Source organism: Muntiacus reevesi, chromosome 18 (assembly GCF_963930625.1).
Source record: "Muntiacus reevesi chromosome 18, mMunRee1.1, whole genome shotgun sequence".
In the NCBI taxonomy this organism is placed as follows: Eukaryota; Metazoa; Chordata; class Mammalia; order Artiodactyla; family Cervidae; genus Muntiacus; species Muntiacus reevesi.
Genome location: NC_089266.1, coordinates 37,743,410 through 37,815,498, shown reverse-complemented (window position 1 = coordinate 37,815,498; position 72,089 = coordinate 37,743,410). Strand labels below are relative to the sequence as shown.

The 72,089-nt window shown below is 42.0% G+C and overlaps 6 protein-coding genes and 1 pseudogene across 6 annotated transcripts; 3 read left to right on the top strand and 4 right to left on the bottom strand.

Annotated features, from left to right (window-relative positions):
* The first annotated feature begins 2,501 nt into the window (after nt 1-2,501).
* Nucleotides 2,502-3,452, top strand: LOC136149910 (putative olfactory receptor 3A4). The gene has a single exon (XM_065910562.1). The coding sequence runs from the start codon at nt 2,505-2,507 to the stop codon at nt 3,450-3,452; it is 948 nt and encodes a 315-aa protein (XP_065766634.1). The 5' UTR covers nt 2,502-2,504.
* A 6,938-nt stretch (nt 3,453-10,390) lies between these two features.
* LOC136150168 (olfactory receptor 3A10) lies at nt 10,391-11,338 on the top strand. Its single transcript, XM_065910922.1, has one exon. The coding sequence runs from the start codon at nt 10,391-10,393 to the stop codon at nt 11,336-11,338; it is 948 nt and encodes a 315-aa protein (XP_065766994.1).
* A 12,407-nt stretch (nt 11,339-23,745) lies between these two features.
* LOC136150167 (elongation factor 1-beta pseudogene) lies at nt 23,746-24,739 on the bottom strand (annotated as a pseudogene).
* Nucleotides 24,740-36,471: 11,732 nt separating this feature from the next.
* LOC136150166 (olfactory receptor family 1 subfamily R member 1 pseudogene) lies at nt 36,472-37,452 on the top strand. The gene has a single exon (XM_065910921.1). It carries the CDS (start codon nt 36,472-36,474, stop codon nt 37,450-37,452), a length of 981 nt encoding a protein of 326 aa, XP_065766993.1.
* A 2,842-nt stretch (nt 37,453-40,294) lies between these two features.
* LOC136150165 (olfactory receptor-like protein DTMT) lies at nt 40,295-41,257 on the bottom strand. The gene has a single exon (XM_065910920.1). It carries the CDS (start codon nt 41,255-41,257, stop codon nt 40,295-40,297), a length of 963 nt encoding a protein of 320 aa, XP_065766992.1.
* Nucleotides 41,258-50,906: 9,649 nt separating this feature from the next.
* LOC136149826 (olfactory receptor-like protein DTMT) lies at nt 50,907-51,851 on the bottom strand. The gene has a single exon (XM_065910412.1). The coding sequence runs from the start codon at nt 51,849-51,851 to the stop codon at nt 50,907-50,909; it is 945 nt and encodes a 314-aa protein (XP_065766484.1).
* A 9,058-nt stretch (nt 51,852-60,909) lies between these two features.
* LOC136149926 (olfactory receptor 1E2-like) lies at nt 60,910-61,854 on the bottom strand. The gene has a single exon (XM_065910597.1). It carries the CDS (start codon nt 61,852-61,854, stop codon nt 60,910-60,912), a length of 945 nt encoding a protein of 314 aa, XP_065766669.1.
* Between the last annotated feature and the right edge of the window lie 10,235 nt (nt 61,855-72,089).

Sequence of the window (72,089 nt, the reverse complement as noted above, 5' to 3'; positions counted from 1 at the left end):
CTCGCTAATGAGAGCCAGTGGGAAAGCATTCTCTTTTTCTTTCTTTCTTTTTTGGAGTTAAAATTGAGATCCAGATCACTTTATTTCATCACCAAAGTGGCCCAGTGAAGTCAGACTCAACAGCCAGCTGGGATTAGAAGAAACTAAAGTGAAAACGATGTCCTGAACTGCTGAGACATAGCAAGAAGAGGGCTGGTCCACCACACCAGAGTGCTTCTCGGGAAGTTAAATATCTCCAAAAGCACACCGAGAAAGAAGTGACTCTGACATTAATTAGGAATTATTAATATTTTTTAAATGCCTCAGGCCACTTTAGGAGCAAAAGTAGAGTGGTCCTGGTCTAGAAGATACTCCAAACCTTTATCTTCACTCATGAAGTTGAGGGCACAAAGCTCAAAAACATTTAGGGTCGGGACAGTAGAGGGTCTGGAGTAAGGTACAGGAGTGGAGGAAGGGCAAGATATTTGTTTGACACTAGAGGAAGAGCCGGGTTTGAGGATGGCAGTAGTGACAGGATGTGTGAGGCGACCTTGTGAAATAATGGAGGGGGTGAGATAGGAGCAAATCCTGCTCCAACTCCCCCCGCCCCCAGCCCCACGTGGCAGGCCAGGCTAGGATGTTGCAAGTCACTGCTTCTCCTCTCCCAAGATGGTAGACTGAAGTCAGAAATCCAAAGTCCCAACTCCACCTCCAATGCAGTGTAAGCTTAATTGCCTTTTAAGACTCTCTGAGATTTATTTTAACTCCATGAAGTGCTGAGATGGTTTTGAGGGGGAGAAGGATGGGGGAAAGGGATAGGCAGAAGTTTGGGATCAGCATGTACCCGCTATTATATTTAAAATGGTAACAAAACAAGGACCTACTATATAGCACGGGGAACTCTGCTTATTGTCATGTGGCAAGCTGGATGGGAGAGAATTTTGGGGAGGATGGATATGGCTGGGTCACTTTGCTGTGAACCCGAAACTCTCACAACATTGTCAATTGGCTGTACTCCAATATAAAATTAAAAGTTTAAAATTTACAAAAAAAGAGAGACTTAAAAAGAAAGTCTCAGTAATTGCTCAAAAATATTTTTGTTAAATAAATGAATGAATGTTGCCGTGTCCATGAAGGTCATACTTGGAAACATTTTCAGAAAAGTTCAAAACATTTTAAAGACACTAGAGATCATTATGTCTGTTTATCCAGCTTTGGCTCCCCCTGGAAAGTCTAATTTCTGATGCCTCCAGGGTAACAATTGGGCGGAGAAAAATCCCACTGTGAGCGTGATGTCACGTGAGTTGTTTATCTCCTTGTCTCTGTGTCCTTCATAAGCTATCCCTGCTTGAAGGTCTTTGGGCCAGCATGACTGTCCCCTGCTGTTTGCCCAAGTTGTGTTCAGCCCTTTGACTGGGTGGGTGCCAAGACCCCTCACTGCATGCTCCCAACTTGGATTTCATACAAGCAAAATAACAGCTTCTCCCTTCTGAAAATAACTAGTGGGACTCAGTCCCTTGAATGTAAAGGTTAGAGACAGGGAGAAGTCAGTTTTAACCAAGGTTTAAAGTCTCACCAACTTGGAGGGAAGCAAGGCTGTTACCAGATAGTTAAGTCCAGAGCAGATTTAGAATGAAAACCAGTTCCTATCTGGAGAGGTGGAGCTGATGGTCAGAACACGTCCATGCAGAAAAGGTCAGACCATTAGATGGAGGTTGATCTGTTGTGGACTTGATTTTATTCTCAACATTAATCATTAGAAAACATTTTCCTCTGCTCATGCCTTATGCCTTTTGCCCACCTCCCACCCCCACCCTACCCCATGCCCAGGAAGCTCCAACCCCAGCCTCTTCCCATTTGAAGTAGACTCCATGTGAGTGACTTCAACATCCATCCTTCAGCCAGAGGTTGTGGTGGATCACTGTGTGTGACCACCCAGGGGTGGGAAAAGGAAGACATTACCTAAGTGATCAAGCATGTGGGCAGGACACAGCACCATAAAAGACTTTAGCCTCACGTGGCCACCAGGTCCATGATAGTATGTGTGTTGGATGATACGCAGTTAGAACCAGGAGACAGAAGAGCAAGAAGCCAAGTGGTGGTGGAGTTGGAGAAGAGAATTCGGAGCCTTGGTGTCTGCTTATCTGGCCTGTGAGAGAGCTCAACTGGGCATCCAGGGAGGCAGCTGAGCTGGGTATCCAATCACCCCACCTGGATTTAAGCCTGGAAACTCACGCTGCTCAAAAGCTCCTTTTACATTTTTCTCATTCAGTAGAAGGTCAATACTTTGGAGCCCAAACTGGGTGCTCTGTGATGACCTAGAGGGGTGATGGAGGGTGGGATGGGAGGGAGACCCCAGAGGGAGGGGATATATGTATACATATAGCTGATTTATTTTGTTGCAGAAGAAACTAACACAACATTGTAAAGCAATTATACTCCAGTTTAAAAAAGGTCTGATTCTCCATTTGTCACCATCGGCACCTTCTAGCTTTACTTGGTTCCACTGCCGGTGGGAGAGAGTCATGGATCCGGGAGCCTCAGGAAATGAGTCAGTTGTCACTGAGTTTGTCCTGCTGGGCCTCACGAAGACCCCAGCTCTACGGCCCATCCTCTTCATCATCTTCCTTCTCGCTTATGTAGCTACTGTGGGGGGCAATTTCAGCATCCTGGCTGCCATCCTCGCTGAACCCAAACTCCACACCCCCATGTACTTCTTCCTGGGGAACTTGTCCCTGCTGGATGTCGGGTGCATCAGTGTCACTGTCCCTGCCATGCTGGGGCATTTCATGTCCAATAACAGAAGCATTCTCTATCGGTCCTGCCTCTCGCAGCTCTTCTTCTTCCACCTCCTGGCCGGGGTGGACTGCTTCCTGCTGACCGTCATGGCCTACGACCGCTACCTGGCCATCTGCCAGCCCCTCACCTACAGCACCCGCATGAGCTGGGGAGTCCAGCGAGCCCTGGCCGGCGTGTCCTGCGTCTTTTCCTTCTCCAATGCACTGACTCAAACTGTGACTGTATCTACTCTCAACTTCTGTGGTCCCAATGTGATCAACCACTTCTACTGTGACCTCCCGCAGCTCTTCCAGCTCTCCTGCTCCAGCACCCAGCTCAACGAGCAGTTGCTCTTTGTAGCAGCAGCCTTCATGGGTGTGGCCCCCTTGGTCCTCATCACTGTGTCCTATGGGCACGTGGCAGCCGCAGTCCTGCGGATCCGCTCAGCGGAGGGCAGAAAGAAAGCCTTCTCCACATGTGGCTCCCACCTCACCGTGGTGGGCATCTTCTATGGCACAGGTGTCTTCAGCTACATGCGGCTGGGCTCAGTGGAGGCTTCAGACAAGGACAAGGGCATTGGCATCCTCAACACCATCATCAGCCCCATGCTGAACCCCGTCATCTACAGTCTCCGGAACCCCGATGTGCAGGGAGCCCTGAGACGGGTGTTCACCCGTAGACAGTCCCCCACGTGAGATCTCTTGCTCTGTCCTTAAAGAATATCATGGCTCCACTTACTGCTTCCAAGAGGTACTGCAATTAGTACAAATGGAGTGTGAACATGGTGAAATCAAATCAGAAACTGGCTTAGAAAGGAAAGTACAATAAAAACAATAGTAGCTGTTACTTATATCATGATTATCATGTGCCAGGCCACTCTTCTAAGTGACTGACATCTATTAACTCATTTAACCCTCAGAACAACACTATGAAGCAGGCACAGATTTACAAATTACAGATTAGGAAACCAAACCTCAGAGAAGTTAAGTAACTTGCCCAAAGTCACACAGCTAAAGAATGTCAGAGCTGTGATTTAAATCTAGGTGGGCATTGTCTCTACTGCCTCTTAAAAGTAATACATCATTCCTAAGAAGAAGGGTATCTGTAAAGTGGGATGGATGGGACAGACAAGAAAGAGGGGATAAAAGAAAAGGAAGGTCAGTGTTATAGAAAAATATTTTTTAAAAAAACATGGAGTAAGAAGTTTTGTTTCTTTAATAAATTTACAGTTTGTTCCAGAGCAGCTGGAAGAGGCTGGTAGAGGAATTGCTGAAGACTGACTTCAGCAAATAAACCAACAAAAAGAGAACAAAGTTTAAAACCAAAATCCAAGGGACAAGGCATTGTTTAGAAAAACCATAGAGATGAGGTAAAATATTGGGCTGACAATAACAAAAAATATGTGTAATAACAGTAATTAAAGAGTTTCAGCTCACCTGAAAAAGTCTCCCTGACTGACTGACTGGAGATCTTTGCCTTCTTGGACATGAACCTGAACCGAACTCTCCTTCTGCGTTGCTAAAAGGAGAAAACCACTTCATTTATTCCATTTATAGCTTTAAACATCTTTTTACATAATGCAATAAAAATGCATGCTTATTAAAAAATTAGAAAATTTGAAAAGAATAAAATTACTCATAAGTTTATTTCAAAGATAGTCATTTTTATATTTAGTCTATAATTGTTTAAAAAGCTTGTACCTAATATATATTTGTAAAAATAGAATAACCTGCTTTTTTCATTTAATAATGTAGTGATAACATAGTAATAACAGAATAACATAGATGGATATCTTTCCATGACATTTAATAGAAATCTTACTCATCTTTTTCTAGATTGCAAAGCATTCCTTTGAATGGATAGAATAAAATGGATTTTACAACTTTCTCTTAGTGAATGTGCTTTGGTTGAAATAATCTTGTTGGATGGAGTGCTGCAATGAACCTAGAAAGAACCTTTATTTAATTTTCAAAGGAATAGATTCATTGATTTTTCCCCCACTGATATAAAATCACTCGTTCACTATCGACTAAATATCCTTCTAGTTTGGGGTCTGTTGTTGGACTCTCTTTTGCTCTTCTTAATCATTATGGTATTAAAACAGAAGTTAATATGTAGTTGTTAAGATATTTCTTATTAGTTTTATTTCCCTGGTGTTGGTCTGTCTTTGCCATACTCATTCCTGCAACTACTTATAATCATCCTTCCAATTAATTTTTAAAATCTGTTTGTAAATTTCTACTAACACAGTGTCAATGTATACATTTAGGAAGAACTGACACCTTTGTATTGTTGATTTTCCCAACCTGGAACAAGGTATATCACTTTAATTACTAAAGTCTTATTTTATAGCTTAAGAGTTTTGTTTTGTTTTTAAAAATAGAACTGTGTGAAACAGAAAGCTAAATTTCCCTTGCCAGGAGGCAGATTTATCCAGAGTGATTCAGGAGGCCAAGAAGGCATGTCCCACAGATAGGGGTTAGTGAGTATACGCTCAAATTGCTGCAGCTGGCTCTGGAGAATCTCTGATACTTAAACACACCACTTGGAACTTTGGGAAAAAGGTTCTGTGTGAATTTATTATTCTGATAGTCAGGAATATTTACATTTAGAAAAGCAACAGAAAGGAAACATTTTTGTGTGCTTTATCGAGTTCACCGGTTTTTAGACCCCCAGCTGTACCTGTACATGTAGTTTATGAGACTTAAAAGTAATCAGGAGGCTTCCCTGGTGGCTCAGCAGTAAAAAAGCCGCCTGCAATAAGGGAGATCTGGATTCAATCCCTGGGTTGGGAAGATCCCCTGGAGGAGGGATGGCAACCCACTCCAGTATTCTTGCCTGGAGAATCCCAAGGACAGGGGAGCCTGGCGGGTACGGTCCATGGGGTCACAGAGAGTCGGCCACGACTGAGCAACCAAGCACACGTGGTTTTCAGCTCTGATAGAATGAAATCTGTCAACAGTGAACCCACATCCTTGTCAGCAGTCATCTAGGACTAAATTTCTACAGACCTCATTAGAGAGGGCCAGCACCCTCCAACTTGCCAGCTTCCAACTCACCACACCATTTGCTTTGCCCTTGTAGGCACTGTAGTTTGTTATCCCTGATCCAGACCTTTGATGTTCTAGCTTTCGTCACTGTTGAAAAAGTTTTGATCTGTAATGTATGTGTGTTTCCTAGAATTTTCTGATTCTTTCTGAACCCTCAACTTATAGGAAATTCTACTAGCACACAAGGCACTCAAGTAATGTCAATAGGATGAATTATTGTCTAATTTTGGGGGTTCCCAGGTGGCTCAGTGGTAAAGAATCTGCCTGCCAATGCAGGAGATACAAGAGAAGTGGATTCGATCTCTGGGTTGGGAAGATCCCCTGAAGAAGGAAATGGCAACCCACTCCAGTATTCCTGCCTGGAGATCCCATAGAGAGAGGAGCCGGATGGGCTACACTACAGTCCATGGGGTCACAAAGAGCCAGACATGACTGAACGACTGAGTACACACACACACACACACACACACACACACACACACACACACACATTGTCTTATTTTAAGGAAGATGGTCTCAACAGTTAGGCACTATCTAGGGAGAAGAAAAGAGGTACAGAATTGTCACTAAATTGGACCTGGCATTAAACAAAACCTGACCTCTGTCCATAAAAGTGTAATTTTGTTAAAGTATTAATTGATTCCAAAAACTTTCATTGAGCACCTAAAATTTAGCAGGAAAAACATTACCTGCCAATCTGGAGTGGTCTGCCTCTGTCTCTCCTTGCCTTCTCTGTGTGGGGCCAGTTTGCAAACCAACCCCAAAATTCCTTAGATACAAAAGTCATGAATCGTAAAAGAAAAAAATGATGAATTGGATATCATCAAAAATGTAAATGTCAGTTATACAAAGGACACGGTTTATGAAAATATAAGTCACAGACTGGGGAACTATTTGCAAAACATGGATTAAAGGCAAGTATCCTTTATATTTAATAAAATATATTTTTAAAAATAGCTCAATAAGAAGTAGAAAAACAACTAATTTTTTATTGAGGGGGAGCAAGTTATTTAAATAAATAATCAATGACATACGGATGGTAAATAAGCACATGAAAAGATGCTCAATATCATTAAGGAAATACAAAGTTAAACCACAATAGTTACTATTGCATACCTAATCGAGAGGACTAATATTAAAAAGACTGATGATATTAAGTGTTGATGAACAACTGGCAATCTCATTCATTGCTGGGAAGAATTCAAAGTGGTACAGCCACTTTGGAAAACAGTTTGACAGTTTCTTTTAAAATTAAACATCCACTTACATATGTTTCAGCAGCTATACTGCAAGGTATTTTCCAAGGAAAAATGATAACATGTCTCCACACAAATAATTGTCTGAACATATTTATATCTTTATTTATAAATAAATAAATATATATATCTTTATTTGTAAGGGCTAAAATCTGGAAGTAATCCAAATGTTCATTAACTGATAAATAGCTTAGCAAATTGCAATACATGGAATATGACTTGGTGAAATGTACTACTAGTGCTACCAACATGCATGACTCTCTGAAGGATCATGCTAATAGAATGAATCCAATTATTTAAAAAGTCTACATAATGTGTGATTCCATTTATGTGACACTATGAAAAAAGCAAAACCATAGGGAAAGAAATCAGATCAGAGGTTGCCATGGCTATGGTCTGGAGAGGGGACTGCCTGCAAAGGTGCAGAAGGGAAGTTTTTGGAGCAGTTGAAGTGTTCTATATATTGATGGAAGTGGTAGATACATGACTATATATTTCATCGAAGCTCATCAAACTTCACAATTAAAATCATACCTCAAGTTAACTTTTTTTTTCAGCTCTGTAATTTTGCAATTGCTTTTTTATGCTTGCATTACTTTTTTTAGCTTTTTATTTTATGTTGGAATATAGCCGATTAAAAATGTTGTGATAGTTTCAGGTGCACAACAAAGTGACCCAACCATGTGTCCATTCTCCCTCAGGCTCCCCTCCCATCTAGCCTGCCACATGGCATTGACCAGAGTTCCTTGCATTGTTACAGCAGATCCTTGTTGGTTATCTATTTTAAATAAGCAGTGTGTACATGTTGACCCCAAACTTTTAAAAGCATGCCTTAAAAAAAACCCAGTGTAGAAAATAAATGAAAGAAACAGTACCAGAATCAGTGAATCTGGAATCCAGCCTGAGCTCTACTAGGGACACCCTCTCTGGCTTTGCCAAGTCAACTAAGCCCTCTGGTTCTTATTTTTCCCATCAGTAATATGGAAACTGTATCCTTTTCTCAGGAGCAGTAGGAGCCTGGAATGAAGTTGTGACTCTAATGTTCCTTTAATAAAGTCCAAAATACTCGGCAGATGAGAGAAACCCTTAAGGACTGAAGGACTGAGGTTGTTTGTCTGCCTCTGGCTTCTTGTGCAATCCCTGGGGAGTGTATCATTTTTAGGGCCCCTAAGGGCTTATTAGCTCCCAAATACAGAGAGAGCACTAAGACACACTCTGTCAGCCCCTGCATCACTTCCTTTATAAGACTTCTGGAAATGGGCCACTTTGGGTCAGCTTAGTACTCACTCCCCTCTCTATAAGAACTGCCATCTGGGAACTTGGAGTAGAAAGGTAAGTGCCTCTGCTCCAGGACTCCTTCCTTCGTGAGTAAGGATGAAGATCCCACATGATCTTCTGGTAGCTTTTCCCTTGGTGCTAGAGAATAAAGGACTGAGCGATCATCAGATTCAGGGAGTGGCAGTGAAATACAATGGTGATGTTCTCTACTCTTAGTGACAAGAAGAATGAAGGTCAGAACTGGCAAGTAGAGGAAGTCAGAAGGGAAAAGATCAGTGTCAAGAATGGGGAATGAAAAGTCTGAGGAGAGCCAAGGGTGGGTATTTAGGTTGATCGGGGCAGAGAAATTAGAATTTATAGCATCTTACAGCGTATTAAAAAGCAGAGACATCACTTTGCCAGCAAAAGTCTGTCTAGTCAAAACTATGGTTTTTCCAGTACTCATGTATGAATGTGAGAGCTAGACCATTAAGAAGGCTGAGTGCCAAAGAACTGATGGTTTCAAATTGTGATGCTGGAGACGACTCGAGAGTCCTTTGGACAGCAAGGAGATCAAACCAGTCAATCCTAACGGAAATCAATCCTGAATATTCATTTAGAAGGACTGATGCTGAAGCTGAAACTCCAATACTTTGGCCACCTGATGACAAGAGCCAACTCATTAAGAAAGACCTTGATCCTGGGAAAGATCAAAGGCAGGAGGAGAAGGGGGCAACAGAGGATGAGATGGTTGGATGGCATCACTGATTCAGTGGACATGAGTTTGAGCAAACTCTGGGAGATAGTGAAGGACAGAGAAGCCTGGCCTACTGCAGTTCATGAGGTCACAAAGAGTTAGACACGGTTTAGCAACTGAACAACAAATACCTCTAAGTAAACTTAGACATAGTACAATACAGCCTTTCATATTGCATAACGGAAAAATGGATGGACAGATAGACAGACGATAGATACTGAGATATTGGCAAAGGGCTTGGCAAAAACAAAAGCACAAAATACAAGTTCTCCAGAACAAACTCTTACATATGTGAACTTAAAACAGGATATCATTTTTGAGCTTCCCTTTTCTCATTTTAAAATGATCACCTATCTTCAAGAATTTCTGTGAAATTTAAATGGAGTAAAATATTTGACAAAAAGTTTATATTCAAATAAATGTTGGCTTCATATTTTTTCCTCCCTTCTTTCTCTCCTTCCTCCCTTCCTTTTATCTTTTTTCCCCTTCTGTTATCCTTTCTCTAAAGTCCCGATGTGAGTTAGTAGTAGAAGCTTATTTATAACACAAGCGTCTGGACTCTTAACTCCACAGCCCTTTCCACTGTGCTGGGTTGTCCTCATATACCAGGAGAAAGAAAGAGAGAGAGAGAGAGAGGGAAGGGGGGAGGAAGGGAGGGAGGGAGAAAGAGAGAGGGACTGTGAATGTCTTTGTGTAGAGAAAGAACTACTTAAGGCAAACTGGACCACAGGACCCGAGGCACACCAAACCTTGCATGGACAGGCAGGGTGGGATGACTGGAGAAGTGCGAGTAGACAAATGCATTCAGAAGAGAGATGAACCTCTGCTCAGAGCAAGGCTGAACTCTTGTCACTGTGTCATGAGACACTGTACTGTGTCACTGCTGTCGATTCACACCCAGATTGGGCGTGCCTTAATGTTAACTTAGGAAAATCCTCCTGTGATGACATTTCCTAAGGTCAGTCACTCTACACTGATACAACCTTCATAGTTGTTAAAATAATGAAACCCTTCCATCCCATTTTGATCACTAGCCACAGTCCTGGGTCCTCAGAGCAGTTTCCTCTGTCCCAACCCCTTTCCTGGGATCCTCTGGATCTCAACCTGAGCTGGAAATTCACGAGTTAATGTCTAGCACTGTAAGGGTCATGGGGATCCTGCTCAAGCTCTAATCCAGTATCCATTCCATTGATAAACGTACACGCCCCGTTATCCCCAGCATCCAGCAGACACAGATTAGGTGCCTCCATGTACCTCTCTCCCCCTTTCAGCAGGTCCACATTTTCTTGCTCTCCATCCCTCAGCAGTGGCCTATGGAGCCAGGTGCCTGGGGCAACAAGACTGTGGTCACTGAATTCATCCTTCTTGGCCTAACAGAGAACATAGAACTGCAACCCATCCTTTTTGCCGTCTTCCTCTTTGCCTACGTGATCACAGTCGGGGGCAACCTGAGTATCCTGGCTGCCATCTTTGTGGAGCCCAAACTCCACACCCCTATGTACTACTTCCTGGGGAACCTTTCTCTGCTGGACATTGGGTGCATCACTGTCACCGTTCCTCGCATGCTGGCCTGTCTCCTGACCCGCCAATGCCGAGTTCCCTATGCAGCCTGTGTCTCACAGGTCTTCTTTTTCCACCTCCTGGCTGGTGTGGACTGTCACCTCCTGACAGCCATGGCCTATGACCGCTACCTGGCCATTCGCCAGCCCCTCACCTACAGTGTCCGCATGAGCCATGACGTCCAGGGAGCCCTGATGGCCATCTGCTGCTCCATCTCCTTCATCAACGCTCTGACCCACACGGTGGCTGTGTCTGTGCTGGACTTCTGCGGCCCTGACGTGGTCAACCACTTCTACTGTGACCTCCCGCCCCTTTTCCAGCTCTCCTGCTCCAGCATCCACCTCAATGGGCAGCTTCTTTTTGTGGGGGCCACCTTCATGGGGGTGGTCCCCATGATCTTCATCTCGGTGTCCTACGCCCACGTGGCAGCTGCAGTCCTGCGGATCCGCTCGGCGGAGGGCAGGAAGAAAGCCTTCTTCACGTGTGGCTCCCACCTCACCGTGGTCTGCATCTTTTATGGAACAGGCTTCTTCAGTTACATGCGCCTGGGCTCCGTGTCCGCCTCGGACAAGGACAGGGACATTGGCATCCTCATCACTATTGTCAGCCCCATGCTGAACCCACTCATCTACAGCCTCCGGAACCCCGATGTGCAGGGTGCACTGAAGAGGTTGCTGACGGGGAAGCGGCCCCCCGAGTGAGAAGGCAGGGGTGTCAAGACGCCCCTCCCTCCTTGAGCAACCCCCCAATTTCTTGTGCTGAAGGCTTAGTTGTGGGCAGGAGGATATTCAAGGATGGACTAAGAAGGAAAGTAGATAACTCAGACCGGGGTAGAATGTGGTTTGCCTTGGACTGGGGAGAAAGGCTAAAGCTTAGAGAAGAGAGTAAGTATCTAAATAACTGATGAAAGATGGATTAGAGACAGATGGGAGAAGGGACTTGGCTGGTGGTCCCAGTGGCTAAGACTCCATGTACCCAGTGCAAGAAACCTGAGTTCAATCCCTGATCAGGGAACTAGATCCCACATGCCGCAAATAAGAGTTAAGGATAAATGGGAGAAAATTATACTATGGGTCAGGAAGTGGGACACAAATAAGTTGTATTTTTAAAATTCAATGACTTTTCAGTTGAAATACCTTAAAAATATTAATTAAAATGTTTGCCCTCACCCTTTTAAGATATGTTTGTATCTTAGGGCTTCTCTAGTGGCTCAGATGGTAAAGAATCTGGCTGCAATGCAGGAGACCCAGGTTCGATTCCTGGGTTGGGAAGATCTCCTGGAGAAGCGGATGGCAACCCACTCCAGTATTCTTGTCTGGAAAATTCCATGGACAGAGGAACCTGGCGGGCTATAGTCTATGCACTCTCAAAGAGTCAGACACAATTGAGCGACTAACTTATTTGTATCAGAGTATTGGGTCTGGGGACTTCCCTGATGGCTCAGCAGTAAAGAATCCACCTGCAATGCAGGAGATGGAGGAGACTCAGGTTTGATCCCTGGGTTGGGAAGCTCCTCTGGAGGAGGGGATGGCAACCCACTCCAGTATTCTTGCCTGGAGAATCCCGTGGACAGAGGAACCTGGCAGGCTACAGTCCATGGGGTCACAAAGAGTTGGACACGACTAAAGCAACTGAGTACACACTCATGCATGGAGTCTGTTTTTTTTTTTTTTTTTAAAGATTCTTCTTCAGGAAATAAACTCATGATTGTGGAATTAAGGTTTGGCATAGCCTGGGAGCAGGATGTGGGGACCTGTCAGAGTACCTTCCAGCATCTTCTTCAGAGCAACACGATCAAATACCTCTTCCTAAAACCAGGGTCCCCATCCCGACTAACCATGAGTGGGAACAACACATTTTCACATCACTGCGTGAACTCACTCCCCCAACCTCTCCACTGAAAACTCGCCAGTGGGTCATCATTAATTTCCTGAGAATAAGCATTCAGAATAGTTAGTTTAGTTTTTATTTTTCATGGCAAAGTACCCCGATTTATAAAAGGGCATTCTATCTAATATGTATAGAAAATCAGTAAAGGTGAAAAATGAAGGGAAATAGAAGTTTGCAGTTTACCACTGAATGAGTACTGGAAACCAAGATTTTACCAAAAGAGCGAAACTAAGGGAACCCATGGAAGAACAGTGACTAGAATGAGAGTTGATTTCACATGCACTTGTGACTGTTTCTAGAATTTTTTTCTGTGAACCTTTCAGACACTTCCTGGTCCACAAGTTGGAAGTCTGAGAAGAGGGACCTTACCTAACATTCTTATTAATTGATGAGGAGGGCAGCTTGGCCCCCTCAAGTTGTCTGAGAATATTCCCAGTCAAATGAATGTTCCCACCATCTTTCTCTCTATTTTTCCTGAAGACCGCTGTCTCCCACTTCAGGTCCAGTGCCACTCTGGGGCGGGCCCTGCAACAGCCTCTGGGCCTGGGCCCCTCCGGCACTCGGGCCACCCACGATGCCTGGTTAAGCCCCTGGGGCAGTGTCTGTCCCACTTAACGCCATCTGATTTCTTTCTGATGACCACTGTATCACATCCAGACCTTCACCGGGGATGTCATGTCCCTCTGTCACTCATTTCTTCCCAGCCTCTCCCATCAGTCTTTCTCAGCCACAGCCTCTAGCTCAGCGAGAGTTTTTCTTTATCAGGAGACTCTTGCATCTCTTCACTTTTATTGCATGTTCGTAATCTCCTCCAAAAGAGTGTGCCCTGCTCAGCAAGAAAGACATCATCATCATTTCTGTATTCCTCGCAGCTTCTTTTTGGCTTTCCCTGACTAGATTGTAAGCTCCTTAACGACAAGGACCATGTTTTCTATTATACATGTCTTCAAACTCACAGCACAGTGCTGAGTGCTTAAAGCCATCTCACGGATCCATCAACTGCTACTAGGAACTGATAACCATCAGCTGGTATTCCTGACCTGTGACAGGAAATGTGTGTTCTCCGTGGGAGGTCAGTAACCAGCCAGATGTTTTCTAAATGCCCAAAATCCAAGATCTTAAGATATGAAGGGAAAAGAAAAGAAGAAAGAGAAGCTTTCTTCTGAGGACATAGTCAGTCACTGAGCTTGACATAACCGGAAGAAGCTTTCTGGATTTCATGTGTGAACTGCATGTCATTTCTCTCCCAGAACTAAGAGAAACTGCCTGAAGTTAGAGCCAGAAAAGTGTCTCCCTCTTGCAAAGGAATGGAAGAGAACATTTAATTAGCAAAAGCTAATCTGAGCTTGGAGCCCCAGGGTTCTGAAATCCTGCAACATCCAAGACTGGGCTCCATTCAACTTGGAGCACGTTAAGCAGGTGGGATGATAATAATAAATGAGTGCTAATCAGTATGACAAAGTGTTTGTCTTTCTTTAAATGATGTCCTTAAGTGAATAGTTTTTAACTCTGCTCTGAAAATATGAGCAATTCATATGTGGTATAAATAATTTTAATGAAAAGTATATTTTTGTTTAAAAAGAAGAATGAATATATTGACATGAAAAGATGTACAGCACATATTGCTGAATTTAGAAAGTGGTGATGATGTGACATGTAATGTGTATCGGACGAAAAAGTGCTGTGAAACAACCCCCAAATTTTAAGTGGTGATTTCCATTGCAGAGGAGAATTGGACTGGGCAGAGCGGTGGGAAATGCAGGACTTTCAGTTTCTACTCCATTTACTCTTTTTTTTTTCATATTGTTCATTATTTTACTTGCAATCCCATAGAATGACCTACTGGATGAATGAGGATATTTTTTTTTGGAGAGGGGGGAGTGTTCCAGGGATTGAACAACGACCCCAGAAGTAGAAGCCTAGAGTCTTAACCACTGGACCACCAGGGACGTCCCTCCATTTACTCTTATTTGAAGTTTCTCACTGAATTCTGTGGCTTGCCAGGTGTCTCAGTGGTAAAGAATACACTTGCCAATGGAATCGCTGCAGGAGACTTGGGTTTCATCCCTGGGTCGAGATTATCTGCTGGAGGATGAAATGGCAACCCACTCCAGTATCCTTGCCAGGAAAATTCCATGGACAGAAGAGTCTGGCAGGCTGCAGTCCACAGGGTCACAAAGAGCCAGACATTACTGAGAGACTGAACACACATTCACTGAATTCTGCAATATAAAAAACAATTTTTTAAGTAAATGCTATTGGTGGATACGGGGGTGGGAGGAGTAAAATGAATTGACTGCAATATTTTCTCTCCAGCCTTCAAAGTGTCCTCTGTCAATCCTCATCTTTGAGGAGAAAAAAAAAATAGTAAGTTGTTTGTCCATCCAATATAAGGCCACTGGCTTCACTTTATCTAGACTCACAGGCTCCAGAGAGACACAAAGTAGTTATTGGTCATCTTATCCATGCTGCCTCTTCTGAGATGAGAGCCAGACCCAAGCATCTCTAGCCTAGGAAAATACTCCCGGAGAATCTTTCCCCTCGTCCCACCTCCTGGCCCTGAAAAGTCAAATTTCACCCTCCATTCCACACGAATGCCTACCTTACACCAACACCAGCACACCTCCTCCCCAAAACCCTTGCACTGCTGCCTAGTTTTGACTCTTTTTATGTAATTCCAGTCAAAGCTAGTGACTCATCTTTGTGGGGACTCATGTAGATTCCTTGTGCCACAGATATAGGGTCATGGCCTCTGTGAGTTTAAAGAAACCTCTAGAGATATTTTGGTCCAGCCACCCTGACTTCAGAAAACTCACATCCAAAGAAACTTGTTCCAAATGTTCTTGGCCTTCAACACAAATGTGAGCTTATTGAGGACAGCCAGGATCCATCTGCTAAGCTCAGCTAATGTCATTTTATAAACCATAAGCATCTATAACACATATGCCTACTTGGACAAGCTCTCAGAAACATTTTCACATTGCTTCTTTCTCCCACACCCATGTCACTATCTAGAGGCCCACCATATGTGTCACAAAGATAAAGGCACTGTTAGAACCCAAGAAAATTATGAAAGTAGTATGATTCCTCATTATACTACTGGCACATAACAATATTCACAGAGCACTTTGAAATCTGTGTTCTCATTTGAATTTTGCATCTGCACAGTTGAGTATCATCCACAATGAGGATCAGGATTAGAAAATACAAATAAGAGGGCCAGTTTTTATTATCTTCACTTTGCAAATTAAAAAAAAAAACAAAAACAGAAGCTAAGTGATTTCCGAAGGGCATGGGGTTAGTAAGGCTTCCTAGATGGTCCAGTGGTAAAGAATCATCCTGTCAATGCAGGAGACACAAGAGACACCAGTGTGATCCCTGGGTGGGGATGAACCCCTGGAGAAGGAAATGGCAACCCACTCCAGTATTCTTGCCTGGGAAATCCCATGGACAGAGGAGCCTGGCAGGCTACAGTCCATGGGGGTCGCAAAGAGTCAGATCGACTGATTGACCAAATGCTCATGCATATAGGGTTAGTTAGCAGGGCAGCCTGCAAGTGCTGACTCACAGCCCAGTATTTTTGCCTTCCTCCATGATTGGCTCTAATAAATCACCAAAGACTTCTGAATTAACCAGAGTGATGCTGACTCTCAGCATAATGAGTCTCGGAAATGGGAAAGGCACGACAGTTGAGAGAAGAGAGCCTTAGGACATCCAGAGACTTGCTTTCTAACCCAGCCTCTTCTACTTAAGGCCACATGAGCTTTCGAAGCCATTCCTTCCTTCCATATATCTTGCACCTTTTTTCATTCACTTATTCTGTGATAAATACTCAGACCCCCTCCTCCCACAGGACACCAATGGCTATGGGGAAAAACGGGGCCTTAGGTAATTAAATTAAATGGACAAGTGATAAGATTGAGAGCAGGAGGATATGCCCAGGAATAATTCATGCACAGTGGAGCTCTGATGAATTAAGGCTGGTTCTTGGGCTGTGGCAACTGGAGAGATGCCCAAACTGGAGACGGTGGCAGTGGGCCAGGCAGAGATGTGACAGCCCAAGAGGCAGTGGTCACTGAAACTGAAAGAAGTGAACTTGGGGAGGAATCTTGGAACATCAGCCAGAAAATATCTAGCCTTGTTTTCAGAGTTTATGTTTGTAGGATCTGAAGAGATTAGGATATTAAGGCCCTAAAAGATTTCAGACCATTATTTGGTATTTACAAATAGTTGCCCAGGCCAGGATATATGGAGAAGCAAATATGAATCAAGCTTCCTTCATGTGCCGGGCAGCAAGCTGAGCAACCATGCTCCTTGTTGCATTAAGCTAACTGTGATCAAGCGAAGTCAGCATTGGACCCAGAAGTTGGGAGACCTGGCTTCTGGGCAGACACTGCTATTTGTTAGCTATGTGACACCGGACAGGTCAGTTACCCTCTGTGGGCCCCAGTTTCTTATTTATGAAACGGGAATCATAACACACAATTCAAATGATTATTCTGAGAATTAAATGAATTGAAATACAGAATTCGTGTTGATAAGTATAATGTTCCCTGGTGCCTCTTTCCTGGTGGCCCTCCCCTGGTGGCTTACTCAGTAAAGAATCTACTTGCAATGCAGGAGACCCAGGCTCAATCCTTGGGTTGGGAAGATCCCCTGGAGAAGGAAATGGCAACCCACTCCAGTTTTGTTGCCTGGAGAATCCCATGGACAGAGGAGCCTGGTGGGCTACAGTCCATGGGGTCACAAGAGCTGGACGTGACTCAGAGACTAAACCAGCACCGCAAGTATAATGTAGAAGGTGTTAAAAGTCCATTGAGTTTTGAGTTGCATCTTTCTAGAGTTTGTGGCCTCACGGTGGAAAACACCAAAGCAGGAACTTACGGCCCCAAACTCCAGCCTTGCCCGGTTAGTGTTAATGTCTTTTGTACCACCATGGCCCTCACTTCCCTTGAATGAACTAGTGAAAGACTCAGAACAATAGAAGCTTCTGCCCTGCCGTGGACACTTGGAAGGGGGCATGATTAATTCCCTGGGTCCCCAAACACTTTGCTGACTTCTCAAGCTCAGCGGAGCCTCAGGAGGTTCACCCATCTTCATGGATGTTCGCCCATACCATTCATCTTTCTCACAAAGTTTCCCACTGCACAGAGTTTCCCACTGAGACAGCGGTGATGGGAATGGGAATGAAGTCCTCGAATGTTCCACAAACAGAACCCTCTAATTAGCTCCCAAATGAGAGTTCAGGATAACTTGGCTGAGAGTTGGCTGGGGATTTGCTGATTGTCTTCTGCATCTCTGCTAACAAGGCCAGAGGGAAGGGAAACCCAGAAAAGATTTTGCTCTTATTTGTGTCCTTTAGAAAGAAATCAGACCTTAGAGAGGAGGGTGGAGGAGGCCAATTAGTGATGGATGGGTTCAGTAGTGTCCTTAACAAGATTCATTAGCAAAGTTTCTAGCAGAGGGAAGATGTGTTCAAAACAAGGTTGCCTGGGTGTGAGTCTCAGCCTCTCTGCAAACACTTGCCTCCATTTCTTCACTTTTTTCTGACTTTTGGCATTGTGTGCTTCCACCCTCGTCACACCCCAAAACTCTCCTGTCCACCCACCCCTCCTCCATCACAGCCTGGTTTTCTTCAATCCCATATTAAATAAATGTGCCTACTCTGTTGTATCTATTGGTTGTATCATTTTATACCTGTATCAGGATTTCCTTAATCAACCCTATCTTAACCCTTTAGATTGTTTCCCATTTTCCATTATTAAATGCAAAGTTTTATACGTCTCTGCACAGCTGTTTCCTTGACTGGACCGTATGCATGTATATATCTTCAACATACTTATGAATATTGACAAATTATCAACTAGATGCATTGTACCATTTGAATGTTCTGCCAATTCAATGCAAGAGGGCCCCTTTCCAGACCTTAAGCAACTTCAAGTATTATCATTAAACCAGGGATCCCCCAACCCCCAGGAACTGGGCCACAGAGCAGGAGGTGAGCGGTGGGCAGGTAAGTGAGTGAAGCTTCATCTAGCACTCCCCATCACTTCCATTGCCACCTGAGCTATCCCCACCATTGCTTATATTACCACGTTAACCACTGAACACTCCCCTTTTCTGTGGAAAAGAACTGTCTTCCATGAAATTGGTCCCTGGTGCCAGAAAGGCTGGGGAGCTGAAATCTTTACAATGTGATAATCCCTGTTTCCCAATACTGTTCTACTTTGCATTTATTGTAAAGGTTCTTTTTCTTTTTCTTTGAGTGCAAGTATTAACTCTTAGCTGCAACTATTTTCCTTATTTATATTTGCCTCTCATTAATGCTAATTGTGTTTTTAACATACAAACTTTTGTCTTCTGTAGTCAAGCATATAAATATTTTACTTTATGACGTCTATCTTTGCTGCCATACTTGAAATTATTTTTCCCATGTCAAGTTTATGTAAATACTCATCTATTTTTCTACTACATATTTTATAACTTTATTTTTAACATTTTCCATTTTTCCATCCAAAATTTTAGTACATGATTTGACATAGAGATATAATGCTATGCTTTTTTAACTCTATAGCCTGTGTTCCCAAGACAGTTCCCAATAACTTGAAGAGTGCTTTTGTCAAATATTAAATGTCAATTAAATGCTTCTGAACAACTTTATATTCTGTTCCACCATTCTGTGCCGTGTTTCAACCACTGTAGCTGTGGAACAGATCCACAGTTCTGAAAATCTCATATTCACATCACATTCTCATTACTCTCTTTCCTCCCAAATGTATTAATAGTTGATTAGTATCACATGTTCTCTCTTCCAGTTTAGCTATAGAATCATTTTTCTCACTGGAATCTTCTACCATTAGGTTTTTACTTGGAATGTGTTGAATTTATAATTTGGGGATGGAAGCTTTACAGTATTGGATCTTTCCATGGTATGGTCTATCCATTTATTCAAGTGTTGTTTCTAAAGAAAAGTTTTGAAGGTTTTTTAAAAAATGAGTCTCCATGTTTTTATTAAATTTATTTTGAGATATGCAATATTTTTGCTTTCACAAAGTGGATATTTAATATGAGATATGAATATTTTAAGACTCTTAATTTGTGTTGAACTATCTAATAACAGAAAGGTGATGCCTTAATCTCCATTTAGAAGTTGTCTATATCCATTTTACCATGTCATCACAAATATTAATTATTTTTAATCATTTCAAATTTGAGAGGCAAAAATATACTAAAAATTTACTTTACTTTTTCTGTTTCCTAGTGAAGCTGAGTATTTTCTTCTGTTAAACATATCATTTTTCTCTTTTATAAATTGCCTTTTATGTTCTTGGGTTATTTATTCAGTGAGATGTCAGCATTTTCACTTCAATATTTTTATTTTTTAGTTTGTTTCAGATTTCTATTAGATCTTTACAGGTTAAACATACTAACGTTTTCATATTTTCTGCAAATATTTCTCCAAATTTGTTGTTTGTCTTTTAATTTGGGTAATTTTTACATACATTGAAAATATGCTTGTGTAGTCAGATCTATTGATCTTTTCTTCATGCCTCCTTCCATTGCTTACATGCCTAGAACACCTGCTGTCATTGACAGTTATATAAACAGTCACTTATTTATTCTCTTGGGCTTTTAAAATTTGGAGCTTTGTATTTAACTCTTAAATCCACCCTGCATTTATTCTGGCACATCGTGTAATGTAATATATACATCCAAGAGGTCTTTATTTTTCAAATGAGCAATCAATTGCCTCAACAAGAGGGAGTAATCCATTCCCTGCCCCACCCTCACTAATTTATAATGCTTCATTTGTGATGGGAATGCAGGTTGTTGCAACAGCTTTGAAGATCAGCTTGTCAGTATCTAGCAAGGATGAAACTGTACAAGCCCTGTAACCCAGCAGGGTCACTCCTAGGTTTATACTCAGACAAGAGCACCAACCGGCACACACATAAGAATGCCCACCAAAGCATTATTCGTAATGGTCCACTGAAAACCCAAATGTCCATCATCAATATAATAGAAAAATATTCTGTCGTGTATTAATACAATAGGGTGTAATACAGTCATGAACATGAACTTGTTAAAAACTTATAAACAGAAAACTCATCTATTGATAGAGTTGGGCGACCAGAAGGGGGCGCTCTCGAGCCCTGTGTTGATAGCAGACCCCAACAGAAATAAGGAAGACTCACGTTCTTTCACTCAGCCAATGAAAAGCAACGAATTCTTTGTTTGCTACAGCACTCCCGACTTCCTTTAGCCCCCATGATATTATTCTCCTTCCCTTGCCACAGGGGGACTTGCACTTGGCTCTCCGTGGTTGCAGACTCTGAACTGCAATTCTCAAATTAACCCATCTTTGCTGGAGAAATGTCTGGCAGTCTATTTGTTTAAGGTCAACAAACTAAATCCATACCTGAATACTTGGAAGAATCTTGGAAGCATATGAAGGAAAAGAGAATATGTATTATATGAATTTTATATATAGATAGATAGATAGGCACGCTTCCCAAGTGGTGCTAGTGGTAAAGAACCCACCTGCCAATGCAGGAGACATAAGAGATGCAGGTTTGATCCCTGGCTTGGGAAGATCACCTGGAGGGGGGCAGGGAAACCCACTCCAGTATTCTTGCCTGGAGAATCCCAGGGACAGAGGGGCCTGGTGGGCTACAGTCCATGGGGTCGCAAAGAGTCAGATATGACTGAAGTGATTTAGCATGCATGCACATACATATATGTGTGTGTGTGTGTATGTGTATATATATATATATACACACACACCCCAGAAGAGTGTGTCCAACTGATCTGTCTTGGATCATAAGCCCATTACTTAAGCCAGGGGAGAACCTTTAGTCAGGTTCTATCCACATGGAAGAAAGAAAAATGACACTACAGGAAACAGGGCAGATAATTAGGAGAGAATGAGTGCTATTAGAAAAATAAATATCTATTATAGCCTTTTCCTTATCTTTTAATTCATCATTTCTAATTTTTTTCTCTTCATTTTTCTGTAACCCTTTCTGTAAATCCTCTAGACCTTTCTACTCAAAGTGTGGTCTGCTACCCAGCAGCATCTGTGTTATGTGGAAGTTTGTTGGAAATTCAGAATCACAGGCCTTCCTCAAACCTTCTACATCAAAATCTGCATTTAAACAAGACATCCACATAATATATATGCGTAGTGTGGAAGGAAAATCAAAATGGAGTTATATAGCTAAGAGAGCTCTCTCAAATGGAGCCAGGAGGCCATTGAAGAAGTGTGACAATGAATGTCGCAACCCAGATGGAGTCTGAACTTTGACCATTTATAGTAAGTCCCCTACATACATACCTTCAAGCTTTGAACTTTCAAAGATGCAAACGTGTGTTCCATCCCATCAGGCGTGAGTGAAACTGTATCTTGCCTTCTGTTTCCTCCTGCCTGTCCACTCGATTCCAGCCCCTGAAGCCAGCTATTGTACTACCATACTTTTCAAGGTATTATATTGTAAGATTAAAAAGATTTTCTTTATTTTTGTGTTTGTTTTTTATGTATTGTGTGAAAAGTATTATAAACCTATTACAGGACAGTCTATACAGCCTGTTGTGTTAGTTGGGTCCCTAGGCTAACTTTGCTGGACTTATGAACAAATTGGACTTAACAAACACACTCTCTGAATGGATCTCAGACATACTCTTTTGGCCTAATGCAGACAACCAGAAGATTTGCCCAATATTTCAGAAACTCACAGTACTTATTGGACCTGTGCCTAAATAACTCCTAACAAACTCTCTCTTACAGACAAATACTTTCTTGCATTGGTGCATGCTTAGTCACTTCAGTCGTGTCCACCTCTTCTTGACCCCATGGCTGTAGCCTGCCAAGCTCCTCTGTCCATGGGATTATCCAGGCAAGAATACTGGAGTGGGTTGCCATTTCCTTCTCCAGGGGATCTTCCCTACACAGGGATCGAACTTGGGTGTCCCGCATTGTGGGAAGATTCTTTATCGATTGAATTACATCCAAGTTAATCCTAATTCTTGCCAGACAACTTTAACAACATTGTGTCTTTTGCCTTTCTAATTCCCCTGCCCCTTTCTCTTCCCTGAAACACTCATTTTACCCAAATCTGTGTCTCCAGAATTACAGCTCCTAAGACCTCAACTAAACTCTTTCTTATTTGCAACCTTCTCTATTTCTTGGTCAACAGTGGTAAAGTTAAAAATGGCAAAGTTCTTGAAGTTGGTTCTAGAGTCTTAATTCAACTTTCTGCAGTGATAACCCTAATTCTTTATTTTAAAAATTGAGGAGGATGGGACTTCCATGGTGGTCCAGTGGTTAAGAATCTGTTTTCCAATACATGAGACGTGGGTTCAATCCCTGGTCGGGGAACTAAGATCCCACATGCCATGGCGCAACTAAGCCCATGCTCAGCTAGAGAGCCTACCTGCCATAAATACTGAGCCCACATGCTCTGGAGTCCATGCTCTGCAAAAAGAGAAGCCACGGGTTGCCACTAAACAAAGCCCACACACTGTAACGAAGATCCAGCATGGCCCAAAAAAGTTTTTTTTGAGGAGATGATTTTCCCAAGAACTTTTCTACTGAACCCCTTTGCATGCTTTTCTTGGTTTAAACAAGATCTTTCAGGATCACTGAGATCATGCCCTAGAGCTTTTAAGCATTCTCCTGTGTCCTCCATCAAGTCTGCCCCAATGAGAACCATGTATTCAGATTATTCAGCTTGGGTCTCCCTCCTAGCTGTCTACTAACCTTCCTTTGTTGATCCTTGCCTGCAGGAGTCCAGATTTAGAGCCCTGGGAGCAAATATGAATTCCTTAAGCTTCTGTGCTGGTCCAGCTTCATAGAGTCCTGGGTGGAGTGGGGTGGTGGTGAGATGTCAGCTAATGGACTGACAGTGCCTCCAAAGAGCAATGTGGGAAAGCCCTCTGTGTTCTCTGGGTTATCATCAGATCCAAACCTCAACTCTGGGCTTCCCAGGTGGCGCTAGTGATGAAGAACCTGTCTGCCAATGCAGGAGACCAAAGAGATGAGGGTTCGGTCCCTGAGTAAGGAGGATCCTTTGGAGAAGGGCATGGCATCCCACAGAGAATACTGGCATTCCACTATTCTCGCCTGGAGAATCCCATGGACAGAGGAATCTGGCGGACTACAGTCCATGGGGTCGCAAAGAGTCGGACACAACTGAAGCGACTCAGCACACACGGCACAAACCTAAACTCTGTCTGTGGGCTTTGCATAACCCTGGGGAGGGGAGCATGGCTCTTGGGAAAGCATGAGAATGGGAGGGCCTGCTCTATGGTAGCACCTCTCTCTTTTTCTTTGTCTTTCAAGCTGTGCTTTAAGGGCACTGATCCACAGTGGATTTTGGATCTTGTGGAACGCAGCCGTGACCACAGACTGCACATTTTCATCAAAAACAGTGATCTTCTCCTCCAGTGTATCTGTTCCAACGTCATCGTCTTCAACTACACACTGTATTTGAAGCTTTTAAATTCCATACCCCACTGGAACTAGTTTAGAAGAGGCCCAGACTAAGCCTTCTGCGTGAATACTTCTGATTCACTTCTCCAAAGGTTCATATCTAGTAAGACAGAGACTTGGCAACAAGTGATGTTTGTTTGGCTTTTTTTGACTCATACTGTGCAAGGGGTTCTTCTCTTTGCCTCTTGGCTTCTTCACTTTCCTCCTCCTCATCAGATCCAAAGGGATCAAAATCCTCATCATCTTTATTATCTGTAGCTCCACTTTCTGTGATGCCTTCCACATTAGCAGGGACATACTTGCCCAAAGCTTTCTTCACCCCTGGCAGGCTGGTCTTTTTGTAAGATTGGATGTGATTATACCTTGGGCTTCCCTGTGGCTCAGACAATAAGGAACCCACCTGCCAATGCAGGAGACCCAGGTTCAGTCCCTGGATTGGGAAGATCCCTTGGAGAAGGGAATGGCAATCCACTCCAATATTCTTGCCCGTAGAATTCCATGGACAGAGGAGCCTGTTGGGCTTCAGTCCATGGAGTTGCGACCGAGTGGCTTTCACTTCATATACCAACATATGGCACAAGTCAGGAGGTGGTGGGCCCAAGACGGCTTCAAATTCTGCCTTGTTTGCTTGTGACGACATAGACCCCTAGATGTAGCTCTTGTCTGCCAAGGAGTCATTCAGCACCCAGAGGTGGGCAGGGCTTTTCAGGTTTTCAAAACCCATGATGACAACTGATGGAGAACTGGGTGGCAGCAGAGGAAAAGAGAAGCGCAGGCAGTTGCCGCCTAGCACTAAGAGGAAAAAAAAGGAGTGATAATGTCTCTGTTTGACATTTCACATGCATTTACACCCACCTTACATCTCTTTTGTGACCCTTTTGTAAACCCTATGAGATAGAGCTATTCTTTCAGAGCCTCCTTATTTTCCCTGTCCCACGATTTTAAGCCTTTGATCTTGACTGTTCCCAAGACATCATAGAGACAGGAACTTCTGGGTCTAGTACAAGTCTCTTGTGGGTGAGTCCATTTTGTGGATGGATATCACTGAGTTCTGCCAACCAGGTTTAAATTCCCATTCATGAATTTTGTCACACTAACTATAAATCTTTTATTGGTTCTACTGGTATCGGTATCAACCACTCGATAATAGGAACACATACAGTGTTCCAAAGTTTCTGCCCTCATCTCATTAAATGTCCATGTGATTGAAAGTTGCTCAGTCATGTCCAACTCTTTGCGACCCCATGGAATATACAGTGCATAGAATTCTCCAGGCCAGAGTACTGGAATGGGTAGCCTTTCCCTTCTCCAGGAGATCTTCCCAACTCAGGGATTGAACCCAGGTCTCCCACATTCCAGGCAGATTCCTTACCAGCTGAGCCACAAGGGAAGCTCAAGAATACTGGAGCAGGTAGCCTATCCCTTCTCCAGCAAATCTTCCCAACCCAGGAATCAAACCAGGGTCTCCTGCATTGCAGACGGATTCTTTACCAACTGAGCTATCAGGGAAGCCCAAATGTCCACAGATTATTTTACCTATTTTTATATGTAATAATTAAATATATAATAATATATTATTATAGAATAATATATAATATATTATATAATTTACATATTATATAATATATTTTATATAATATATAATATGAAATATACAATATATTAATATATTATAGATATTATATAAATATATAATATATTATATAATATAGATAATATAATATATAATGTAATATACTTAATATATAATATATAAACACATATTATATAAACATATACTATATTTATATATATGATTTAATATTTTATATGATATATTATATGATATAATATATTATTATATAATTATTATATTATATCACATATAAGATATAAAATATATAAATATATAATATATAAAATATAAATATACAGTATATATGATATATAATATATATACAATTTATTATATAGAATATATTATATATATTATATATCTTATATCTTATATAAATATATATAATATATAAATAATATATAATATAAATTTTATTATAATATACATTATATTATTATATAATATAATGTATATAATATATAATATATTACACACATATTATATAATTATTATATAAATATAGTATAGTATATAATATATAATTATATATAATTTATAATCTTTATAAATATATAACAATATATTATTATCTATAGTATATTGTTATTTTTATAATAATATATTGTTACATACAATACTATATATTATATATTAATATATATAATTTATGTATGCTGCTGCTGCTGCTGCTAAGTCATTTCAGTTGTGTCCAACTCTGTGCGACCCCATAGATGGCAGCCCACCAATATTAATATATTATTATATAATAAATAAATAATATATTATGATATAATATATTATATATATTATAATAATATAAGAATTTAAATGTCCATAGATTATTTTAATTCTTTAGGTAAAAGCCATTGCAGGAAATAAAGGCTATTATTTTTCAGGAAATTGTTCCATCTGAAGCTGTAGGTTCAGTGTGTCTGTGGGAGGAAAGAGTTCAGGATCTTCCTTCATCACCATCTTGAACTGGAACCAGTTATTATTTTTAAAATACAAGGAAGAAAATACTTATAATCCTACTATTGTCATTTTACTATACTACCTTCCATTCTTTTTCCACAGTGTTATTGAGATATAATTGACCTATACATTCTTTTTTTATATAATAATTTTAAAAAATTGCTTGACTCAGATGTCAACTGGGGCCCTCCTGATTTAGAGATCCAGGTAAAACTGCCTTGGACTTTCAAAGATCACACCCGGGGAAAATTTCAAGTCCGCCACAAGACTTCTGAGGCTTCCTGGAAAACTTGACAAAATCCTGACTTCCACTGGGGTTCTGCTCACAGAGAGGCAGACTTCCTGCTGCATCCCCTCAACCCAGACCTGAAATAGACGCCTCCTTTGAATTCCACGTTCTCAACTCAGTCACTGCAAAAGTATCTCAAATTATTCAGATTAAGATCTGTTTCATCATTTCTGCAGTTGATGTTCTTAATTTTCCTTCTTCTTATTTTCCTTGTACTTTTTCCTGATCTCCTATTCTTTCCTCTCTCTTCTCCCAAGTATGAGGAAGATCTCACTCCAAGAACATATAGTGTACAAAGCCTAAGAGCCTCTATAAGTAAAGTCTCAGGGGCACTGGAATGGGGTGTGTGTGATCACGGGCAGAGAGGTGGATGAGGAGCTGGAGTAGTTTCTCAGACAATTCCCAGAGGCAGAACTCAACCTGACTTCTCTGTCTTAGGGTGTTTTTAATCATCTAGTAAACTTTTTCATTGTACTTAACTACTTAAGTTACATATTTGAGGATCCAGTTCACATCCGCTGCTTATCAACTCCTCTGGGTTGAATGCCACTTTCTTTTAGATATATTCTTTCTGAAGTAATGTTTTCCTTCTCCATTTTACACCTTTCATGTTTGTGGTTTCAAACATATGCTGCTCTCTCAGTTCTATATAAAAGAGCATGCCAAAAAGTCCCCCATCCTGAGTATGTTTATGAGGACCTGATGTTGTTCAGATGTGTGATTTTAAAGTATTCTAGTTCCCATGTTGCCTTCTCCTTCAAATTTTAAATTGTCAAGCAATGTAAGCTCCTAAAACCAAATTTAATCCTACCTGTTTCTTAATATGTCTTTTCCAGGTGACCTGTCATTTTAATATCCTTTTCTGTGGAATTATATTTTCAAATGTTTTGATTGACAACAAAAATCAACAAGTTGTTTCTGTTAGGAAGACCCTCAGAATTTTTGGGAAACTGGTATTATTTCTGTAGGGTCTGCCTTCCAAGAAGTCTTGATTTCTGTATTGCAAATTTTCTACATCTGATAATACACTCTGTGTATGTGTTTCAGAGATACTAATATGTGTTCTTTACTGTTATGGGTGACTCAACTCTTACTTAAAATAGCAGTTTTGGAAGCAGGTCTGCATATTCTAAAATGTCGGATTTAACTTATTTAGAATGATGTGAACTAGAAGACATAAAGATTGCCCTCAGAAGGCAGTTCAACACTGATGCAAAATTTTCGCCCAGGGCAAGTTTACAAATTACAGCATTCTTATAGCTTAGAACCATAATGCATATTATATTATTCAACAAAGTCTTCTAGGTTTATTCATAGTAAACTATGTTCTTAATTTAGCAATATATTACAATATCCAACCAACACTACTAATTCCATTTTCACTAAAGCACATTCTAAGACAAGAAAATATTCAATATAAATTCTTGCCCCGAAGCATTTACAGTTGCATGTAAACTCCTCAGAATATGAAAGATCTTTAAAAAGAATCCACAGAGAAAATTCAACAAACTAAGTCCATGATTCCTGGAAGTTGACTCTGACGTACTTCACAAGTTGGAATCAAGTGTCCAGTTGTATGGAAAGTCATGACCTGGCATCTGAGGTTTTTCCTCTAGATTCTGAATTTATACTCTTTCTAAACACAATTAAGTTCAGTTTGTTCTCTGATCCTTAAGAAAGATCATTTACAATTTCAGCTTCTTTCTATTTACCCAAATAAGATGAACACAAATTAATGTGATATCCTCTTTACAAAATAATAACAATACTAATAATTGTTCATAGAGTATAATTTCTCACTTGGGTGATAAAGTAGAAGGAAATATGAAAAAATATTTATTTTTATAAAATAGAAATATAACATTATATGTATATTATTGTTATAACACAAAAACTAGTATATAAATATTTTAAAACAAAACATTTACATATATTTAGATTGTTAATTATTGCATTAATTAATATTTATTTATTAAATAAATTAACTTATTTAATAAATTAATATAAATATTTTAAAATGTTATATACATATTTCTTTCTGTGTTCATGTATCATGGTATATATTTGGAAAACAGTACACAAGTCAATTCTAACCAATATAAAACTTAATGATATTCATCTTGTATTTATTCATTTGTCTGAGAATTATAACTAAGAAAAAATGCAAATATTAGATGTCTCTTTTTTAACTTTTTATTTTATACTGGAGTTTAACAGATTAACAACATGATGATAGTTTCAGGTGCATAGCAAAGGAACTCGGCAATGCATATATATATATTTCTAAACTCCCCCCCTGTCCTAGATGTATTATTGTGCAGCTTATTGCTTTTCAGATGCAAGGCCCATGAGAGGCCAAGACCCTGATTCAGAGTTGGCTCCACTCTACTAGAAACAGGTAAAGTCATGATTACAGCTCATGGATTTAACAGCCAAAGGAAATGAAAACAAAGTTCTGTTTTCCACAGAAGCTAAAATCAAGAAAAGAAAAACTAATACTAAAAATCATAATAGCATTTCACAGTGGGGAGAAGGCACACTCAGCCATTGGTGATGGCTTGTGTAATTAGTAAAAAAGCTTGCTTGATGAATTTCTTCTCCACATTTGTCAGCAGCCACAGAAAACATATTCACCTTTTTGACTCTGAATTTTTTTCTTTGGGATCTTAGGAAAGCTTCGTGGAAGAAAGCAACACGTGGAAGAAAGTAAGTAGACATACTTCCCTTACTTTTTATTCAAAATTACCACAGTGATTAAGTAACTTGTGGCATGTCCACTGCATGAAACATGCAGTCATTAGCATGAAAGTGAAAGTGTTAGGCGCTCAGTGTCTGACTCTTTGCAACCCCTTGGACTGTGGCCCAGCAGGCTCCTCTGTCCATGGGATTCTCCAGGCAGGAATACTGGAGTGGGCAGCCATTCCCTTCTCCAGGGGATCTCCTGGAGCCAGGAATCGAACCCGCATCCCTTGCATCTCTGGCACTGGCAGGCAGGTTCTTTACCCCTGTGCCTAAATCTCTCTCTGACCTGCCTGTTAACCACTCAGGATGCAATCTCAGAATGTCCCACCCTCCAACACGAAAGGGAAAGTCAGGCTCTACCAGTTTATCTCTCTCCATTTACCGAAGAGGAAACATGCAGAGAGGAGAAGAGACTCACTGGGGGCTCCTCACTCACTCCAAGACTTCTCTGCCTCTCCTCGGAGCCCAGTAGGGCCGGCACCCTGTGGACCCCAAGCAACGTTTTCAAATGAATGAACAGTCGAGCTAAAGAGGCTCATCCCCTGAGATGTGGCTATCAGTCCCACAAGTGCTAAAAGGCACACCAGGTGGAGGAAGGGCAGGTGAGACAGAGAGAAAGATAGAAACTGTCCTCGAGAGAAATTGATCAGCCTGGGAATTAGTCTGGGCCCTCCAGATGCAGGAGGGCTGCTTTGCAGGCCAGTGAGAAGGACAAGACAGTCAAAGGGCTTTGGAACAAGCAGTAGGAATCATCTTGCCCAAACACCAGCTGGTCAGGGCTGAGATTCTGGCATCTCTGACCTGGGCTGTGGGCTTACAGAGAGCAGCATCCTTGAAGTCCATCAGGAGCAGCTCCACACGTGTCCCATGGTCTGCTTTCCTGGGGTGAATCTGCCATCACCTCCAGCCCCTCCTGCCTCCCTGGGCTTCCAGGTTAGATGGGACCGCTAGGGCTGTTCCCTGGGGCTTGGGGAAGAGGTTCTGGGGTCCATGCTGGGACACTGGGCATCAGAGTCCTCAGCTCCACTTCACCACTCTCCTCACAAGGGCATCAGAAGAAAGAACTTTTCTGAGCAGTCACAGTGAGGTGGCAGGTTTAGGGGTGATGGTTGCAGCTAGGCATACATACCTCCAGAGAGGAGAGACCAGGGTCTCCTGGCTGTGTGGTTGTCAACAAGCCTTGCCCCTCTCAGTGCCCCCTCAGAAGGAGGCAGAGAAGCAAGAGCATCCTTTGGGGACACGGGGCCAACACAGGTGTTACCACATGGAGGGGTGCCTTCCCAGTTCTGGGCTCTCAGACCCTCGCGTTCCCTCTCTCCCATTCAGTCTCTCTAGAAGGATAGAAGAGAAGGCACCATGCTGGCTGAGAACAGAGGGTCCTCCTGGGGCCAGTGGGTGCAGAGGCCATAGATCTCCGTGGAGTTGCCTGCATAACTACTTAGTGACCCCTCTGCTCCCACCCTGCATGGCCTTATGCTGTTGAGGTAGCTCTTCCTCTCCAGGGCATACCTGCCTTAACTCCCCGGCTGGAAGCAGAGCAGCATCTGGTATATGGTGTGAAGGGCAGAGCCCACTTGTGTTCACAGGTGAGTGGTCAGGCAGGAGATTTGCTGGCAGAGAGTGGAATAATCAAAGGCAGGAAGGCAAAGTGGGTAAACTGAATGCCTGAGTGACAGAGAAATGAGAAATAGCCTCCAATGCATGGCAGACAGGATGGGAAAGTGCATGAAAACTTGGGTAGGATCCGAACCCCAGATTCACATCCTGGCTTTGTCACCAAATTGCTGAATGAAGTCAGACAGTGTTCTCTGGGTCCTGCTTCCCATTTGTGCCATGGGTGTTGGGGGAGATGATATCTTAGAATCACTGCCAGTTGGCTGATACAGAGGTAGGAAGGAAGGTGAACTCTTTTTTAAAAAATATATTTATTTATTTGGCTGCATTGGGTCTTAGTTGTAGCTTGCAGAATCTTCATCACATCATGCGGGACCTTTCCTTGTGGTACATGGACTCTCTAGTTGTGGTGTGTGGACTCAGTAGTTGTGGCGCTCAGGCTCCAGAGAGACCAGGCTTCAGTAGTTGCAGCAAGCAAGTTTATAGTTTCCCCGTGGCATATGGGATCCTAGTTCCTTGACCAGGGATTGAATCCATGTCCCCTACATTTGCAAGGCAGATTCCTAACCACTGGACCATCAGGGAAATCTCTGAACTCTTTAAGAATGTCTTAGCTCTCAATGCTCACTGGCTGGCATAGAGTAGATAACAGCAGGTAAGACTGCCATGTAAATTATTAAAGAAGAGTGAATGAGAAATTGGCGAGGAAAGCCGAGGAGGAGAGGAAGCGCTTGGAATAGAAAGGGTTCATGTTGTTGTGCTTGATTGTCCAACTCTTTGCAACCCTGTGGACTGCAGCCCAGCAGGCTCTTTGGGATTCTCCAGACAAGAATACATGGCATGGTTGCCATGCCCTCCTCCAAGGGATCTTCGTGACTCAGGGGCTGAAACTGCATCTCCTGTAGCTCCTGAATCAGTAGGCAGATTGTTTACCCCTGAGCCACCTGGGAAGCCCTAGAAAGAGTTCATCTTGGGTTAAAACAAGAGTTGCAGAGAAAGCTATTCGGGACACCATCGAAAGAAGAATCTGGGTTGACCAGCAAGAGACCAGGGTCAAGGAATTGGATAGACGCTTCCCAAACTGAGAGACCTAGGGCCCACTGACCACTGCCCACTCTGTTAAGGCAGATGGAGACCTGAGACAAGAGAAAGGAAGGAGACGCTGTTGGTTTTGTTAGTGCAGGTTCCTGCATGGGCCTCAGTGTGCCCAGGAAGATCCATGGAGGTCTTTTTGTGTCTCTGGCATTGGTGGGGGTTGGAGGAGGTATGTGTCTGGGTCTCAGTCTTCAGGTGTATGTGGCATGTACATCTACAGATGGGTCCGTGTGTGCATCTGTGTGTGTCTGTCCTACCTGTAAACACATGTATGTGAGTGTTCACATGTCCTAGTGGGGCTGAGTGTGTCTCTGGCATGTCTGTGTGTCTGGATTCATCAGACTCACATCCCCTTGTGCTTCTGTGTCTTGGTGCATCTGAGTATTTCCTACAAACATGACCTTTTCTGTGTAACATTTAGGGCTGCAAGCTGCCTGGGAGATGGCATCCCGGTCTTAGATCTTCAATATCTCTGCCTCTTTTTTTTTTTTTTTTATTTTTTTAAATTTTTTATTTTTTTCATTTATTTTTCTTAGTTGGAGGCTAATTACTTCACATCAGTGCAGTGGTTTTTGTCATACATTGACATGAATCAGCCATGGAGTTACATGTATTCCCCATCCCGATCCCCCCCCCACCTCCCTCTCCACCCGATTCCTCTGGGTCTTCCCAGTGCACCAGGCCCGAGCACTTGTCTCATGCATCCCACCTGGGCTGGTGATCTGTTTCACCCTAGATAATATACATGCTGTTCTCTGCCTCTTTTGATGAACACTTGTCTGTCCTACTCAAATGCCACCTCCTCACTGTAGCCTTCCCTGACTCTCAGGACAGTCCAAACAAGTTCTCCGAGGGCAGATATTTAGTTATCTGTTCCTATAAGGCCTAGCAGACAACTAAACATCTGTCCTCAGAGAACTTTCATCTAGTGGGAAGATGAGCATCACAGCAGCAAAAGTCACTGTAATATTAGCAAATGAGGGCCGAGTTCCAACTGAGGGTTACAAGAGATGGAGGAGAGAGAAATTCATGTGGGCTGAAGAAGTCAGGAAAGAAGGTGGGGACTGACAGTAGCACTGACATATACACACCACCACGGGTAAAACAGACGGCTAATGGGAAGTTTCTCTACAGCACATGGGGCTCAGCTTGGTACTCTGTGATGACCTGGAGGGGTGAGATGGGGGTGGTGGGAGGGAGGCCAAGAGGGAGGAGATATACGTGAATACATATAGCTGATTCACATTGTTGTACAGAAGAAATTAAAACACTGTAAAGCAATTATACTTCAAAAAGAAATAAATACATATTTTTTAAAAAGAAAGGAAGCAGGGCTTCCTGGAGGAGGCGAAGTTGGGGTTGGGTATTGGGATGGGGTAGGAAGAGCACTCGGAGAAGGCAATGGCAAGCCATTCCAGTACTCTTGCCTGGAGAATCCCATGGACAGAGGAGCCTGGTAGGCTGCAGTCCATGGGGCCGCTACAAGTCGGACACGACTGAGCGACTTCACTTTCACTTTTCACTTTCACACCTTGGAGAAGGAAATGGCAACCCACTCCAGTGTTCTTGCCTGGAGAATCCCATGGACAGGGGAGCCTGGTGGGCTGCCGCCTGTGGGGTCACAGAGAGTCGGACAGTGAAGTCACACTGAAGTGACTTAGCAGCAGCAGCAGCAGGAAGAGCACTGCAAGTTGGGAGCCATGTGCAGGAAAGGCATGCGAGAAAGGTGTAAGCAAGAGACAGTGACAAGGGCTTCCCTGGTGGTTCAGTGATAGAGAATTTGCCTGCCAATGCAGGAACCACGGGTTCGATCCCTAATTTAGGAATATCCCACACACTGTGGGGCAACTAAGCCCATGAGCCACAACTACTGAGCCTGTGCTCCACAACCAGAGAAGCCACTGCAATGAGAAGCCCATGCACTGCCACAACTAGAGAAAAACCCATGCAGCTACAAAGATCCAGCACAGCCAAAAATAAATACATAATTTTTTTAAATGATGAAAGTAATATTTTGTTAAAAAAAAAGAAGAAGAAGAAGAAGAAGAAGAAAGGGACAGTGGTAAGACCATCCTGGCTAGAGGTTGGGAAAGGGAATAATGTGGAAGCAACCAGAGCTGAGGTTGGAGAGGAATCCTGGGAGCCAAGCTGGAAGGCTTTCAGTGCCAGGCTGAGTGGTTCACACTGTATCTAGTGGGCAATGGGAAGACTGGCAGGACAGCAGAGTTGGGTGGAAACAGTATGCCCAGGAATTCCTGGGGCCCTTATAGGTCTGGCTTTCTCTCTCTCTCTCTAAGGCTGCTGTTCCAGCCCACAGGAAACACGCTGAAGTCTCTGGGCAGAGATGGGTAACAGTGTATCTGTCTCTAAGACCAGGGACCTCTGGCCAGGAGGGGCGCCAGCCCAGAGACTCTGCAGACAGCCCTGAGACGTGGCACGCTGCCCTCCAGGTGACAAACCCAACACTCCTCTGCTATCTTCTCACCTTGGGTTCTATTTTCCTCCCCACCCGACTCCACTCTGCCTTCCAGGGAAGAAGAAGCCACATGTTCACTTTCCCCCTTTCCTGAAATTCTCTTCCTATTCCCAAGTCTCTGTTTGATGATCTACTCGTTCTCCCAACCCCAGTTCAACCCTTCACTTTGGAATCTTCTTTGAATCAGCCAAGCAGAAGGAATCATTCCTACTTTGTTCATAGTTAGTACTGCTTCTTACATTATGTATGTCTGGAGGCCAAGGACAAAGACTGACCTACCTTCATAGTCCGAGAGACCAACACAACATCTGACCCAAAGCAAGCACTTGATAAACTCACATGAGGTGGACTGTTGAACTGTTCAGTGCCCCCACACAGCCCAACTCCAGCTAGAGTACTGTGTCCAAAAACACTGACAACGCAGAGGGTAACCAGAATGGAAAAAGACCTGGAAACTGAGTCCTATAAGGAAGGATTTAGGGCACCAGGGTGTTTGGACTGGAGAAAAGAAGACTCAGTGGACCTCGAACAGATTTCTTCTAACACAATGTGAAAAGCTGCAGAGAAAGCAGATTTGGTGTGTGGCCCCCAGCAGCCAAAACTGGGGCCACTTGTGGAAGTTACAGGGAAGCAGGTTTCAGATGAGATTAAGAAAAAACATACTTAAATAACTAGAGCCTCCCCGAGCTGCCAAATAATATGTGGTGAATTCATGAAAGGCAAATATAGTAAGGGGTCTTGTAAGAAAATTTCAACTGGACTTGGTCTCAATTCTGCCCTTAACTACTGGTTTGACTAAGCAAATGATGAGAATGTCACTGAAGATACAGATAGATAGATTGTTGTTGTTGTTGTGTTGTTTTTTGTCACTAATTCATGTCCGACCCTTTTGTGACCCCATGAACTGTATGTAGTCCTCCAGGCCCCTCTGTCCAAGGGATTTCTCAGGCAAGAATACTAGAGTGGATTGCCAATTTCCTTCTCCAAGGGATCCTCCCGACCCAGGGACAGAACCCACATCTTCTGCATTGGCAGGCGGGTTCTTTACCACTGAGCCGCCTGGGAAGCCTGGATAGATAGTTGGTAGATAGATGGATACTTGATAGACAGATGATAGATGACAGTCTTTAATGCCTATTATGTGCTGGGCACTGTGCCAAGTATTTTAGGTTTATCATCCACCCTATCCTCACAACTGTGGAGAAGGAAATGGCAACCCACTCCAGTATTCTCCTCTGGAAAATTCCTTGGACAGAGGAGCCTGGCGGGCTACAGTCCATGGGGCTGACAAAATGGGTCAGACTGAGTGACTAAGCACATCCTCACAACTGTAGGAGTAGCAGCTAGTTTTGTTTTGTTTTTTTTTAATCACTTAAAGAAGAAGAAACCGAGGCTCGGAGAGCCCTGAATGATAGATCCAGGACTCAAAATCAGGTCAGATCTACTCCAAAGCTTGAGACACCCCAGTACCCAGAACAACCTTCTGAGACTCAGTTTCTTTATAAAACTAGGATTATTCAATGAGCAGTGTGGTCCCTGCACCATTTTAGCAAGCAGAAGTTTTAAAAATATTTCATAACTTACAACATGCAAAATCTGCCTAGAGGTGCCAGAATTTACGTCGGGCTGTCTCCTCTCTCCCCTCAGCGCCCCCACCGTGGCGGCCACTCCATGGCCCTGGCCAACCTCACCTCCCGCCCAGCGTTCCTCCTCCTCGGCCTGACGGACGGCACAGACGTCCACCCGCTGTTGTTCCTCCTCTTCCTTGGCGTCTACCTGGTCAATGCCCTGGGCAACCTGAGCATGGTGGTGCTGGTGAGGTCCGACGGGGCCCTCCGCTCCCCCATGTATTACTTCTTGGGCCACCTGAGCCTCGTGGACATCGGCTTCACCACCGTCACGGTCCCCAGGCTGCTGGCCGGCCTGCTCCACCCGGGCCAGGCCGTGTCCTTCCGGGGCTGCTTTGTCCAGATGTACTTCTTCGTGGCTCTGGGCATCACCGAGAGCTACCTGCTGGCCGCCATGTCCTACGACCGCGCGGCGGCCGTGTGCCGGCCCCTGCACTACGCGGCGGTCATGACGCCCGCGCGCTGCTCGGCGCTGGTGGCGGCGTCCTGGGCCGTGGCGCACCTGCACTCGCTGCTGCACACGCTGCTCATCTCCGAGCTCTCCTACCCGCGCGCCGCCCGCGTGCGTCACTTCTTCTGCGACATGACGGTGATGCTGAGCGTGGCCACCTCGGACACGTCGGCGGCGCAGACGGCCATCTTCTCCGAGGGCCTGGCCGTGGTGCTGACGCCGCTGCTCCTGGTGGTCCTGTCCTACGCGCGTATCCTCGTCGCGGTGCTGGGGGTGCGGTCGGCGGGGGGCCGGCGCCGCGCCTTCTCCACCTGCGGGGCCCACCTGGTGGCGGTGTCGCTTTTCTTCGGCTCCATCCTCTCCGTCTACTTCCGGCCCTCGTCTGCCTACTCGGCCCGCTACGACCGCCTGGCCAGTGTGGTCTATGCGGTGGTTACCCCGACCCTGAACCCTTTCATCTACAGCCTGCGCAACAAAGAAGTCAAGGGCGCCCTAAAAAGGGGGCTCCGATGGAGGGCTGCACCCCCAAGAGGTGTGAGGGCAGGTCTGGACTCACTGGCATCTCAAGAATAATTACAGAAGAACGCCAGTCTCCCTTCCCTCTCCTTTTTATAACTTTCCAAAACACCAGCAACTTTTAATCCTGCAGTGTCTTATTTCTTGTTAAATTAAAAATTAGATCTGAAGCCAATGGGACAAGGTGTTTACTCACAGGGATGAAGACAGAGCAATAAGCCAAATTTGTTTCTTTATTGCCCGAATGTCTGATATAGAGTCTACTTTTCAGTTTTGGAGAAATGGAAGGGGAACAAGCAGGGGAGGAGGAAATGAATCTTGTAGGGAGAGAGAGAAGGGGGAGAGAGTGTGAGCAGCAGCAATCCCATGGGTGGAGAGGAAGCTGGAGAAACAGAGCAGGTCTGAGGTTTTTAGGTGGTTTTTTAAAGATGCCTTGCAATGTAGTCCACATCCCTACAGACTCCTTTTCTAGAAACTTTGGGAAAGACCCAGTTATTTAAAGAGATAAATATTCTGAGGGGCTTCCCTTGTGGCTCAGTTGGTAAAGAATCTGCCTGCAATGTGGGAGACCTGGGTTCGATCCCTGGGTTGGGAAGATCCGCTGGAGAAGGGAAAGGCCACCCACTCCAGTATTCTGGCCTGGAGAATCCCATGGACAGTCCATGGGGTTGCAAAGAGTCGGACACGACTGAGCAACCGAACAACAACAAATATTCTGAAAGCAAAATACTCAGCATTGAGAATATCGTAAAGAAATGACCACTCTCCTTTAATTTTGGAAGGAGTTTACTTGAGAAGAAGGAGGCGGTTTGGCAGTTTCTATCCAATTATAAATGTTCATATCCTGTGACTGAGTAAACCCATTTCTGAAAATATGTCCACAGAAACACAGCATAAGTCCACAAAAAGCATATGAACCAGTAAATAAACTCGAAGCATTATTTAAAATAATAAAAAACTGAAAACAACCCAAATGTCCACCAAGAACAGATTATTTAAATAAATTATGGTAAATAGCATCCATTTAACAAAACATTACATAGCTTCTAGAAGACTTACATGTCTTTACGTGAGTGATGAATTCAGAAAATAAGTGATAATGAGAAAATGGCAGCTACAATTCAGTCCTACTTATTTATAATATATAAAGTTAGTCTGTGCATAGAAAATATCTGGAAGAGTATGCCCCAGCTTTTAACTGCCATCATGGAGGGGGTGAAGAACAATGGAGGACCCACATATTCCACTTTATTACTTATTTCTTTGTTGTTTGGCTATTTCTTGGTGAGAATGTTTTATTTTCAAAATCAATAAAAATTTTTAAGAAGAAAAGTAAAAGTTGGCATTATTAGGAGGACTTTTTTAAAGTTGAGATCTTTTAAGACATAAATTCATTTCAAATAACACACCAGAATGCATTCAAATCAAATCAATAGGTATTTGTTCCCTATATCTAGCAGATTCAAGGCACTGAGTCAGGCACCATAGACAGGGCACCTGTCTTCAAGATCAAGACTTTTGTAATATACTTGGTAAGAAAAGAAGTAAACAAAGAAAGCACCAGATAATTTCAGCATTATCCATTCAGCATATTCTAGAGGAAAAAAATCTATCTCAGAGTCATAGATAGACTTTAGTCTTTGTCTCTACTTGTGTTACCTTGGGCAATAGGTGAGTCACCATTTTAATGTCTATAAATTAAACAATTCATAACAGAACCCTGTGGTTCAATCCATATGATTTTAACTCAAAAGACGAATTCTCATCTAAAACATAGATGCTACCTTGGACTTCCCTAATAGTCTGGTGGTTAAGACTTTGCCTTCCAATGCAGGGAGTATGGGTTCAATTCCTCGTCAGGGAGCTAACATCCCACATGATTCGTGGCCAAAAAAAAAAAAAAAAAAAAACCCAAAAAACCCAAAAACATAAAAAAAGAAGCAACTTTGAAACAAATTCAATAAAGATTCTAAAATTTTTTTTAATTAAAAATAAAAAATATAGACACTACCAAAAGAAGTAGGGCTTCCCAGGTGGCGCTAGTGGTAAAGAACCCACCTGCCAATGCAGGAGATGTGAGAGACTCAGGTTTGATCTCTGGGTTGGGAAGATGCCTTGGAGAAGGGCATGGTTGCAAGATCCACTCCAGTATTTTTGCCCCAAGAATCCTTTGGACAGAGAAGCCTGGAGGGCTACAGTCCCTGGTGTCGCAAAGAGTAGGACATGACTGAAGCAACTTAGCACATCACACATCAGGAGTCATTAACTTGCCACTAACTGACAAATGATTGATACAGTTAAAGGAAACAGAAATAATTTTAGAATGTGATCATTAAATGGATGAGTCAATCAACACCTGAAAATAAAATTAAAAACTGAATAGATTAGCAAGGGGAAAAATGATGCTCCTGGAGAATAAAGTTACAAGAGTAATACATAATAAATTAGAAGATATTCTTCATGGAATAGACATGTTTGGCAGAAGCAAAGCGCAGAAGTGTCTGAGAAATCTGAATTTATTTCTTATAGAATTAGGAACTATACTGGACAGAGGAGCCTGGTGGGCTACAGTCCACAGGATTGCAAAGAGTCAGATATAGCTTAACAACTAAACAACAACAATACATTCCTTGAGTGCAATAAACACCAAAATACAGTGGTATTTATTCAAAATAGAATAATAGTCATTGAGTGTCTTCTACATATCATGGTGCATCACAACCAAGATTCAGTGATAAACCCAAGAGGCACAATGTAACCTGGCTCTAATGACATTTGGGGGAAACTCTTCTTGGGAGTGCTATGCAGGCTGCACTAGCAGCACCAAGCTTGGGTGCTACCTAGGCTGTTTAGAATACTACTCACTGTCAGTACTACACCTACTGTTTGAAAACATCCTTTAATCTTTAAAGTCACTGGTTGAAAAAAAGCTAATTGTCCATTTTGAAAAGATTCTTCTCAGGGCTCCATTTATGTCGCTGTTCCTCAGGCTGTAGATGAAGGGGTTCAGCATGGGGGTCACCACAGTGTACATTACAGCCATGACAGTCTCCTTAATAGTAGAGTTGTTAGCTGAAGGGCAAAGGTAGAGGCCAATGATTGTCCCATAGAAGAGAGACACCACAGAGAGGTGGGAGCCACAGGTGGAGAAAGCTTTGCGGATACCCCTGGCAGAGCGGACCTTGAGGATGGAGGACACGATTCGTGCATAGGATGAAAATATCAACAGGAATGGAACAATAATGACAAGCCCTCCCAAGATAAAAATCATTGTTTCATTTATCTGAATGTCAGAGCAGGCCAACTTTAGCAGAGCTGACATATCACAGAAGAAGTGGGAGATCACGTTATCAGCACAGAAAGACAGCCGAGCCATGAGCAGGGTGTGCAATAAAGAAATGAAGATGGTCAGCACCCAGGACAGCACCAGCAGGCCGAGACAGAGCCTGGGGCTCATGACGGTGGTGTAGTGCAGGGGGAAGCAGATGGCCACGTAGCGGTCATAGGCCATGGCCACGAGGAGGAAGCTCTCTAGGTCTGCAAAAAGCAGGAAGAAGTACATTTGTGTCAGGCAGCCAGCATAAGAGATGGATGAGATGTGGCTCTGCATGTCCTGTAACAATTTGGGCATTGTGACAGAGGAGAAGCAGAGGTCAGAGAAAGACAGGTTACTGAGAAGCAAATACATGGGTGTGTGGAGATGCGGGTCCAGTCGAATCAGGAACATTATGAGGAGGTTCCCCAGGACGGTGGTAACATACATGGCCAGGAACAGAGCATAGAACAAGTCTTGCTGATCAGGTCCAATGGGCAGGCCCAGGAGGAGGAATTCTGAGACGACTGTTTGGTTTCCCATTTTCATGCTCCTTTTGTTTTACCTTTTGAAAATTAAGAATAATCTGTATGAAAGTATTAGCCTAAATATATATATATATATATATATATATATATATGTTGTAGAACTTTCAAAAATATTTTCATTAAATGCCCATAACTCATAGCAGTTGTTTAATACTTTATTTGAAATCTCCCCAAGTATGTAAATAAATATTTATGTAAAGGAAACCACAAACACATAAGAAATTATGGGTCAAATTTGATCAAATTCCAAAATTCTCTATGAATGTTCCATAACAGAATGGTGGATGGAGTCAGATCAACATGATCTGAAAGTAGACGGGAAGTAGGCTAAGTCTGTATGCCTCTTGCTTAGGGATACAAACAGTATAATATCAACCAGAAAGCTAGTCACCATCCTTTCCACTCAGGAATGATGCTGATGGTAAGATGATGGTGCTTGTGGTGGTGATGACGACGATGATAATGATGATGAGATGATGACTGATGACAGTGGTAATAAGAGCATGAAAACATTTGTCAGCGCTTGCTCTTGCTAAACACTGGGATAAAAGCATGATATGCATGACTCATTTACTCTTCACAGCAACCCTTTGAGATAGGTACTGTGTGTGTCAGTCGCTCAGTCATGTCCAATTCTTTGCGACTTCATGGACTGCAGCCCACCAGTCTCCTCTGTCCATGTAATTCTCCAGGCAAGAATACTGGAGTGGGTTGCCATTCCCTTCTCCAGGGGATCTTCCTGACCCAGGGTTCAAACCTGGATCTCCTGCATTGAAAGCAGATTCTTTACTTGTCTGAGCTCCCAGGGAAGCCCATGAGATAGGTACTACTACCTTCATTTTTTAGATAGAAAATAAATAACTTGCCCAAGGTCACATACCTATTAAGTAACAGATCTGGGACTTAAATCCAACAGTCTAACTTCAGAGCTTAACTTTTAGCCAGGAGGGTTTTCAGAACTGGTTACACATTGCAGATGAGTATATATTACTGAGAAAAAGTCTTACGGAAGAGAGCACAGGAGGAATGAGTTCTGCGAGTAAATTATTCTGCAAGAGGGAGTGAGACATGTGTGGGCTTTTGTTGTAGTTGTATTTTAGCAGTGCTGGGAAGCTTGTGGGATCTTAGTTCCCTGACCAGGAATCAAACCCTGACCCTAGGCAGTGAAAGCATAGAGTCCTAACCCCTGGACAGCCAGGGAATTTGGGAAATGTTCTTTATTCATATATCTGAACATTAAAGAGAGATACTTGTGGTCAACTTCAGAGTACTCATAAATACAACCACCTTTTCCTTTGGGTCAGAGAACAGAGCAGGATGGCAAACAAAAGACTTGCCTTGGTGGACACGAAAAAAAGCATCAGAAATCAGGAAAAATGAGAGGCAAATCAACAAATTCAAAGAGTGGGTAATTAAATAATCCTTGAACTCTCTCAGTCTGTGAATATCTCAAAACAAATTGTGCTTGGAATAATTTTGAGGCATTAATCTTTGAAAGATTCATTTCCTTGCATCTCACATTCACTTCCCCCCATTCAGGAAGGTCATCGGGTCTGTATTCATTACCTCAGGATAGAGACGTGGGAGGAAAGTAGAAACAGTCCACATGTTTTCTGGGCTTTTATTTCCAAAAGCCTGAGCCCCAGAATGAGGGCAGAATTTTCTGGTATAAGAAAAAAATGACTTGGCCAGAATTAGGAGGTAAAGTGAAGTTTTGCCCCAGCAAGTCAGAAAGAGATTGCCTTGAGCTTAGGGCAGAGGAAGAGTGGGAGGATATTCAGTGGACCCAAAGAACAGGGCACATCTGGTAGCCCAGAAAGTGAAAATTTCCTCTCAACTTATGAACTGAATTTATCCCGAGTTAAAGATATTAATATCAGGGCAGTTTGATGGAGGGTGAGGAAGACTGGCTTCATGGAAAGGGGCTACCAAGATGGTCTCCTCCTGTTTGACTCACCCACAAGCAAAATATTCCGGAGCCTAGAGGAGTCAGATTCCATCATTTACTGACCCAGGTGGTTCAGTGGTAAAGAATCCTCCTGCCAGGCAAGAGATGAAGGTTTAATCCCTGGGTCAGGAAGGTCCCCTGGAGAAGGAAATAGCAACCCACTCCAGTATTCTTGCCTGGTAAATCCCGTGAACAGAGAAGCCTACAGTTCGTGGGATCACAAAAGAGTCAGACTTAGAGACTAAACAGCAAAAAACATCAGCAGTCGATCTTGGCAAAATGCTGAACTTTTCCAACCTTATGCTCCACCGTCAGTGAGTCTTATACACCCTAAAGAATTGTGGGTTTAGAGTAATAGTTGTATGCGAAGTATAGCATACTCTGCAAATATATAGCTTATTAGTTCCTGATAACAGCTTTGGTGATTCTCAACTACATTTGGAGATGGGAATCACTATTGAGGGTGGAAAACAGTGAGAATGATGACTTCTAAATCATCCAGCAGGAGCTGCACTATAGAATTAGGGTGTCCTGTTACCTGTTAAAGGGGATTTTAGAATACCTTCCCTGCACTCCCGGCTTACCCAACTTGTCTGAATGTGGCTCCAGAGCCTGCTTCCTGTCTGCTACTTCCACGTCGTACATTTCCAGCCAGAGGCTCTGCCATTGTCTTCTGATTCCCCTCTGCTATGATGCCCTGACCCCTGGGATCCCTGGGTCCCAAAGAAACTCATTAACAGCAAACCTAGTACTTGATCCCGCTTACTGAACCATAGTTCTGAGCCACATTGCTGAGTAAGTCATGTCCAGGGACAGAATTCTGGGTTCACCCCAAGTCTGAGCTTCTCAAGGAAGCATTCCTTGATCATCACAGCCCACAATAATATCTTCCGTCTCTATCTTCTGCGGTGTCTGGGCTCCTACAACAGGTATCTGAGTCAAGTACTATAGCACTTCATCACCACTATTTTATGTCATCCAGTGATTGCTTCCAAATATACCAATCTTCTCTCCTCCAGTGGACTTTAAGCTCTATGATGGCAAGTCATGTGTAGATAGATTCACTCAGGAAATAATCTATTAAATCATTAATGCATTCCTTCAAAAAGTATTTACTGGGTAACTGCCATCCACCAAACACTGAGCCATGTGATATAGGGAAAACAGTGGCCAAGGAAGACATGGTCCCTGCCCTCTGGAACCTTATTGTCTAGCTGGCAGATGTCACAACAAAACAAGCCACTATTGAGTGTTACAGATGTTATCGTGCGGGGATACAGGATGGGATAACGGTATATAGCAAGGCACCTAACCTTAACCAGTGGGTCAGAGAAGACTTTTTTTTTTTTTTTCGTGAAGTTTAAGTGGTAGCTGAGGAGTCTTCCAGGAGAAGGAGATGAAAGTATCCAGGGAGAGAAAATGGTAAATGGGAAAACCCAGGGGTGAGAGAATCTGGAGCTTCTGACAAAGTGAAGGAGTTTCATTGTGACTGAAGCACAGTGCGTGGGTTTGAAGGAGGGCAGAGGATGGGGGTCACTGGGAGAGGGTAAATGTGAGTGATGTAATTTGGAAATTCCTCAAAAAGTCTTATATAGAATTACTGAATGACCCAGACATTCCACTCCTGGGTATATACCTGAAAAAAATTGAAATGCAAGTGTATGTATATGAATGGTCATACTGGCACTATTAATAGCCCCCAAGTGGAAACAAGCATGCACTGATAGCTAGGTAAATAAATGTGATGTATCCATATAATGGGATATTATTCAGCAATAAAAAATACATGAAGTACTGATAAACTGTACAAGATGGATGAACCTTGTAAACATTATGCCAGTCACAAAAGTCACATATGGTATAATTCTATTCATATGAAATATCAGAATAAGAAAATCCATAGAGAAATAAAGGAGATTGGCAATTGCTAAGGGAAAATGGGTGGTGATTGTTAGTGGGCATGGGATTTCTTCGGGGGTAATAAAAATGTTCTAAAATTGTGGTGATGGTTGCACAACTCTGAATATACAAAAATATTTAATTTTGTACTTTAAATGAGTGGATGCTATGGTATATAAGTGGGTTTGCTCAGTGGCTCAGCGCTAAAGTGTCTGCCTGCAGTGCAGGAGACATGGATTTGATCCCTGGGTTGGGAAGATGCTCTGGAGAAAGAAATGGAAACCCATTGCAGTATTCTTGCCTGGAAAATTCCATGGACAAAGGAACCTGGTGGACTATAGTCCATGGGGTCACAAAAGAGTTAGACATGACTCTGGGACCAAAACAAAAAATGGTATATAATTAATACAATTAATTACGTTAACAAATCTCAAAGAACAAGCCTTTATCATTGGGGGAATTTGTATACAGATTGTATATTAAATATATATGTGTTAATGTTAAATTTCTTAGATGTGATAATAGTATTACAGTCATATATGAGACTGTTCTTGTTTCTAGGAGCTCCTGAATGCTGAATTCTGTGGTTAAATATCCTGATGTTTGAAAATTACTTCAAGCACTATAATATATGAAAAATGAAAAAGGAGAAAAGAAAGAAATAGAGAATAATCAATACAGGGAGGAAAGGAGGAGAGATTGGCATGTGATATAAATACAAACAAACGACATTGTGTTTCATTTTTTAAATCCATGAGCTCAACAATATAACTTGCTTTTGTAGTGATAATATTTAAAGAATCATAATATTGCAAATTGTTTTTTTCTTAATTTGTAGAAAATAAAACTCACCATTTTTGCTTACATTGTATGCATTTCAATTCTGTTGCTACAAAAAAAAAAAAAATTGATCTTACTAAAGTAGAGGGGGGGAAAAAGAACAACAATAATGTTCCGAGATGTAATAGTAAAAGGCTCTCTTGAAATGAAGAAAGAGGCAGACTCACAAATCAAAAGGGACTTGTTGTGTTATGAAAAAAAATTGTAGCAGAAGTCATCTAATACAAAAACAATCTGATGAAATTTAAGCTTAGATAAATAATCCCATGAGCTTCAGTGGGGGAGAAGATGGTCATATGAGGGGTGGAGGAATTAATTAAAATAAACAGCTCAAAAATTTTAAAGCCATAATGTTAAAATCATATTATGGGAAGAATTCTGTTTAACTTTACTGACAATAAAATAAGAAAAGTATGTTATGATAATAAATGCAAACAACATGGTTTATCTTTTAACAGCAAAGTTGAATTTAAGGCAAATGACATTAAACAGACCAAAATTTATTGCTATAATAAAGAAGATAAAAAGTTCCATTTGGAATCAGTTCAGGTTAGAAGAGATGCTGTAGATAGGAGAAAACATTATGGGAAAATGAGGTAAGAGATAAAATGATGTGAATATGTGAGTAAAGACAGATAAGTAAAAGGTACATAGATCAACAGAAGAGAATAGAGTCCAGAAATAGACTCTATTCTATTGAATATAGAATTGACCATACCAAGTCAATTGACTTCATACACAGGTGACCCGGTAATTCAGTGGGGAAAGGGACAGTGTCCCTCAACAATTCAAAAACTGGGTACAATGGAAATGTCCATCAAAAGGTGAATGAATGAACAAACTGTGCCATATTTACATAATGGAATACTATTCCATAATAAAAAGAAACTACTGATGCATAGAATTATATAACTAAATCTACAAAACATTGTGTAGTGCTAAATATACCAGATAGAAAAGAGTACATAAAAATGATTCCATTTCTATGAACTTCAAAATCAGGCAAGCCTAATCTATAACTATAGAGATAAAATAAATAGAAATCAGATTGGTGGTCGGGGATGGGAGTTTGATTTTAAAGGGGCACAGCAAATTTTGAAGTGGTGGAATTATTAAAGATTTGGATTGGGATACAGGCTATATGAATGCTTATAATTATCAAAGTTCATTGAACTGTACATTTTACATGGGTACATTGTCTTGTATGTAAGCTATACATCAAGAGAACTGAAATATACATGTGTGTGTGCTCTTATTCCTGTATCCTTGTTCTTATCATAGAAGGTCAATCATTTATAAATTTATCAATTATCAGTTCAGTTCAGTTCAGTTCAGTTCAGTTCAGTGGCTCAGTCGTGTCTGACTCTTTGCAACCCCATGGACAGCAGCACACCAGGCTTCCCTGTCCATCACCAACTCCCAGAGTTTACTCAAACTCATGTCCATTGAGTCAGTGATGCCATCCAACCATCTCATCCTCTGTCATCCCCTTCTCCTGCCTTCAATCTTTCCCAGCATCAGGGTCTTCAGGGTTTTTTGCATCAGGTGGCCAAATATTGAAGTTTAAGCTTCATCATCAGTCCTTCCAATGAATATTCAGGTCTGATTTCCTTTAGGATTGAATGGTTCGATCACCTTGCAGTCCAAGGGACTCTCAAGAGTCTTCTCCAATACCACAGTTCAAAAGCATCAATTCTTCGGTGGTCAGCTTTCTTTACAGTCCAGCTCTCACATCCATACATGACTACCAGAAAAAACATAGCTTTGACTAGATGGACCTTTGTTGGCAAAGTAGTGTCTCTGCTTTTTAATATGCTGTCTAGGTTGATTATAGCTTTTCTTCCAAGGAGCAAGCATCTTTTAATTTCATGGCTGCAGTCACCATCTGCAGTGATTTTGGAGCCCAAGAAAATAAAGTTTGTCATTATTTCCACTGTTTCCCCATCCATGTGCCATGAAATGATGGACCAGATGCCATGATCTTACTTTTCTGAATGTTGAGTTTTAAGTCACCTTTTTCACTCTCCTCTTTCACTTTCATCAAGAGGCTGTTTACTTCTTCTTCACTTTCTGCCATAAGGGTGGTGTCATCTGCATATCTGAGGTTACTGATATTTCTCCCAGCAATCTTGATTCCAGCTTGTGCTTCATCCAGTCCAGCATTTCTCATGATGTACTCTGCATAGAAGTTAAATAAGTATGGTGACAATATACAGCCTTGACGTACTCCTTTCCCGATTTGGAACCAGTCTGTTGTTCCATATTCGGTTCTAACTGTTGCTTCTTGACCTGCATACAGGTTTCTCAAGAGGCAGGTCAGGTGGTCTGGTATTCCCATCTCTTTCAGAATTTTTCACAGTTTATTGTGATCCACACAGTCAAAGGCTTGAGCATAGTAAATACAGCAGAAGTAGATGTTTTTCTGGAACTCTCTTGCTTTTTCTATGATCCAGCAGATGTTGGCAATTTGATCTCTGGTTCCTCTGCCTTTTCTAAAACCAGCTTGAACATCTGGAAGTTCATGGTTCACATACTATTGAAACCTGGCTTGGAGAATTTTGAGCATTACTTTGCTAGCGTGTGAGATGAGGGCAATTACGCGGTAGTTTAAGCATTCTTCGGCATTGCCTTTCTTTGGGATTGGAATGAAAACTGACCTTTTCCAGTCCTGTGAGCACTGCTGAGTTTTTAAAATTTTCTTAAATTGTCAATTATGTGGTCATTCAATTACCACTTCATGTTTTTTCCATTTGCTTTTCCTGGGTTAACATTGACTTGAGCATCTTTTCATATTGTTTATTGTTTATGAATTTTCTCTTAATGTTCTTTATACATTTTTTCTGTTCAGCTGTCATTTTACTCTAGTGTTATTTGTAGGAGCTCTCTGGATATTTTGAATTTTAACCTTGTGTCTGTTAGATATGTTATAGTCTGTCATTTCTCATTATTTTTTCTTACTATTTTCATGTTTATGCAGTCAAATATGTCAAACTTTTCTACATCAAAATAAGTTTGTTGGTTTCCAAAAAATAATTCCATTGAGAATTTGATTTGATTGCATTGAATGTATCTGAGGAAAACCAATATTAAAATTTGAGATTTCAAAGCTTGTCAAAATGAACTTGTCAAATGGATTGATTTTACTATATAAAATTGACTCTTCAAATGTAAATCCAAACTACAATAAGGGATCATCTCACTGCAGTTAGAACAGCCATCAAAAAGTCTATAACTCTGTGGGAGAAGGTGAGGGTGGGATGTTTCAAAAGAACAGCATGTATATTATCTATGGTGAAACAGATCACTAGCCCAGGTGAGATGCATGAGACAAGTGCTCGGGCCTGGTGCACTGGGAGGACCCAGAGGAGTCGGGTGGAGAGGGAGGTGGGAGGGGGGATCGGGATGGGGAAAACGTGTAACTCTATGGCTGATTCATGTCAATGTATGACAAAACCCACTGAAATGTTGTGAAGTAATTAGCCTCCAACTAACAAAATAAAATAAAATAAAATAAAAACTAAAAGTGAACTTAACATTCAACCCAGTAAAAAAAAAAAAGTCTATAAATAATAAATGCTGGAGAGGGTGTGGAGACACAGGAACCCCTCCTACACTGTTGGTGGGAATGTAAATTGGTGCAGTACTATGGAAAACAGTATGGAGTTTCCTTAAAAAACGAAAAACAGAGTTACCATATAACCCTGCAGTCTCACTCCTAGACATATACCTGGAAAAAATGAAAACTATAATTTTAAAAGATACATACTTCACAATGCTCACAGCAGCACCATTTACAATAGCCAAGACATGGAAGCAACCTAAACGTCCAGCAGCAGATGGATAGATAAGATGTGATACACACACATGCACACACACACACAAACACAATAGAATATTACTTGGCCATGAAAAGGAATGAAATACATGGATGAACCTAGAGATTATCCTTCTAAGTGAAATAAGTCAGACAGAGAAAGACAAATATCATATGATATCACTTACATGTAGAATCTTAAAAAATGATAAAAATGAAATTATTTACAAAATAGAAACAGACTCATAGACACAGAAAACAAACTGAAGGTTACCAAAGGGATCAGAAGGAGAGGGATGCCGTAGGAATTTGGAATGAACAGATATGATGACCTAGATGGGTTGGAACCAGGTGGTTGATGATACTGACTCTTGGTTACCTCATCACCAACAAATCAGAAAACTGTCCATGAGAGATCATGGACCCCATAACTCTGTCCCCAGTAAGTAATCCATTCTTCTTTTCCTGATATAATCTCTGAGCAAGACCTGGCAAGTGGGAGTTGGTTCTTTGGGACATGACTTCACATTCTCCCCAGAATTGCCAACTTCCTCAATAAAGGAAGCTTTCCTTTTACCCAACACTTGTCCCTCAGCATTGGATTCTTGAGCAATGAGGAGCTGAACTTGAGTTTGGTAACAAGGTCAGGAAAACATAAGGTAGACACAAAAATAAATCAGAGGGAGAAAAAAGCTAAGATACAAAATGATGTAAAAAATGTGCATGGAAAAGTGAATAGAACATATTTAGGGGAGGCTGGGAGGTTGTGAAGTGTGGATCTTATTTAGCACTGATCTAAGAGTATAATTATTTTAAAATAATACCAGATTCAAAGCAAAGTTCTAACTTAAAAAAAAAAATCTCCTCGTTAAATTAGTGTAAATATGCAAGGCGTGAAGATCATTTAAAAAACTGACCTTAAAATGTGCTTTCAGAGGGTCCTGCAGGGAAGAAAAAGAGGAAGACCTTGCTACAAGATCATCAAGACCTCCTTCGCTAGTTCAACTATGAAACTACACTTTACCTATTGAGTGATTATGTTCTATGTCATTTTAATAAAAGTTTACATGGTGACCAAAAAATCTGAAATAATATTTCAATATTAATAAATCTACTACATAAAATTGTGTAGAAACACCAATCTTACCATCAAAGAGAGAAGTGAATTTTCTTTCTACAAAAGACTCTTCTCAGAGCTCCCTTCATGTCTCTGTTCCTCAGGCTGTAGATGAAGGGGTTCAGCATGGGGGTCACCACAGTGTACATCATAGACATGACAGTCTCCTTAACAGTAGAATGATTAGCTGATGGGCATAAGTAGAGACCAATAATTGTCCCATAAAACAGGGACACCACAGTGAGGTGGGAGCCACAGGTGGAGAAGGCCTTGCAGATACCCCTCGCAGAAGGGACCTTGAGGATGGAGGACACGATTCGTGCATAAGACATGATGATGAGTAGGAATGGGATGACGATAATGAGCCCTCCGACAAAAAATATCACCAGCTCATTAACTCGAGTGTCAGAGCAGGACAGCTTCAGCAGAGCAGACAAATCACAGAAAAAGTGGGGGATCACATTGTCTTCACAAAAGTGCAGCCTGGCCATGAGCAGGGTGTGTAACATGGCATGGAATGTGGTCAGTATCCAGGGCAGCACCACCAGGAAGAGACAGAGCCTGGGGCTCATGATGGTGGTGTAGTGCAGGGGGAAGCAGATGGCCACGTAGCGGTCATAGGCCATGGCCACAAGCAGGAAGTCCTCCAGGTCTCCAAAGAACAGGAAGAAGTACATTTGTGTCAGGCAACCAGCATAGGGGATGGACAGGTCTTGGCTCTGCATGTCCTGTAGCAATTTGGGCATTGTGACAGAGGAGAAGCAGAGGTCAGAGAAAGACAAGTTACTGAGAAACAAATACATGGGAGTGTGGAGGTGGGGGTCCAGGCAAATGAGGACAATGATGAGAAGGTTCCCCAGGACGGTGGTAACGTACATAGCCAGGAACAGGGCGTAGAACAGGTTCTGATACTCTGACTTGATGGGCAGTCCCAGCAGGAGGAACTCTGAGACAGGAGTTTGATTCCTTCCTGTCATGCTCTGTCTCTAGTATCTTTAGGAAGAAATAATAGTGTCCATGAAAACCTGAATTTCAGAATGAACTTATTTCTATGATAAACTGGCTCTTAGATGCTTTGCAAAACTATTTTATATATTTCTCATCACAATAATTACAATCTTTACAGGACTCCAATTCTCTGTAATCAGAATCTCTATTGTTGGAAATGACTTATTTTCTTCATTTCTCTTTAACATGAAACAATATTCCAACTTTACTAAAACATTCTTATCCCTTAGCTTCTGAGACACGTAATCCAATGGTTTTTCCCTTACTTGCCTGGTCAGACATCCTCAATACTCTACTGGCTTCTGTTTTGTCTCTATCTTCAACTTGATTGATGTTCCAAAGTTTTTTTCCTAAGCACTGTTCTTTTAGAATTTTATATGCCATAAGAAAAGGGCTTCCCAGGTGGTGCTAGTGGTAAAGAACCTGCCTGCCAATGCAGTCAGTGGAGCCTCGAGGGTTACAGTCCATGGGCTTTCAGAGCTGGACACGACTGAAGCGACTTAGCACACACGCACCAAGAAAAACTCATCTGCTTCAATGGCTTGATTTCCATTTAAACTTCAGTTATAGATGTCTCTCTAACACAGAAGTACAGTAAAGACTTTTGAACTCTGGGGGAGAACGTGAGGGTGGGATGTTTTGAAAGAACAGCATGTATATTATCTATGGTGAAACGGACCACCAGCCCAGGTGGGATACATGAGTCAGGTGCTCGGGCCTGGTGCACTGGGAGGACCCTGAGGAGTCGGGTGGGGAGGGAGGTGGGAGGGGGAATCGGGATGGGGAATACGTGTAACTATATGGCTGATTCATGTCAATGTATGACAAAACCCACTGAAATGTTGTAAAGTGATTGGCCTCCAACTAATAAAATAATATTTAAAAAGAAAAAAAAAAAAAAGATGTCTCTCTAAATCATAAAGGAAGATACTCAATTGCTTGAGTAATATCTCTACTTGGATGTATCACACACATCTTCAGTTAAAAAGATTTCAAAAGAAACATACGATCTCCCTTTGTGCCTCTCCCAATTCCCTCCTCCTCTAAACTTCCATATCCCAGAAAAAGACTTCCAGGTCCAGATTAAAACATGAGAATCTTCTTTCATTTCCTCCTTTCTGTTGTCAATACCCAACATCTGTCAACAAGATCTAGAAATTCTTTCTCCTTCACCCACTCCTTATCCACACTGTCACCATCTTAGATCAGCCTGACATCACATCTTGTTTGTTTTATTGGAAAAATCTGTCTATAAAAAAAGATGTTATTGGAATATAGTTGATTTACAATATTGTATTGGTTTCAGGTGCACATCAAAGTGAATCAGACATGTGTGTGTGTACATGCTCAATCAGGTCAAACTCTGCAACTCCATGGACTGTAGCCAAGGAGACTCCTTTGTCCATGAACTTTCCTAAGCAAGAATACTGGAGTGGGTCACCATTTCCTACTCCTGGGGATCTTCCCAACCCAGGGATCAAACCTATGTCGCCTCTTGCGTCTCCTGCATTGGCAGGTGGAATAAGTATTATATATATATGTGCTACTGCTAAGTCACTTCGGTTGTTTCTGACTCTGTGCGACCCTGTAGACGGCAGCCCACCAGGCTCCCCCATCCCTGGGATTCTCCAGGCAAGAACACTGGAGTGGGTTGCCATTTCCTTCTTCAATACGTGAAAGTGAAGTCACTCAGTCGTGTCCAACTCTTAGTTACCCCATAGACTGCAGCCTACCAGGCTCCTTCATCCAAGGGATTTCCCAGGCAAGAGTACTGGAGTGGGATGCCATTGCCTTCTCCGATATATGTGTGTATATATATATATATATCTCCATACATACATACATATATATATATATCTCCACTCTTTTTTAGATTCTTTTCCCATATAGGCCATTACAGAGTATTGAGTATATTTTCCTTTGCTATACATTAGGTTCTAATTAGTTATCTATTTTACATATCAGTTCAGTTCAGTTCAGTCGTTCAGTCATGTCTGACTCTTTGCGACCCCATGAATTGCAGCATGCCAGGCCTCCCTGTCCATCACAAACTCCCGGAGTTTACTCAAACTCTTGCCCATCGAGTCGGTGATGCCATCCAGCCATCTCATCCTCTGTCGTCCCCTTCTCCTCATGCCCCCAATCCCTCCCAGCATCAGGGTCTTTTCCAGTGAGTCAACTCTTCGCATGAGGTGGCCAAAGTATTCAAGCTGCAGCTTCAGCATCAGTCCTTCCAATGAACACCCAGGACTTATCTCCTTCAGGATGGACTGGTTGGATCTCCTTGCAGTCCAAGGGACTCTCAAGAGTCTTCTCCAACATCATAGTTCAAAAGCATCAATTTTTCAGCACTCAGCTTTCTTCAAAGTCCAACTCTCACATCCATACATGCATGACCACTGGGAAAACCATAGCCTTGACCAGATGAACCTTTGTTGGCAAAGTAATATCTCTGCTTTTTAATATGCTATCTAGGTTGGTCATAACTTTCCTTCCAAGGAGTAAGCATCTTTTAATTTCATGGCTGCAATCACCATCTGCAGTAATTTTGGAGCCCCCCAAAATAAAGTCTGACACTGTTTCCACTGTTTCCCCATCTATTTCCCATGAGGTGATGGGACCAGATATATAGTAGGGTGTATATGTCAATCTCAATCTTTGGAACAAGCTCTTAGTGTATCTCCCTGCTTCCATACTTGAAGCCCTCTACATCAGTATCTTTCATCATAGTAAGCATTCTAAGATGAAAAATGGATAATTGTTCTCCATGAAGTCTTTGTGGATTCCGATTGCTCTTAACATAAAGGCAAACTCCCTTCAAAAGCTGACTCATGACCTGACCCTTGCCTACCTCCGCAACTTCATCTGGCCCCACGACTGTACTCATATTTCACTCTCCAGCAAAGCTGGATTTAAACACAACACTCTTGCCCCAGCACTTTGCACTCACTGTTCCTCTTCCCTAGTGTTCTCCCCCTCCTGCTCTCTCTTCCCATGGCTTCCCGTATTTGTCCTTAACATATATTTCATGTCATTTGCCCTGCAAACTTTCCCTATCTCCCCCAGACCAGAGGAGAATGCACTGCTGTTTCCAAGTGTCCTTCTTGTCCTCACAGCACTCCATGACAATGGGGTTATTTCTTTAGGGCTGCCTTCCCTACCAGATTGTGAAGTCCGCGTAGTAAAGAGTCATGCATGTCTGCCTTCACGGCTGCCATGGAGCCAGAACCTGGCCCAGTGCCTGGATACAGGTGGTGTTTCATAAATAGCTGTTGGTTGTGCTTGAGTTGGGCATTCCTCCAACTTTAAAGCCAGCAAAACTCCCTTTAAGTTAGAAACACTACTCTTACTAACTCCTCCAGGACAGAAACTCACTACCCTCAACCATTTAGCACTAAAATTGACCCTGTATTACAAAATGTATGGAGCGATGTTGTCCCCGTGGTATTTGTTTTTGTACCTCAGACACACGGCAGGCACGCTCAGTCCCTTGTTCATGTCCAGCTCTTTGCGATCCCATGGATCCCATGGACTGTAGCTCACTGGACTCCTCTGCCCATGGAATTTCCCAATCAAGAATACTGGAGCAAGTTGCCATTTCCTTCTCCAGGGGAATCTTCCCAACCAGGGATCGAACCCATGTCTCCTGCATCTCCTGCACTGGCAGGCAGATTCTTTACCACTGAGCCATCTGAGAAGACCTTTCAAACACACTACTATTACACTGATATAGATAATAGAGAAATATGCACGTATATGGATAGATATAAATAAAATTCTCTATTGGATCTGTTTCTCTGGAAAAGCCTAACACTCCATAGTGCACCTCAAAGTGGACAAAAAAGCAGAGGAGAAACATCGTTAGACGTGGGAAGCTCTTTCATTGAAGACATAACTGAATCCAACAGCTGGGATTTCACCCCTTGATGCTGGCTGATCAATCACGTCAGTAAGTTTTCACCTGGATATTACATAGAGACATGACACTGGGAAGAGACACCTGGTTTCTCAGAGTTTTGTCTCCCTGGAAAATGAGCAGAACCCCATTTGTGTGACTGGGGATCACCCCTGTATTAAGAGTATGACTGGGGATCACAAACCAGAGACAGAACTTGGGGATGTCATCACTGATGGTGCCATGAGCCTCACATTCTCTTCTTGACCCATTAAATCAGTAGTTTTCAGCCTAGAACTGCACTTAGGGAATTCTAGGGTAATGCTTCTTAAATTAAATAGCCCTGAAAAATCCCCTGGGAGTGCTAGTAAAACACTGATTTTGATATAGTAGACCTGTTTCTGCATTTTAATCAGCACCCAGGTAATGCCCATGCTGTAGTCCACGGGCTTCACAGTGAGTAGCGAGAGTGCATGGTACTGTTAAAAATAAAGATTCAGATAAATATAATCACAATCTTTGAGAGGAAGCCCATACAGAGTTTTCTTAAAGCTCCAAGGTGATTCTAAAATAAAACAAGGGTTCAGAAGTATGGCATTAATGCTTACCTCAAGAGTTGTTAGTACACTGAAATTATACAATGTTCTGGGAATAAATGACGTGGTAAGAAAGACTTAAGAATGTTGTCATTAATAAAAATAGATTATAACGTGTGAACCTTAATAAAAACTTCTCAAATGTAGTGAAGTTTTGGGAAGCACAGAGGTGGAAAAGGAAAGCATTACCATACTTGAAAAACTCTCGTGGAGAACACTGCACAGCATGAAAAATCAAGACTCTCAGGTCGGAAGAACCCTAAGCGACCAGCTTATTTACCCTCTGCCAGCTTACCCAGTGTGAGAGGACTGTGACCGAGATCCTGCTCCCCTTTATTCACTAAGGCATGTGAGATAACGGCCTCTAAATTCATCTCTGACGTCTGCAAAATTCTATCCACATCTCCCATTCTGCACATCCTTGGGCCAAATGGGCCCTGGATCCCAGAGGAGTCTGGGTCCTAGAGGAACTCATTAAAGGCAAAGTAATTACTCAAGGCCTCTCTAGGACACCGCCTCCCATGGTGGCTCAAATGGTAAAGAATCAGTTTGCAATGCAGGAGACCCAGGTTCAATTCCTGAGTCAGGAAGATCTCCTAGAGGAGGGAATGGCAACACACTCTAGTATTCTTTTTTTTTTTTTTTTTTTCATTTATTTTTATTAGTTGGAGGCTAATTACTTTACAATACTGTAGTGGTTTTTACCATACATTGACATGAATCAGCCATGGATTTATATGTATTCCCCATCCCAATCCCCCCTCCCACCTCCCTCTCCAACCGATCCCTCTGGGTCTTCCCAGTGCACCAGCCCTGAGCACTTGTCTCATACATCCAACCTGGGCTGGTGATCTGTTTCACCCTTGATAGTATACATGTTTCAATGCTGTTCTCTCGAAACACAGTGTCCAAAAGTCTGTTCTGTACATCTGTGTCTCTTTTTCTGTTTTGCATATAGGGTTATCATTACCATCTTTCTAAATTCCATATATATGCATTAGTATACTGCATTGGTCTTTATCTTTCTGGCTTACTTCACTCTGTATAATGGGCTCCAGTTTCATCCATCTCATTAGAACTGATTCAAATGAATTCTTTTTAATGGCTGAGTAATATTCCATGGTGTATATGTACCACAGCTTCCTTATCCATTCCTCTGCTGATGGGCATCTAGGTTGCTTCCATGTCCTGGCTATTATAAACAGTGCTGTGATGAACATTGGGGTGCACGTGTCTCTTTCAGATCTGGTTTCCTCAGTGTGTATGCCCAGAAGTGGGATTGCTGGGTCATATGGCAGTTCTATTTCCAGTTTTTTAAGGATCTCCACACTGTTCTCCATAGCAGCTGTACTAGTTTGCATTCCCACCAACAGTGTAAGAGGGTTCCCTTTTCTCCACATCCTCTCCAGAATTTATTGCTTGTAGACTTTTGGATAGCAGCCATTCTGACTGGCATGTAATGGTACCTCATTGTGGTTTTGATTTGCATTTCTCTGATAAAGAGTGATGTGGAGCATCTTTTCATGTGTTTGTTAGCCATCTGTATGTCTTCTTTGGAGAAATGTCTGTTTAGTTCTTTGGCCCATTTTTTGATTGGGTCATTTATTTTTCTGGAATTGAGCTGCAGGAGTTGCTTGTATATACTGAGGTTAATCCTTTGTCTGTTTCTTCATTTGCTATTATTTTCTCCCAATCTGAGGGCTGTCTTTTCACCTTGCTTATAGTTTCCTTTGTTGTGCAAAAGTTTTAAGTTTCATTAGGTCCCATTTGTTTATTTTTGCTTTTATTTCCAATATTCTGGGAGGTGGGTCATAGAGGATCCTGCTGTGATTTATGTCGGAGAGTGTTTTGCCCATGTTCTCCTCTAGGAGTTTTATAGTTTCTGGTCTTACATTTAGATCTTTAATCCATTTTGAGTTTATTTTTGTGTATGGTGTTAGAAAGTGTTCGAGTTTCATTCTTTTACAAGTGGTTGACCAGTTTTCCCAGCACCACTTGTTAAAGAGGTTGTCTTTTTTCCATTGTATATCCTTACCTCCTTTGTCGAAGATAAGGTGTCCGTAGGCTCGTGGATTTATCTCTGGGCTTTCTATTCTGTTCCATTGATCTATATTTCTGTCTTTGTGCCAGTACCATACTGTCTTGATGACTGTGGCTTTGTAGTAGAGTCTGAAGTCAGGCAGGTTGATTTCTCCAGTTCCATTCTTCTTTCTCAAGATTACTTTTGGCTAGTATTCTTGCCTGGAAAATCCCATGGACAGAGGAGCGGTGGGCCACAGTCCATGAGGTGACAAAGAATCAGGCATGACTGAGCGATTAACACTTTCACTTTCTCTAGGACAAATGCTCTCAGGGTCCTGGAGCAATAACGGATTACAATCACTGATCACACTTGATGATACTTTGGGGGAAACTGTGGATGGAGAGAAGCTCATACATGCAAGCTTAATCACTGACTCTTCAGGGAATGGACAGTAGACACTTGTGGTTGGAGCCTACATTTCCAGTGGTAAGAGAGGATGGTTTGTGAAATCATAAAACAAGCAGGAACCATATGGTAGTATCCTAAAAATTATGAGGAGTGTAACAGGCTGTTTTCTGTGGGCAACAAGAAAGCTTCAGTGGTTTGAGTAAAGTGCCAAGAAAGACATTTGCTTTTTGGGTTTTCTGTTTTGTTTTCTGACCATTCTGGGCAGATGTGGGATCTTAGTTCTCTGACCAGGGATCAAGCCAGCACTCCCTGAAGGGGAAACTCAGTGTCTTAACAGCTGAACTACCAGGGAAGTCCCAAGACACGTATTTTGGAAAGACTCTCAAGGTGGAAGAATATCTCAGTAAAACACCATTTCCCATAAATGACCTGTAACTAACAAGGAGTAGTTACCTACACGACACAACTGTATGCAGATATATAGGAAGTACTAGAGTAAGAGACAAGAGGAACTCTCCCTGATCATATTCCATTCTACCTCAAGGCAAGATAGAAAAGAAAACTCAGTGTGAATCCCACTGAAGTACTTCTGCCTTCTCACCTCTGTGGGAAAACATACTGGCACCTGCTACTTCCATCGTCTCTAATACTCCCCAAATGTGTCAGAATACCTCCTAGACTCCAGCTCTTCCTTATGCTGCAGTTATCTATGGCCACAAAGCCATAATTAACTTTCTTTTTGGCTGTGCTGGGTCTTCATCGCTATGCATGGGCTTTTCTGTAATTGCCTCGAACAGGGGCTCCTCTGTAGTTGGGGTGTGTGGGCTTCTCGTTGCGGTGGCCTCTCTTGTTGCAGAGCACAGGCTCTTGGCGCACAAGCCTAAGCAGTTGTGGCACATGGGCTTTGTTGCCCTACGGCATGGCAGAGAGCCTGGTGAACCAAAGTCCACAGGGTCAAAAAAGAGTAAACACGACTTAGCGACTAAACAACAACAACGATGAACTAAACTATTGTAGCAAAGGAGATAGAAAGTTCACTTGAGATTCAGGGCAGGTCAAGAAGATACTGAAGACATGAAAATAAATCAGAAGAGATAAGGTTAAGAGACAGAATAATGCAAACCCTTGCTCAAGAAGAGATAAATAAATATCTATATTCAACAATTAAAAGTCCAGTTTAGCAGAGGTAAGCAGGGGAGAATTTTGCATTTTAAATAGTATTGACCTCAAGGACACAGTATTATATAACACATTTTTTTTTTTTTACTTTTTTAAAAAACATGATAAATTAATTGTTTATAAAAGGGACACAGAGACTGAAGAAAAGGCTCTCCTCTCTGCCTTTAGTGTGGCAGACCTGGTGTTTCTAAGTGGCCTTCCTAGGAGCATGGCATGGCCTGGATGGCAGCCTCACACATCCAAAAGGGCCAGGTTTATAAAAGGACCATTGGCCCAAGAATTTGCTTCCATAGAGGCACGCAGTGGGCAAGGAGGCAGCACATCCCAAATTAATGCTATTTTATAAGCTATCACAGCTCTGCTGTTTCTTTTAGTCTCCTCCATATTTTCAAATGGAAGGATGATAAAAGTAACTACATCGTGAGTTGTCTGATTCAGTAAATATTAGCCTACTGTGGGCCCAGGTTCTGCAGTTTCTATCTCTTCATTCATGGAAGGTCTGTCCAAGGTGGTGGGTCAAGGGCAGAGGGGAGAGGGTGTGTCAACAAGTAAATGAGTAAATGCTCAATAAACAACAGTGTTTATTTCAGCAGTAAATAAAACATTGAAAACAATAATGAAAAAAAAAAAGGTGGAGGGAGGGCACAAGGATTAATTGGAAATTTTAAAATGAAGCTTCTTTGAGTAACCTGGAGAGAAAAATGAGAAAGATCCTGCTAGGAGGTCATGGACATCCCCTTTCCAAGTCCTACTACATACCTCCACTGTATCTCTTTTACTTATTGGACAATATCCTACTAAGTCATTGTGAAAAAAAGGATAATTGAAAGCAGAAATCTGGATTAACATCCAAATATTGATATCAGTATACCTACTAAATACACTTGTGTAGAAATCCCAACTTTATCATCATCCCAACTTTACAGTCAGAGAGAGATGGGATTTTTCTTTTTGCAAAAGACTCTTCTCAGAGCTCCTTTCATGTCTCTGTTCCTCAGGCTGTAGATGAAGGGGTTCAGCATGGGGGCCACCACAGTGTACATCATTGACATGACAGTCTCCTTAACAGTAGAATGATTAGCTGATGGGCATAAGTAGAGACCAATAATTGTCCCATAAAACAGGGACACCACAGTGAGGTGGGAGCTGCAGGTGGAGAAGGCTTTGCAGATGCCCTTGGCAGAAGGGACCTTGAGGATGGAGGACACGATTCGTGCATAAGACATGATGATGAGTAGGAATGGGATGACGATAATGAGCCCTCCGACAAAAAATATCACCAGTTCATTAACTCGAGTGTCAGAGCAGGACAGCTTCAGCAAAGCAGATGAATCACAGAAAAAGTGGGGGATCACATTGTCGTCACAAAAGTGCAGCCTGGCCATGAGCAGGGTGTGTAACATGGCATGGAATGTGGTCAGTATCCAGGGCAGCACCACCAGGAAGAGACAGAGCCTGGGACTCATGATGGTGGTGTAGTGCAGAGGGCAGCAGATGGCCACATAACGGTCATAGGCCATGGTCACAAGGAGGAAGTCCTCCAGGTCTGCAAAGAACAGGAAGAAGTACATTTGTGTCAGGCAACCAGCATAGGGGATGGACAGGTCTTGGCTCTGCATATTCTGCAGAAATTTAGGCATTGTGACAGAGGAGAAGCAGAGGTCAGAGAAAGACAAGTTACTGAGAAACAAATACATGGGTGTGTGGAGGTGGAGGTCCAGGCAAATGAGGACGATGATGAGAAGGTTACCCAGGACGGTGGTAACGTACATGGCCAGGAACAGGGCGTAGAACAGGTTCTGATACTCTGACTTGATGGGCAGTCCCAGCAGGAGGAACTCTGAGATAGTAGTTTGATTCCTTCCTGTCATGTTCTGTTTCCAGTATCTTTAGGAAGAAGTAATAGTGTTCTTAAAAACCTGAATTTCAGAATGAACTTATTTCTATGATAAACTGGCTCTTAGATGCTTTGCAAAACTATTTTATATTTTTCTCATCACAATAATTACAATCTGTACAGGACCCCAATTCTCTATAATCAGACTCTCTATCATTGGAAATGACTTATTTTCTTCATTTCTCTTTAACACAAAACAATATTTCAACTTTCCTAAAGCATTTTTATCCCTTGGCTTCTGAGACACACAATACATTGATTTTTCCCATACTTGCCTGATCAGACATCCTCAATACTCTACTGGCTTCTGTTTTGTCGCTATCTTCAACTTGATCGATGTTCCAGGGTTTGTTTCTAAACACTGTTCTCTTATAATTTTATTATACCATAAGAAAAGGGCTTCCCAGGTGGTGCTAGTGGTAAAGAACCTGCCTGCCAATGCAGTCAGTGGAGCCTCGAGGGTTACAGTCCATGGACTTTCAAAGTTGGACACAATTGAAGAGGCTTAGCACACACACACCAAGAAAAACTCATCTACTTCAATGGCTTGATTACCATTTAAACTTCAGTTGTAGATGTCTTTCTAACTCATAGAGGAAGATACTCAATTGCTTGAGTAATATCTCTCCTTGGATGTATTACAGGTAACTTCAGTTAAACAGATTCCAAAAGAAACACACGATATCCCTTTGTGCCTCTCCCAATTCCTTCCTCCTCTAAAAGTCCATATCCCAGAAAAAGACTTCCAGGTTATCCAGATTGAAACATGAGAGTCTTCTTTCATTTCCTCCTTTCTGTTGTCAATACCCAACATCTGTCAACAAGATCTAGAAATTCTTTCTCCTTCATTCACTCCTTATCCACACTGTCACCACCTTAGACCAGCTTGACATCACATCTCATTTATACTATTTGAACCGTCTTAAAAAATATTATTGGAATATAGTTGATTTACATTGCTGTGCTGGTTTCAGATGTACAGCACAGTGAATCAGTTGTGTGTGTGTGTGGGGGGGGTGGGTGGGTAGGTGTCCAACTCTTTGCAACCCCATGGGCTGCAGCCTGGCAGACTCCTCTGACCATGGAATTTTCCAAGCAAGAATACTGGAGCAGGTTGCCATTTCCTACTCCTGGGGATCTTCCTGACCCAGGGATCAAACCCGCATATCTTGCCTCCCCTGCACTGGCAGGCAGAATCAGTTCTATCTGTACAAACGTCCACTCTTTTTTTTATTCTTTTCCCATATAGGCCATTACAGAGTATTGAGTATAGTTCCCTGGGCTTTACAGTAGATTCTTATTAGTTATCTATTTTATATATAGTAGGGTGTATATGTCAATCTCAATATTTGGAACAACCTCTTAATTCATCTCCCTGCTTCCATACTTGAAACACATCAGTATCCTTCATCACAGTAGGCATTTGAGGATGAAGAACAGGTAACCATTCTCCATGAAGTCTTTGTGGATTCCCATTGCTCTTAACATAAAGGCAAATTCCCTTCAAAAATTGACTCATATTTTTTAGATTAATCCTTTGTCTATTACTTCGTTTGCTATTATTTTCTCCCAATCTGAGGGCTGTCTTTTCACCTTGCTTATAGTTTCCTTTGTTGTGCAAAAGCTTTTTAAGTTTAATTAACTCCTGCAGCTCAATTCCAGAAAAATAAATGACCCAATCAAAAAATGGGCCAAAGAACTAAACAGACATTTCTCCAAAGAAGACATACAGATGGCTAACAAACACATGAAAAGATGCTCCACATCACTCTTTATCAGAGAAATGCAAATCAAAACCACAATGAGGTACCATTACATGCCAGTCAGAATGGCTGCTATCCAAAAGTCTACAAGCAATAAATTCTGGAGAGGATGTGGAGAAAAGGGAACCCTCTTACACTGTTGGTGGGAATGCAAACTAGTACAGCTGCTATGGAGAACAGTGTGGAGATCCTTAAAAAACTGGAAATAGAACTGCCATATGACCCAGCAATCCCACTTCTGGGCATACACACTGAGGAAACCAGATCTGAAAGAGACACGTGCACCCCAATGTTCATCACAGCACTGTTTATAATAGCCAGGACATGGAAGCAACCTGGATGCCCATCAGCAGAGGAATGGATAAGGAAGCTGTGGTACATATACACCATGGAATATTACTCAGCCATTAAAAAGAATTCATTTGAATCAGTTCTAATGAGATGGATGAAACTGGAGCCCATTATACAGAGTGAAGTAAGCCAGAAAGATAAAGACCAATGCAGTATACTAATGCATATATATGGAATTTAGAAAGATGGTAATGATAACCCTATATGCAAAACAGAAAAAGAGACACAGATGTACAGAACAGATTTTTGGACTCTGTGAGAGAAGGTGAGGGTGGGATGTTTTGAGAGAACAGCATCAAAACATGTATATTATCAAGGGTGAAACAGATCACCAGCCCAGGCTGGATGCATGAGACAAGTGCTCAGGGCTGGTGCACTGGGAAGACCCAGAGGGATCTGGTGGAGAGGGAGGTGGGAGGGGGGATTAGGATGGGGAATACATGTAAATCCATGGCTGATTCATGTCAATGTATGGCAAAAACCACTACAGTATTGTAAAGTAATTAGTCTCCAACTACTAAAAATAAATGGAAAAAAAAAGGTGGCTCATGACCTGAACTTTGCCTAATTCTGCAGCTTCATCCAGCCCCACAACTGTACTGACATTTCACTCTCCAGCAAAGCTGGACTTGACACTCCTGCCCCAGCACTCTGCACTCACTGTTCCTCTTCCCTAGTGTTCTCTCCCTTCTGCTCCCTCTTCCAGTGGCTCCCCATATATTTCATGTCATTTGCCCTGCAAACCTTCCCTATCTCCCCCAGACCAGAGTAGAATGCACTGCTACATTTCCAAGCGTCCTTCTTGTCCCCACAGCACTCCATGACAATGGGGTTATTTCTATAGAGCTGCCTTCTTCACCAGATTATAATCTGGTGGGAAAGGGTCATGTCTGCCTTCACAGCTGCCACAGAGCCAGCACCTGGCCCAGTGCCTGGATACAGGTGGTGTTTCATAAATATTCATTGGTTGTGCTTCAGATTGCAACGTGCACTCCTCCAACTTTAAAGCCAGCAAAACTCCTTTTGAGTTAGAATCACTACTCTTACTAACTCCTCCCAGGACAGAAACTCACTACCCTCAACCATTTGGCACTAAATTTGACCCTCTATTACAAAATGTATGGAGCAATGTCGTCCCCATGGTATTTGTTCTCATACCTCAAACACTCGGCACGCTCAGTCCCTTGGTTGCATCCAGTTCTTTGTGATCCCATGGACTGTAGCCCACAAGGCTCCTCTGTCCGTGGAATTTCCCAGGCAAGAATACTGGAGCGAGTTGCCATTTCCTTCTCCATGGGAATCTTCCCGACCCAGGGATTGAACCCATATCTCCTGTGTCTCCTGTGCTGGCAGGCAGATTCTTTACCAGTGAGCTACCTGAGAAGCCCTTCAAACACACTACTATTACACTAATACAGATGATATAGGTAATAGAGATATATGCACATATATGGGTAGATATAGATAAAATTCTCTGTTGGATCTGTTTCTCTGGAGAAGCCTAACACTCCTCAGTGCACCTCAAGGTAGAGAAAAAGACACCAATTAGATGTGGGAAGCTCCTTCATTAAAAACATAACTGAATCCAACAGCTGGGATTTCACCCCTTGATGCTGGCTGATCGGCCATGTCAATAGGTTTTACACACGGATATTACATAAAGACATAACACTGGGAAGAAACACTTGGTTTCTCAGAATTTTGTTTCCCTGGCAAATGAGCAGGACCTCATTTGTGTGACTGGGGTTCACATCTGTATTAAGAGTGTGATTAGCAATCACAAACCAGAGATAGGACTTGGGGATGTCGTCACTGATGGTGCCATGAGCCTCTCACCTTCTTCACCCATTAAGTCAGTAGTTCTCATCCAGAACTAGACTTAAGTAAATCTAGGGCAATGTTTCTAAAATTTAATATCCCTGAAAAGTCCCCTGGGAGTGCTAGTAAAACACTGATTTTGATATAGTAGGCCTGCTTCTGCATTTTAATCAGAACCCAGGTAATGCCCATGCTGTAGTTCATGGGCTTCACGGTGAGTAGGAAGAATACATGATGCTTTTAAAAACAAAGATCACTGAACCCCTCAGATAAATATAATCACAGTCTTTGAGAGGAAGTCCATACTGAGTTTTTACAAAGCTCCAAGGTGATTCTAAAATAAAACAAGGGTTCAGAAGTATGGCATTAATGGCTACCTTAAGAGTTGTTAGTATACTGAAACTACACAATGCTGTAGGAATAAATGATACGGTAAGTAATACATAAGAATGCTATCATTAATAAAAATAGATTAAATGAGTGAACATTAGTAAAAAATTCTCCAATGTAGTGAAATTTGGGGAAGTAGAGAGGTGGAAAAGAAAAGCATCACCATACTTGAAAAACTCTCCTACTGAACACCATTCAACCTGGGAAATCAAGACCCTCAGGTTGGAAGAACCCTAAATGACCACCTCATTCACCTTCTGCCCAACTTACCCAGTGTATGAGGGTGACTCCAGGACCCTGACCTGAGATCCTATTGTACTTTATTCACTAAAGCATGTGAGATATCAGCCTCTGTAGTCATCACATGTGTCTGAAACCTCCTTTGTCACATCTTCCATTCTGTACATCCTTGGGCCTAAGGGGCCCTGGATCCCAGAGGAGTCTGGATCCTGGAGGAACTCATTAAAGTCAAAGTAATTACCCAAGGCCTCTCTAGGACACCACCTCCCATGGTGGCTCAGATGGTAAAAAATCTGCCTGCAATGCAGTAGACGCACGTACAATCCCTGGAGAAGGGAATGGCAATGCACTCCAGTATTCTTGCCTGGAAAAATCCCATGGACCTAGGAACTTGGTGGGCTACCATCCATGGGGTCACAATGAGTCAGACACGACTTAGCAACTAACATTTTCACTTTCTCTAGGACAAATGCTCTCAGGGTTGTGGAGCAGCAACTGATTACAATCACTGATTACGCCTGACTATTCTTTGGGGGAAGGTGAAGATGAAGAGAAGCTCATACATGAAAGCTTAATCACTGCCTGTTTAGGGAATGGACATGGGACACTTGTGGTTGGAGCCTACACTTTGGGAGGTAAAAAAGGATGGCTCGTGAAGTCATAAAACAAGCAGGAACCCTACTGTGAGTATCCTAAAATATCTGAGGGGTGTAGCAGATTGTTTTCTGTGGGCAACAAGAAGTCATCAGTGGTTAGGGCAAAGTGTCAAAAAAGATGCATATTTTGAAAAGATTCTCAAGATGGCAGAATCTCTCAATGCAACACCATTTCCCAAGAATCAGCTGCAGCTAACAATAAGTAGATATCTCTGACACACCTATATGCAGATAAATAGAAAGTACTAGAATAAGAAAACAGATAAACTCTCCCTGGCCATGTTTAATTCTTTCTCAAGCCAAGACATAAAGGAAAATCCAATTTGAATCCTGTTGAGGTACTTCTGCCTTCTTGCCTCTGTGAGAAAACATTAATGGCACCTGCAACCACCATCATCTCTGCATGTGTGTGCATGGTCAGTCGCTCAGTCATGTCTGACACTTTGTGACCTCATGGACCATAGTCCACCAGCCTCCTCTGTCTATGGAATCTTCCAGGCAAGAATACTGGAGTGAGTTGCCATTTCCTACTCTAGGGGATCTTCCTGACCCAGGGATTGAACCCACATCTCCTACATAGGCAGGTGGTTTCTTTATCATTGCACCACCTGTATAGCCCACCGTCATCTCTGCTGCGGTTGCTGCTGCTAAGTCGCTTTAGTCGTGTCCGACTCTGTGCGACCCCATAGATGGCAGCCCATCAGGCTCCGCTGTCCCTGGGATTTTCCAGGCACCATCATCTCTAATACTCCCTAAATGTGTCAAAATATTTCCTAGTTCCCAGCTCTTCCTTATGCACCAGTTATCTATGGCCACAAAGTCATAACACCTTCTTTCACTACCCATTCACAGCTGTATGGGGTTTTCACATGATCACATAATGCAAATCTTCATTCCTAGTCAATCAGCATCTTCACTGGTCTTGCCTTATCGACTTGTTATTTTTAAATAGAATATACTAAGTGGCACTCAGAGGATTCCCTAGAATTGCAAACATGGTCCTCTCTGACCCAGTTGTGTGGAGATACCCAGTTTTCCCTTTCTAATCTATAGCACTAATCCAGGCTCAGGTAATGTTAATCTTTGCACATGGGTTCACATAAGTGACTTCCCTGGTGGCTCAGACAGTAAAGCATCTGCCTACAATGTGGGAGACCTGAGTTCGATCCCTGGGTCAGAAAGATTCCCTGGAGAAGGAAATAGCAATCCACTCCAGTACTCTTGCTTGGAAAATCCCATTGATGGAAGAGCCTGGAAGACTGCAGTCCATGGGGTTGCAAAGAGACAGGACTGAACGACTTCACTTTCTTTCTTTCACATAAGGACCACAAAATGTCCAGGTGATTTGCTCAACTTCCAATTCAATGAAACCACTGTTATATCCCTTGATTGAAGCACTCCTCCTTGAGACCTATGAGACACTTCTTATGCATCTTTTCAATTCTCTCAGCTTCATCTCCTGTTCCACCATGGCTTAGTAACCAGCTCTGCAGTGGCTTCAGCAAGCTTTAGTAGTGCAACCTCATGGCACCTCACCTCCATTCTGTTCCACATGGTTCAAGCTTCCTGTTCTGAGGCTTCTCTGACTCCATGAAACAGTGTCATGGGAAGCCGTCTCAGTATTCATACTAATATTTAGGCAAATGATCCATCAAGAGTGAATTGTTTTTGTTAACATGAGGTGTGGATTAAAGTTTGTTTTTTTCACATGGAAATCCAAGTTCTCCAGCGTCATTGGTCAACAAGACTATTTTCTACTGAATTGTCTTTGCACATTTGTCAGTGATCAATGGATGATACATGATTGAATCTAGTTTTTGGATTCTATAAGGTATTCTACACTCTCTATATTGATCCATATTTCTCTAAAGCCACCACTTTTAATCTTTTAGCTATAATAAATTTACTTTTTTAGTTTCTTTGCCTTTACATGTGTATTTTGTAATCTTATTGTCAATTTATACTACCAAAAAATCCTCTGGAATTTAACTGAAATATGTTGAATCTCTAGATCGGTTTCAGAAGAGTCAACATCTTAACAATGTCAAGTCTTTCATTCCATGAACATGTTGTATCTATCAGTTTCTTTAGTTCTCAATGAGTTCTTACTCAGAGTTTTGTGATTTCAAGATATAGACCTTGTATATATTGTGTATGATTTATATCCAAGCATTTAAAGTTCTGGTGCTATTATACTAATAAGATGGCGCTTTAAAAATACAGTGAGGAAGGACAGTCTCTTCAATAAATGGCACTGGGGAACTGGAAATGCAAAAGAATTTAACTTAAATGTGTTAATGCTTGGACTAAGACATAAAACTAAAAAAACTCTTAGAAGAAACACAGGCAGTAAAGTTTTGACATAGGTCTTGGTGACTATTCTTTGAATATGACACCAAAGACATAAGCAACGAAAACAGAAATAAATGGGAACTACATCATACTAAAAAACTTCCGCGTAGCAAAGAAAACCACCAACAAAATGCAAAGGCAACACACCTAATGGGAGCAAATATTTGCAAATCATATACCTGATAAAGGGTTAATATCAAAAATACTTTTATAAAACTCATATAACTCAAAGCAAAAAAAAATTTCATTAAAAATGGACAGAGGCATCTGTATGTCTTCTTTGGAGAAATGTCTGTTTAGTTCTTTGGCCCATTTTTTGATTGGGTCGTTTATTTTTCTGGAATTGAGCTTCAGGAGTTGCTTGTATATTTTTGAGATTAATCCTTTGTCTGTTTCCTCATTTGTTATTATTTTCTCCCAATCTGAGGGCTGTCTTTTCACCTTACTTATAGTTTCCTTTGTTGTGCAAAAGCTTTTAATTTTCATTAGGTCCCATTTGTTAAATGAATTCTTTTTAACGGCTGAGTAATATTCCATGGTGTATATGTACCACAGCTTCCTTATCCATTCATCTGTTGATGGGCATCTGGGTTGCTTCCATGTCCTGGCTATTATAAACAGTGCTGCGATGAACATTGGGGTGCACGTGTCTCTTTCAGATCTGGATTCCTCAGTGTGTATGCCTAGAAGTGGTATTGCTGGGTCATATGGCAGTTCTATTTCCAGTTTTTTAAGAAATCTCCACACTGTTTTCCATAGTGGCTGTACTAGTTTGCATTCCCACCAACAGTGTAAGAGGGTTCCCTTTTCTCCACACCCTCTCCAGCATTTATTGCTTGTAGACTTTTGGATAGCAGCCATCCTGACTGGCATGCAATGGTACCTCATTGTGGTTTTGATTTGCATTTCTCTGATGATGAGTGATGTTGAGCATCTTTTCATGTGTTTGTTAGCCATCTGTATGCACCATGGAATATTACTCAGCCGTTAAAAAGAATTCATTTGAATCAGTTCTAATGAGATGGATGAAACTGGAGCCCATTATACAGAGTGAAGTAAGCCAGAAAGATAAAGAACATTACAGTATACTAACACATATATACGGAATTTAGATAGATGGTGGCGATAACCCTATATGCAAAACAGAAAAAGAGACACAGAAGTACAGAACAGACTTTTGAACTCTGGGGGAGAACGTGAGGGTGGGATGTTTTGAAAGAACAGCATGTATACTATCTATGGTGAAACGGACCACCAGCCCAGGTGGGATACATGAGTCAGGTGCTCGGGCCTGGTGCACTGGGAGGACCCTGAGGAGTCGGGTGGGGAGGGAGGTGGGAGGGGGAATCGGGATGGGGAATACGTGTAACTATATGGCTGATTCATGTCAATGTATGACAAAACCCACTGAAATGTTGTAAAGTGATTGGCCTCCAACTAATAAAATAATATTAAAAAAAAAAAAATGGACAGAGGATATGGACAGTTTTGCAAAGAAGACATACAGATGGCCAACAGGCACATGAAAAGATGTTCAACATTGCTAATTATTAGTGACAAGCAAGTCAAACTGCAATGAGATATCACCTCACACCTATCAGATTTGGCTATCATCAAAAAGAACACAAATAAAAAGGTTGGAGAAGATGTGGAGAAAGGGAACCCTTTTACACTATTGGTGGAATGTAAATTGGTGCAGCCACTGTGGAAAACAGCATGGAGGTTCATCAAAAAATAAAAATAGAACTGCCATATGACCCAGCAATTCCACTCCTGGATATATACCTGGGAAAAAAACAAAAATACTAATTCAAAAAGATACATGCACCCCAGGTTCATAGCAGCACTGTTTACAATAGCCATGATGTGAAAGAAACACAAATGTCCATCAACAGATAAATGAAGAAAGAAGCTATGACTATATATGCAATGGAACATTATTTAGCCATTTAAAAGAACAAAATTCTGCCATTTGCAACAATGTGGATGGACCTAAAGAATATTATGCCTATTGAAATAAGTCAGACAAAGACCAATACTATATAATATCACTTACATGTGAAATGCAATATATATACAAAACAGAAACAGACTCACAGATATAGACAACAAACTAGTGGGATATTGATCTGCACTTTTCATATAATGTTCATCTGGTGTAACTATCAGGGCCATTGTGACAGTTCTCCAAAAAAAAAAGAACTACCACATGATCCAGAAATACCAATTCTGGGTATATACCCAAAGGAAATGACAAGAGGAATATGAAGAGATACCCACTCTTCAGCATTCACGTCAACAATATTCACAATAGCCAAGATATGGAAGCAATTCAAATGTCTATTAACCAATAAATGGATAGAGAGAATATGGTATATGCAAATAATGGAATATCACTCAGTCTTTAAAAAAAGAAATATTCGAATTGGCTGACTATGTGGATGAACCTACAGGACATGGCACTAAGAGAAATAACCCACTAAAAGAAGGACGAACACTGAATGATTCCATTTTAGATGTGAGTTATCAAAGTAGTTATATTCATTGAAGAGAGAACAGAATGGCAGTTGTCAAGAGCTAGAATGAGGAGAAAATGGAAAGCTGATTTTTTATGGGTATGAAATTTCTGTTATATAAAA

What these genes read in the sequence shown, in the direction of transcription:
- LOC136150166 (XM_065910921.1), top strand. Translation starts at nt 36,472, where the DNA reads ATGGCCCTGGCCAACCTCACCTCCCGCCCAGCGTTCCTCCTCCTCGGC.
- LOC136149910 (XM_065910562.1), top strand. Translation starts at nt 2,505, where the DNA reads ATGGATCCGGGAGCCTCAGGAAATGAGTCAGTTGTCACTGAGTTTGTC.
- LOC136150168 (XM_065910922.1), top strand. Translation starts at nt 10,391, where the DNA reads ATGGAGCCAGGTGCCTGGGGCAACAAGACTGTGGTCACTGAATTCATC.
- LOC136149926 (XM_065910597.1), bottom strand. Translation starts at nt 61,854, where the DNA reads ATGACAGGAAGGAATCAAACTACTATCTCAGAGTTCCTCCTGCTGGGA.
- LOC136149826 (XM_065910412.1), bottom strand. Translation starts at nt 51,851, where the DNA reads ATGACAGGAAGGAATCAAACTCCTGTCTCAGAGTTCCTCCTGCTGGGA.
- LOC136150165 (XM_065910920.1), bottom strand. Translation starts at nt 41,257, where the DNA reads ATGAAAATGGGAAACCAAACAGTCGTCTCAGAATTCCTCCTCCTGGGC.